Raw genomic sequence first — 72,089 nt, forward strand, 5'->3', positions numbered from 1 at the left:
TGAAAAGATCCAACCATTCTTTTTTTTTTTTTTTTGTGGGGCAATGGGGGTTAAGTGACTTGCCCAGGGTCACACAGCTAGTAAGTGTCAAGTGTCTGAGGCTGGCTTTGAACTCAGGTCCTCCTGACTCCAGGGCCAGTGCTCTATCCACTGAGCCACCTAGCTGCCCCAAGCTGTGCCAATTCTTAATAATAACATCTTCCTTTTGAGATTACCTACATTAATCTGTATCCATCTTGTTTGTATACAGTTGTTTGTATATTGTCTATTCCATTAGATTGAAAGTTCTGCGACTGCAGAGACTATTTTTGCATTTCTTTGTAGCCCCAACACTTAGAATAGAGCCTGGCATGTAATAGGAGCTTAATTAATGCTTTTTGACTTATTGACTTGTGGGTGCTATGGCAAATAAGTTTCTACCATTTAGCTGGCCCTGACTACAACTAGTGAGCACAATCTACACCTGGAATGAATGCAAAACTGATTAGAGGAAGTCACATCATACACTAAATTTCAGGATAAGTAGGGAAAGTTTGAGCTAACTATCACCATTCCCTGCCTGTCATGTCAGAGATGCAGAGGGATTTAAATGAGGAATTGCCTAGTGCTGCCCTAGAAACAAAATATCCATTTGCATGTGGATTCAAGGAACATTTACTACCTTATTCAATTCTTTATTATATATCTTGCTTTACTATTCTACTCAAATGCTTTTTCCTTTTACATTCATGTATTAGTTGCTATAAGCTGGCATAGAGACATATTGGCAAAAGCTCAAACCAAGGTTTTGAATAGATGATATAATATACAATACTCTAAGCCTAGGTGTAGCTAAAAAGGGAGGGGTGTTACCTATGCCCGTGTGCATTACATGGAGAGAAAGAGACAGATGGATGGAGAAAAACACAGAAAGAGACAGAAACAGAGAAAGACACAGAGAGAGAGAGATGGGGAGAGATTCAGGAATAACAATGTTACATACTAGATAAAATCTAGCCTCAGAGAGAGGAAGTCCTGCTGCATACAGATACTAGCTGGCATCACCCAACGCAAGTCATTTAATTTCTCAATAGCAGTTTAAGGCTGAAAGTTGCCATATAGTTAGTTGAACTGGATTGATAGAGGAAGTATCTTCACTAAGAGGTTCCCAGACCAATAAAGTCACAGCTTGCTTGCTCATGCTCGAGCTCTCTCTCTCCCCCAACATATGTGTATACATGTATGTATATATATATGTATATACATATGTATACACACAATACAGATTTACATACATAAACATATGTACATATGCATATGTGTGTTGGTTAAAGAGAGAGATAGATAAAGTTTAGCCACAATTAAAAGTCAATGGATTGGGGCAGCTAGGTGGTGCAGTAGACAGAGCATCAGCCCTGGAGTCAGGAGGACCCAACTCCAAATCTGGCCTCAGACACTTGACACTAGCTGTGTGACCCTGGGCAAGTCACTTAATCCCAATTGCCTCACACACCCCCACCCCACCCCAAAAAAGTCAATGGATCACTTAGAAAAATAGCCATTAAACCCAGGTCTAAAGACAAATTAAAGAACTGAGATAATTACCATTATATATCTAGATAAGCCAGGCAGAAGTGTTTTTATCTGAACTGTCCAGTTATCTCACCTCAGTTCTACAATTCACTTATCAGGTATAGACCTAAAGACACATCTGTATAACATAATAGAACAGTTGCCAATGGCACGATCAAATGTGTCATCAGCTGAATGAAAGCTAAACTTTCATTCACTCACGCATGGACTCTATCATGACCTTGTCTTTTCTTTCTCCTTGTTTGCTGCCTTGCTCAAGAAAGAGGAGCCCTTCTCATTCCTGCTTCCTTTCAGCTCACTTTATATGTGGTATTCCTCCATTAGAGTATGAGCTATTTGACTGCGCATAGCCTTTGACCCAGTAATACCACTACTATGTCTATATCTCAAAGAGATCATAAAAAAGGGGAAAGGACCCTCATGTACCAAAATATTTATAGCAGCTCTCTTTATGTTGACAAAGAACTGGAAATTCAGGGGATGGCCATCAATTGGGGAATGACTGAACAAGTTGTGGTATATGAAGGTAATGGAATACTATTGTACTATAAGAAATGATGAGCAAGCAGATTTCAGAAAAACCTGGAAAGCCTTAAGTGGACTGTCACTGAGTGAAGTGAGCAGAACCAGAAGAACATTGTACACACTATCAGCAACATTATGTGATGATCAACTGTGATAGACTTAGCTCTTCTCATCAATACAATGATCCAAGTCAATTCCAAAGAACTCATGGTGAAAAATATTCTCCACATCCAGAAAAAAGAACTGTGGAATCTGAATGCAGATTGAATCATACTATTTCTACATTTTGGGGGTTTTTTCCTTTTCCTTTTTCCTTTTTTGACATTTTTCCTTTTTGTTCTGATTCTTCTTTTACAACATAATTAGTGCAGAAATATGTCTAATGTGATTGTACATATATAACCCAAATCAGATTGCTTTTTGTCTTGGGGAGGGGAGAGGGAAGGGAGGTAAGAAGAAAAGTTTGGACCTCAAAATCTTATAAAAACAAATGTTGAAAACTATTTTTACATGTAACTGGAAAAAATAAAATACTATTAAGATTTTGAAAAAGAATATAAGTTATTTGAAGGTAGGATCGGTCTGGTTTGTTTGCTTACCCACAGTGCCTGGTGCATATTAAGGGATTAAATGTATTTTATCTCTAACTATGTACCTATCTATCATCTATCTATCTATGCTTTTCAAGCTGATGTCCTGATTAAAATGAAATACTACCTAAAGAAAGAGTAGTTGTGCAATGCACACCTCGAATTTGGATAACCACCTAAGGTAGATGCCCAATCCATGCAAGGTGTTCAGCAGTGAATAATTGGAACTGCAGTGCCCCCTCGGTATAGATATGATATACATGACATAACTACATCATATAGACAGTACATTATGAAAGTACATAGGGGCTACATCCTAGGCTTATTTGACCTGCCTTTCCCTCTGGCTAAGGCCTTGACACCCTATTTGCTGATGAGGTAATGGTTGACTGAGTCAGCACAACTAAGATAAATAGTACCTCTGCTAAAGATTATCCACCTGAACACTTAATCTCTAAGGAAAAGCAGGAATGAGAAGATTTATGTGGGTCTCAAAGGAGAAAAAGAAGGAGAGGAGAGGAGAGAGGAGAGAGGAGAGGGAGTTATAGAGTCTTCTGTACATACACACATGCATGGATACTGACATATACACTTCATAGAGTATAAATGGAAGTTATCATGCACATAAATATTAGCATAGCACACTGGTGTTATTCCTTTTTCTCCTTAAGACAGGTCAAATTTTTCCTGAAAAATTTCTCTGTCCCATCCTACCCCAACCTAAATAGTGCATTTGTGTGTATACATGTATATGTCTAAGTTGAGGATGGTGAAAATTGATATCAGACACTTATCCCAGCAAAGAACTCAACCTATGTTCATCTCTACTCTCAGCATAACACTACTCCATGTGCAAAAAAGAGATAGGTAATTATATTTGATAGTCCAGTTACCTGCCAGTATCTGATCTCACAGATAGTCAAATATTCCAGGAAATCCCATTCCACCCCTCCCAATATTCTTAAATTCCTTATATAGAAAACTGCTTGTTAAATAAAATTTATGGAAAGTAACTCTGATAGTTCCAGGCTTTTCCTTTTTTTTTTCTTTTGCAGGGCAATGGGGTTAAGTGACTTGCCCAGGGTCACACAGCTAGTATGTGTTAAGTGTCTGAGGCTGGATTTGAACTCAGGTCCTCCTGAATCCAGGGCCGGTGCTTTATCCACTGCACCATCCTATTGAAAATTTATGTAAGTAGGCTATTTCCCCAAACAAGAAGAGGTGGTCAATGCTGAGGAACAGGAGTTTTAATGGTTTAAGCAAGCCTATATAAGGTATGAAAGGGGCCAAAGACATTACATTGGTAAAGTGCACAGAGGTACTGAGTAGCTGGTGAATGAAGAGCTCAAAAGCGGAGGTGAGAGGTCTGCACAATGCCTTGAAGATAGTGGGAGAGACAAATTTTGCCTACCTCACAATTTTGCCTAAAGCTGACCCTACATACAGCCTGGCCATCTTTCAGCTGTACAAACAGACTAAATAAATAAATAAATAAATAAGAAACCCTGTCTGTAACTATACTTTTCTACCACAGGCTTTATCACTATACAAACTGGTGTAACTGGATTCAACAAAATGTGATTGGATTGAAAAAGAAATGGATTTTGTTTTTGTTGGAAGAGGTACTGGAGCTATGTGATCCTAAGTATATCATCTCTCCCCTCATAGATTCAGTCTCTTCATTTCAAAAAACTGGAGGGGGGGGTAGGTGGGGAATTGAATTAAATCATTTCAAAGTCCCTTCTGGTTCTAATATACCCGTGATTAAGACTTTAGGGGGGGGGGGCAAGCTAGGTGGCACAGTGGATAGAGCACCGACCCTGGAGTCAGGAGTACCTGAGTTCAAATCTGGCCTAAGACACATCACATTCACTAGCTGTGTGACCCTAGGCAAGTCACTTAACCCTCATTGTCCCACCAAAAAAAAAAAAAAGACTTTATGACACTAAATATCACAGTTTGATTATTTTTTTAATCTTTTAGCTTCCCAATTCTTATTCTATTGTCCTGACATTATAATATTTCCCTTAATCACAGAGAATATCAACAAACTGAAAACAAAATGGCTCTAATCCTGACATGTTGTATCTTCAAATTTGATTACAATCCTTGTGCTGCTTTGCAAAGTCCAAAGTGCTATGGAAATGTTAGTTGATATTACCTACAGATGACCTGATATCTCTTTGGTTCCACCAAGTGTCCTGTGAATCTATGCCTAATTTCTTTGGCTATTGTTACTGAGCTAGCAATGTCCTAAAAACTGAATGTTAAAGGCTCCACTTGAATCATCACCCATCTACGCCCTACTACTAGCTCCCACCTCTGATGAAACCCAATTAAGTATAATGCAAAGAGGTTTGGACTAGGAGGCAGGAGAGACTCTGATTCAAAACTATCTCTGACACTAACTTGCTATGTGACCATAGTCACATAGTGATTTAACCTCTCCAAGCCTTAATTCCTCTTCTCTAAAATGATATGGGGGCAGCTAGGTGTTGCAGTGGATAGAGCACTGGCCATGGAGTCAGGAGTACCTGAGTTCAAATCTGACCTCAGACACTTGACACTTAATAGCTGTGTGACCCTGGGCAAGTCATTTAACCCCAATTGCCTCACAAAAAATAAAATAAAATAAAATAAAATGATATGACACTTTTAATACTTAGATGGGAAAGGAAACATGGAATGAGGTTTGGACATTGGTTGAAATCCTGCCTCTACTACTTACTACTCTGTGACCTTGGGCAAATTACTGTACCTCTCAGGACTCAGTTTAGTCAACTATAAAAGTAGGAAGTTGAACATGATTAGCTATAAGGTCTTTTCTAGCTAATGATCCCAAGACCCTTTTTGGTCATTTCTCTTACCTCAATAAATTGCCAAGGGGGTTAAATGATATAAATGTATAAAATATTTTGCAAATACACACACGTGTGTGTGTGTGTGTGTGTGTGTGTGTGTGTGTGTGTGCAAGTGTGTGTGGATGTTAACTATTACCTTCACCATGAAACCTTCCTTGATCCCTTCATTTTAAAGTGATTGTTCCCTAATCAAATTTTCCCAGAGCACTTACCTGGATCTCTTTATCTTGTATTATATTTATCTGTGTCCATGTTTCCCAACTACCAGTAGCTTATAACCAGATTATAAGGATTTAGTAAACAGAGACTATTCTACTGTTCATCTTTGTATCCTCCTAACAGGACCTTGAACATAGTAGATCCTTTTTTCCCCAATATTTTATTTTATTTCATTAAATGTTTCTCAAATACATGTAAAAAAATTAACATTTTATTTTGGTTTTGAGTTGCAAATTCTCTCCATTTCTTCCTTTCCTCCCACTCCTTGACAAGACAAGCAATTTTATAGAGATCATACATGTGAAGTCATGCAAAATATATTTCCATATTAGCCATACTGTAAAACAGAAACACAAACAAAAAAACAAGAATAAAGGTTTTGTTATTTTTTTTTAATTATGATCTGCATTCAGACTCCATCCATTCTTTCTCTGGAGGAAGATGATATTTTTCATCATAAGTCCTTTGGAACTGTCTTAGATCATTGTATTGATCCAAATAGTTGTCATTCACAATTGATCCTTGTATAATATTGCTGTTACTTGTATGCAGTGTTCTCCTATTTCTGTTCACTTCACTTTGTATCAGTTCATATAAATCTCACCAAGTTTTTCTGAAACCATCCTGCTCATCATTTCTTATAGCATAATAGTACTCCATCACAATCATATACCACAACTTATTGAGTCATTCTCCAATTGATGGGCATCCCATCAATGTCCATTTCTTTGCCAACACAGTAGATACTTATTAAATAACTTCAGAATTTTAAGGTAAGTGTACCAGAAGAGATAAAGTGAATATGACATGAGAGGAAGTACAAAATAGTGAAAAGAGTGAACGTGGAGACAAAAGACTTAGGTTTAAATGTGGGTTCTGATAACTAACATCTGAGTAAACTTGAGTAACTATTTCTCTGCACTTCATCTTTATTTTTAAAATCAAAGGCATAGGGGGAAGCTAGGTGGTACAGTGGATAGAGCACCAGGCCTGGAGTCAAGAGGACCTGAGTTCAAGTACAGCCTCAGACACTTGACACTTACAAGCTGTGTGACCTTGGGCAAGTCACTTAACCCCCATTGCCCAACCAAAAAACAAAACAAAAAAATCAAAGGCATAAGTAACATCAGCTTCAGAATCAATCAATGAGTATCTAAGAGTCTATTGCCTGCTATTGTACTGGAAATACAAAGACAAAAATTGGCCAATCTCTAACTTCAAGAAGCTTTGAAGAGATAGTATGGACAAATATAAATATATACATGGAAAATGTATATGCACAAGGGATATATATTTATGTAAATGAATATATAAATATAAATAAAAGGAAATTTTATGTCAATGAGGTGAGTCACTAGCATGTGAAGGGATTAAGAAGGGCCTCATGCTAGAGGTGGCATTTGAGTTGAGCAATGAAGGAAATTAGGGTTTCTAAAGAGGGAGAGAATGAAGTACATTCTAGCCATGGAGGGTAACTAGTAAAATGTGCAGGGAAAGCATATAGAATGACAAGTTTGAGCAAGATTAAGAAGACCATTGGGGGGAAGCTAGGTGGCACAGTGGATAAAAGCACTGGCCCTGGATTCAGGAGAACCTGAGTTCAAATCTGACCTCAAACACTTGACACTAACTGTGTGACCCTGGGCAAGTCACTTAATTCTCATTGCCCCACCAAATAATGAATGAATGAATGAATAAATGAATAGATAGATAGATAAATAACTAAATAAATAGTTAAATAGATAAATATATAGATAAATAAACAAACAAATAAACAAATAAGTAAGTAAGTAAATAAGTAAGTAAGTAAGTAAATAAGTAAGTAACTAAGTAAGTAAATAAGTAAGTAAGTAAATAAGTAAGTAAGTAAATAAGTAAGTAAGTAAATAAGTAAATGAATGGATGAATAAACAAACAAACAAACAAATGAATAAATATAAATAAATAAATAGATACATAAATAGGTAAACAGATAAATAAATAAATAAATTGACCATTGACTGGACTCTGTAGCATGGGAAGGGGAGTATTGTGCAGTATGTTCAGAAAGGGAAGTTAGACCCAGGTTGTGTAAGGTCCTAAATGCTGCAGTTTGTAAATTATGCTAAAGGCAATAGAAAACCACTGGAATTTTTTGAGTGGGAAAAGAAGCACAGTCTGTCCTGTACCTCAGTTTGACAGTCATACAGAAGAGGATTTAGAGAGAAGAAAGAAACTCAGAGGTCTGTTACAATTCCTGAGCCTAGGGAGACTACCTCCTCTCATCTCCCCAATCTTCTTCCCTCTTAAATCATAACAGTTTGGATGGTCAGATAGCACCATTGTCAAAAAAGAAAACTCTTAAACATGTACCTTGAAAAAAATAACATTTTGGTCTTTCCTATATTGACTGTGCTTGTTTTTGCCTAAATGGTGTTGACAATTTATAGTTGTCTTTGGAAAATCATTTTGATAATGATCCAACTATCATGAGATATTCTAGAGCCTTTTTATTTTATGTCTGCTAAAAAGAAAAGAAAGTTGTTATCCAGGAATATTTCCAGACTGCCATAAAAGTGAAGATATGACTGCCAAGAAATATCGGCAATAAAACCTCCTCTAACAGCTTCTTACCTTTATGTATTTGTAAAGTACCCTTTTTTTAAAAGGAGGGAAGGCAATCAATCATTATTTCTAGAGCTAATTGCAAATGTTTAGTACTGATGTTAAATATTATAAAAATATGAAATTAAGTGTGTGGCTTTCTACAGACAGTCTGGTCTGCCGGAAAGCATCTGGGATACAACCAGAGATTCGGAGAACCTAGATTTCTAGTCCTTTCGAGGCCCAGTTCTTTCTTGGTCACTAATCTTCTGTTTGGGATTCATTCAATTTTTTTTAGATCTTAACTTCTTTCTTTTTATAAAGTTTAATTTTGTTATTTTTTTAATAGCACTAATTATCTCCCTCCTCCCCAAAAAAATCCTCAACTCAATCAATAACCAACAAGCATTAGGCATCTAATGTGTGCTGCACATTGTGGTAGACATAGGGGATACAAAAGCAAAGGATGAAACAATCCCCAGTCTAAAGGTGATCATGTTCTACACATTTGTACTCTTCTCCTCATTGAACCCTCTCTTGTAACAAAGAAAAACAGTTTAACCAAACTAAGCAAGAAAACAACTGGATCTGGCATCATAAGCAACATTGAGGTCAATCCAATTCAATAAGCATTTATTAAGTACCTATTATATGTCAGAAACTACTAGATTGTGAAATTCAAAGCTAACCTCATGAAGTTTACATTTTACTGGAGAGGAAAAAGATAGATACAGAAAAGTAAAGGAAAAAAGCATACTAAAAATAAATACAGTCATTTCATTGGTGAAAGAAATACTTAGATGGGATGGGAGGGGGATAAAGAAAGGCCTCAGGTCAGAGGTATCACTTAAGCTGAGTCTTAAAAGGAGACAGGAAAGGGAAAAGGACCCACATGTACAAAAATATTTATAGCTGCTCTTTTTGTGGTGGCAAGGAATTGGAAATTGAGGGGTTGCTCATCAATTGGGGAATGGCTGAACAAGCTGTGGTATATGAATGCAATGGAATTCTATTGTGTTGTAAAAAACAATGAGCAGGAGTTCAGAGAAACCTGGAAGGACTTGCATGAACTGATGATGAGTGAGATGAGCAGAACCAGAGGAAAACTGTACACAGTATCATCAACATTGTGTGTTGATCTACTGTGATAGACTATATTGTTCTCACCAATGCAACAAAGGTTGAGAACTATTTTTACATGTAACTGGAAAAACATAAAATACTTTTATCAGAAAAAAAAAAAGGAGACAGGGATTCCAAGGATTGGGGTCTGACTCTTTATCATCCCATTTGTGATTTTCTTGGCAGAGACACTGGAGTGGTTTTCCATTTCCTTCTCCAGCTCGTTTTACAGATAAGGAAACTAAGGCAAACAGGTTTTTAAGTGACTTGTCCAGGGTCACACAGCTAGTGAGTGTCTAAGACCAGATTTGAACTCACAAAGATGAGTCTTCTTGAGTCCAGGCTCAGTACTCTATCCACTCTATCCATGGAGTAAAAACATATATAAGATTAGGCCAGTTTAACCCCTTTTTTCTTTCCTTTTCTGCATCTATCTTTTTCTCCCCAGTAGAATGTAAATTTCCTGAGGTTAGCTTTGAAGCCTCAGAATCTAGTACAGTTTCTGACATATAATAGGTACTTAATAAATACTTCTTGAATTGGATTGACCTGAATGTTGCTTATGCTGCCAGATTTAGTTGTTCTGTTGGTTTTGCTAAACTGTTTCTTTGTTTCAAGAGAGGGTTCAATGAGGAGAAGAGTACAAATGTGTAGAATATGGTCACCTTTAGATTGGGGATTGTTTCATTCTTTGCTATTGTATCCCCACAATGTGTGATACACATTAGACAACTAATAAATGTTTGTTGGTTATTAATTGAGGTGAGGGGTTTTCTGGGAGGAGGGGGATAATTAGTGTTATAAAAAACAAAAATCATAAATAAAACTTTATACGAAGAAAGAAGGGAAGACCTAAAATAAAAATTGCTACACATTTCAACCTGGATTTTTTGTAGATATAAAAAAAAAAACCTACAAAGTTTCACTCATTATTTTAGCATGCCCAGCCTCAATCCTCTGCTCTGCCAAACTCCCCTATTACTGTTGAGAACACCACCATCAACAGAGTCACAGAAGCTCACAACCTAGTTATCAGATTCACCTCCTCACTCGTCTCTATAACCAATCTGCTGTCAAGTTCTGTCTATTTTACCTTTAAAATACCTTCCATCAATGCCTCCTTTTCTCTTCTAATGCTGAGACTACCAGAGTGCAGGCCCTGGTCACTGTGTACCTAGACTACTGCAATAGGATTTTTCTTTATTGTATTCTCATGGGGCAAATAAGTGTTGGGGGAAGGGGGGTCTTAGGTATTCCTCTTTAAAGAACTATGCCCCTTCCCACACAATCTGATTAGAATAAAACAGTCTTTTATTTGGCCACTTAGAGAAGTGACTAAGTGGGAAATCAAAGACTTCACCTCAAGGGGAAATGGTTCAGAGACATGATTCTCTGAGATACGTTTCTCCTCAAACCAGAGGGAGGCCAAAGCTTCTATAGAAGAAGATGGTGTAGGGACAAATGGGGTGACCACTTGACTATGCAAAGTTCCCTTTGGGGTGGGGAAAGCTTGAGTGAGAGTTGGCAGTCATGTCTTCGGGAGGTATCTCTGTCCCTTTGCAAAGATCAGGTAGCAGCCACAACTGATGAGCTTATCTCCCTTACTTCTTAGGTGTGCCCTTCTGTTTAGCTTCTCAAAGGAGAGTTACCCCAGACCAATACCATTATGAAAGTACAGGTCTTAACACTTCACCAGCAGCCCCCTTCAATAAACTCCAGCAGTTCTTTATTTCCTACAGAATCAAATATTAAATCCTCTGTTTAGTTTTTAAAGCCCTTCATAACCCACCCCCTTCCTACCTTCCCAGGGATTTTATACTTTACTCCTTTTCCTTTCTAAGTTCTGTATAGGCAGGTAACACTACCCAGGTTGTCTTCCTTACACAAGATTCTTAATCTCCTTAAAGTACCTTTTGACTGCCTTCCCCTAGGTTTGTAATTTTTTGTTATTATTTCTGAGTCCTGGTTTCCTTGAAATCTCAGCTAAAATCTCATCTTCTATAAGAAACTTTGGGAGGAGCTAGGAAGTGCAGTGGATTGAGTGCCAGGCCTGGAGTCAGGAAGACTCAACTTCCTGAACTCAAATCAGGCTTCAAACAGGCATTAGCAGTGTGACCCTAGACAAATCTCTTAACCCTGCCTCAGGTTCCTTTATCTGTAAAAGGAGCTAAAGAAAGAAATGGCACAGACCAGAACACTGGCCAGGGGAGTGCAGAACGTGTCTCTCCTTAAATCGTACCACATGGGACCCCCTGAAGCTTGGGACAGTGCACCCTGGAAGCAGTGCCCCATGTTAAGGAGGCAAGGGGTGGCTAGGTGGTGAAGTAGATAAAACACTGGCCCTGGATTCAGGAGGACCCGAGTTCAAATCTGGCCTCAGGCACTTAACACTTACTAGCTGTGTGACCCTGGGTAAGCCACTTAACCCCAATTGCCCAGCAAAAAAAAAAAAAAAAGAGTGGGGGGGAGTTAAAAGTCAAGAAATAGACTAGGAAAAGTGAGCAGAAAGAAGGAAATGGCAAACGACTCCAGCATCTTTACCCAAAATAAATAAATAAATAAATAAAAAGCAGTCACCAAGAATCAGACACAACTGTAAAAAGCAACTAAACAACAATAGAAAACTTTACCTCTGCTGACTATATATACAGGGGATATTTATCCAGTTTATATCTTGTTTGCATATTATTTCTCTGTTGGTCAAGAAGCATTTATATCATATACCTGGCACTGGGATTCATAATAGAGATACAAAGAAAGGGATAAGACAGCCCCTGCTCTAAAGAAGTTGATGGTTTAATGATCCCCTCCGCTGTAAAACAGAAGTTTGGAAGAAGGGATAGTTTGGGGGCAAAGATAAAGAAGTCAGTTTGGGCCATGTTGTCTAAGAGATGCCTAGTTTGAAGTATCCAATAAGCAAATAGAGACCCACCTCCAGAGGTTGGGGTTAAAGAAGCAGATCTGAGAATCATCAGCATAGAGATAAGAATAGAAGAGGACCTAGTAGAGTCCAATGGGTTTACAAAGATTTGATTAAAGGCAAGAAGGAAACTAAAGGAGCACAAGGATTTCTCTCTTACTAGACTGTGAACTCCTTGAGGGCAGGGACTGTGTTTGGTTTCTTTTGTTTCCTTGTACTTAGCACGGTGCTCAAGACACAATGGGTGCTTAATGAGGGCTTGTTGAATGGCACTCCATAAAAGCTTGTCCTGGAGAGTCAGGGACTAGGCTGGGAGCCAAGGTCCTGGGCTCTCCTCTCCCCTGCAGTGCTCTGCTGTTCAGCAGCCCTGGTGGCAGAACCATGGTGGGCAAGAGGCTCAGAGAGAAGGCAGCCAGCAGATACCTGAGCAGGCTCTTGAGGATGGAGCAAAAGGAGGAGGAGGAGGAGGAGGAAGAAGCCTGTATCCTGCAGCACCCACAATTAGAGGAAGAGGAGGAGGGAGAGGAGACTAAGGGAGAAGAAGAGCAGCTGCAGCATCCAGGGCCCCAGGATAATGCAAGGGGGGATAAGGGACCCCACTCCAAGAAAGTTCACTTTCCCTTTTTCCGGGAGAGATACCAGTCCATGGAGGAGCAGACAGATGGAGAGAAGCCCAAAAAGGACTATCAGAAGGAGCTCAAGAAGTATGGCAAGAATGCTAGGAAAGTGATCACTAAAGGAATTATCACAGCTTACTCATCACCCTTTACTGAATCAGACACCCTCCCTCCCTTCATTCTCTAATAGAAGTCACAGAGTTTGTTCTTCTGGGAGAGAACCTGGACACTGCTGCTCTGGGAACTCGATGAAGCCCAAGCTTCAAGGACTTTGACCCAGATACTACTGGTGACTAGAGAGAAAAAAGTGCTGTCTTTTCTTGGGGAGGTTGAGAGGTGATGTTCATGAGTCAGGCCCTACTCTGCTTTATGGTGCTTTCCATCTTGGGGATATTCTGTCATCAACAGAATCCTGGTCAAAGGCAACTCTGCAGCAAGAAAGATGGGGCCAAAAGGATGACTTGAGGTTTATAAAAATTAGCTTTCTAAATGTTGAACCTCATATCTGCCCAGGAATAACCAGGCTATTGACAGCAATGGGTTTAAAAACACAGGAATGCTACCAAAAAAAATAATAAATCTGGGTCTCAAACACTACATGAAGGCATGAAATTTCAGGGTTTACTGATCAATTCCACCTTATTGACAACCTTACTGAGAGGAAGTAGGTAACTCTACACTGTAAATAAAAGTTTGGATTTAATGAAAAAATGCTTATTGACTGGTGCTTAATAAATGCTTGTTGACTGACTAATAAACATCATGAGAAGTAGAACTAAAGAGCTCATGTAATTCATTCCTTGTCCCTAACAACCACTTACTTCCTTTCCAGTTTGGGGTTTTCCCTTTCCAAGCAACTCACTTTCCTTCCTTTTACAGGGCATGGCTTGCTTTTGAAAACCTAGTATGGCCAACAGCTGATGCAGTGGATTGGGGGAGGGGAAGTGGGAGGGGGACACTATGGAAAAAAATGCAAACTTTTGCCTGCCTTTACTTGGAATCCTGTTATTCCACCCCACTCCCCTCACCCCTTCCCTGTTATTTTATTTCCAGGGGTTTCTGAATTCTGAAGCAGATACCAGGCCTCCACAGTCTCATCCTTGTGTTTCTCCTTTGCCCAACTGGTCTAAAATGGCTCCAAGCCCTTAGATCAGCTTCTGTAGTGGGACACCAAGAAATCCAAAACATTCCAAAGCCCCTAGGTCAAGGAAAAAAAAAAAACAGCTGTCTCCCAGATCAGGAATAAGGTGGGGCTGAGCATAACCCTGGGATTCAGATAAGCAATATCAATGTCTGCAAGGTGATAAGCAGTACATGGATGGATGCTGCATATCCTACTATAAGGGTGGAATTTAATATGGGGAGTGTTAATTGGGCAGCTTGCCATAATATTGGGGTACGAAAGGAGAATAATAGCCTCTTAAAAAAAACAGGGTACAGGGCAGCTAGGTGGCACAGTGGATAGAGCACCAGCCCTGGAGTCAGGAGTACCTAAGTTCAAATCCGGCCTCAGACACTTAACACTTACTACCTGTGTGACCCTGGGCAAGTCACTTAACCCCAATTTCCTCACTAAAAAAAAAAAACAAACAAAAAAACCAAAACAGGGTTTATTAATGGGAACAAATTTAAAACACATGTAAAGTTAATAGAACTTGTGGAAATATTTTGTTAACTAGGGCTAATTTTGAGGGCTAATTTGATTGGGGTACTTATTCTGGGACTGTTGACTTGCTGGCTATCTGACTTCGTTAATTTAATATGGGCCGTTTATAAAGTTCCACCACACTGCTCCACTCCCAAATTGATAAGCAAAATACCAAGAAGCCTCTTAACTAAACAATCAAAGCAGAGTTTATTTATGAGATACTATTTCAAATTAGGAATACAGGGAAATAAAGTACAACCTGACTGCTTTCCTGTGGTCTCTTTCCACTGAGCCTCTTTCCCACCTGCTACGCTTTGAACTTCTTGAATACAATAAGGGCCTTAGCCACCTCCAGCCTCAGGGCATGTTATACTTTCCCTGATTTGTATTAAGGCCTGTAACCTTGTCAGCCCCTCTCTCCTTTTCAGAACCTAACTCTCCTCGTCTGTGCTCCCCTCTAGTCTTTCTAGTCCATCCTCACTCCTTTTTTTTTTCTATCTAGTCCGTCCTCCTCTAGTCAGCCCCTCCTTGCCCCTCCTCTCACTGTCTAACTCCCAGGTCTATATAAATAAATAAATAAATATATACACACACACACACACACACACACACACACACACACACCCCTACCTTTTTTTCTCTCCACTCAAATCTCAGGGCTTCCTTTGCCCCCACAGACCAAGCTAATCTGACAGCCAGGGCTGTGGCTGGTTTGGGGGGAGGGGTGCACTCCTACTTCATGTGCCTCAGCACAGGCTATCTTTCAGATAGCTCCACTCAGGTCGGAGGGAGCTGGGGCTTTTTTTTTTTCTCCCCAGCTGTCTGACCTGGCGTCTTGTATAGGCCATGGGGCTTTTTCGGCTCAGCTGAAGTGGAGGAGGAAGGGGAGAGACCCTGAGGGCCTAAGGCTTTCTAATCTCAGCCTAAAGGTAGGGTCCCCAAATCAAAATAAATTTCCACAAACTATGGACAAAAAAAAAAAAAGGAATGGGGGAAGGAAAAAAATACAATCCCCAATTCACCACCACTCAGAAATAGCAGTTTTCAAAGAGAACCCACTGCATAGTATGCCAGCATCTTGCTCCCTCTCTCCCCCCTCCAAAAGTGAAACCTCTCCTCCATTTTCTCTCCCAGAAGCCCCCTCTTCCACAGGAAACAGGGCCAAGCACACACACACAGTCCCAAGCTAATTGGCTGGCAGCCCTGATTTGACAGAACTAACAAGTGACTCCACAAACGGCAGCCCCGCAGCTGCCAGACACCAAAGATCACCTGAACCATCTTCACTGGGCTTTAGTCATTATAATTTGGCCAGGCCCATGCAGGTGTGTGGGTGTCCTGCATGAGGCCAGCATGCATGGGCGCATGCCAGGGCCTCCAATCCCAGCTAAAGATGGGGTCACAGAAAACCCTAATCACAACCAATTCCTTACATTTCCCCATTTGCTTTATTAAGAAACACGAGGTATTTTCTTAATGAAGCAGTAAAAAATAGCAGCGGCTAGAGCACTGGCCCTGGATTCAGGAGGACCCTAGTTCACATCTGGCCTCAGACACTTAACACTTACTAGCTGTGTGACCCTGGGAAAGTCACTTAACCCCAATCCCCTCACCCAAAATAAAAAAGTTACAGAACATCATAAGCTATGCTAACAAACAATATGCTAATAACAATATAGGAAAGGGAGAAAGGGAAAATTTTGTCCAGAGGGGCAGTCCCTCATAGACTTATGCTTTGACAATGTCTATAGAGGGAAGGACTCTGCAGAAAATACATATTATAGATGGTGTATATAGTAACAGAAGGAAAAAACAAAAATGTCCATTTGGAGTCCTTGAAATCTTTTCTTCATTGAGTGTTACTTAAGATGCCATCAGGGAAGGGAAGCTAGGTGGTGCAGTGGATAGAGCACTGGCCCTGGAGTCAGGAGGACCAGAGTTCAAATCTGGCCTCAAACACTTAACACTTACTAGCTGTGTGACCCTGGGCAAATCACTTAACCCCAATTGCCTCACCAAAAAAACAAACAAAAAAGATGCCATCAGGGAGTCTAGATTCTGGTTATCTCTAGATACTTCTACTTCTTTAGGTGTTTCACTGCTGGATTTCCACTAATCTTTAGTATAGCATTGTCAGTGATCAAATTAAACAGTGAGAGTTCTTCAAAATATAACCCATATGCAATACAGAGTTGAGGCAATTATGATATCAATAACACTTTTTACCACCCTGTGTCTGGATCAAGGCCAAATTTAGTAATGTGTCCATTATCCTACTGATACCCCATTATTCAAAGTTCACCTCACACTTATTTTGCCCTTCCCTTCCCTTAGTCTTCCCAAGCCACAGCATTCATAGCCTTATATGTAAAAGCTGTTGTTGTTTTAAAGTAATTAATGGTGGTGAAGGCTCTCTTAATCTGTAGATTAAACCTTCAAATCCTACAAGGTTGAGCTGTAAGACAACTAGAAGTGTGAGTTATATAAAATCTTAAATATCTCCTTGTGCTATACAGATTGAGAATTATTTAACTCCTGTGATATTCCACCTCACTCCCAGTCAGCATTAAAGCTTAAGTACCTCTGCTTGCAAGGGTTGTTATAAAATGGAAAAAAGCCCGCACACTATTTGGAGTTCCATGGATATTTTTAAAAGGGGAAACAGAGTGTCTTTATCTCTCTCTTTCTCTCCGTCTTTCCCTCCCTGATGCTGACTGCAGCAGTATCAGGAGGGTGGGTGAGAGAGAATAGATCCAGAGAAATTTATATGATTGGCAAAAGCAAATAAAAAGAACGTTATACCCTGTTTGCACTGACAGAGTTTGGAAACTTTTGAGGGAAAAAAAAAAAAGAGGGTCATGTCACTTTAAGTACTTATCTGCAATTAAAAGGTCTGTGAATCTGGGAAGAACCAAAAAGTAATTGAGTTTGATTGCAAGATTGTAAATATTCAACTAGATGTTCCAAATAAAGTACTGGTCAATTTTAAAGTCACTAAAATTGTTGTATGTGTGTTAAATTAGAAACAACTGTAGAGTTCTGGAGGCAGAGCTAAGATGGGGGAGTGAAACCAGGAAGCTGCCTGAGCTATCTCAATTTTCCCTCAGAATTAATGTTAAATTAAGCCTCTCAACTGATTCTGGAGATATAAAACCTGCAACAACAACAACAACAACAAAAATGGAGTGAAACAATCTTCTGAATTAAGATAACCTAGAAGATCTTCAGGAAAGAGCTGTTTCATCTGGGTAAAAGGAGAGAACAGCTCAGCATGGAGGTTGTCTGGGCAAACCAGCAAAAGGCTCTTTGTCACAGCACACATTAGCAGCTGAGGACCTGAGGTCCTAGCTCAGCAAGCTAGGGGCAAAGCATGCCAGTTTTGAGGCCTCCAGCTGCAATGCTGCTGACTCTTCAAGAGCAGAAAGCTTGTGACTTGGACCCAGCCCCCAGCAAAAGAAGTTCCGCCAGTGAGCACTGTATCCCAGGAGCAAAACTCAACCTTAAAAGGCACAACGGAGGCTAAAATAAAAATAAAAATATGAATAAAAACAAAAAAGAACTCTCACCATTGACAGTTACTATGGTGACAGGGAAGATCAAAACATAAATTCAGGGGAAGACAACAACGATAAAACTCTTACATGTGAAGCTTTAAAGGGGAAGGAGAATTTGTCTCGAGACCAAAAAGCCCTCTTGGAAGAGCTCAAAAAGGATTTCATAAACCAAATAAGAGAGGTAGCAGAAAAATTGAGAAAAGAAATGAGAGTTATATAAGAGAAAGTCAATAGCTTGGAAAAATAAGAACAAAAATTGAAGAAAATAATTCATTAAAAAAATGCAATAGTTCAAATGGAAAAGGAGGTACAAAATCTGACTGGGGAAAATAATTCCTTAAGAAACAGAATTGGGCAGATGGAAGCTAATGACTCAATAAGACAACAGGAAGAAGTAAAGCATAATCAAAAGAATATAAAAGTGGGAAGAAAATAAAATACCTCTTCAGAAAAACAACAGAACTGGAAAATAGATCCAGGAGGAACAATATAAGAATGATCAGACTACCTGAAGACCATGATCAAAAAAAGAGGCTAGACAACATACTTCATGACATTATCAAGGAGAACTGCCCCAATATTTTACAATCAGAGAAAAAATTAGTCATTGAAAGAGTCCACCAATCATCTCATGAAAGACACCCCAAAATGAAAACTCCAAGTAATATTATAGCTAAATTACAAATTTATCAAGTAAAGGAGAAAATACTGCAAGCAGCCAAAAAGAAACAATTTAAATATAAAGGAACAACTATCAGAATTACACAGGACCTGGCAGCTTCAATATTAAAAAACTGGAGGGCTTGAAATATGATATTTGGGAAGGCAAAGGAACTGGAACTACAACCAAAAATGTACTACCCAGCAAAATTAATCATAATTTTTTAGGGGAAAAATGGATATTTAATGAAATAGGAGACTTTAAAACTTCCCTGATGAAATGTGCAGTACTGAACAAAAAATTCAATCTATAAATACAAGACTTGAGACACATAAAAAAGTAAAGGGGCGGGGAGGGGGGGGAGGGCATGTTATTCAATAAGGTTAAAATGTTTGCATCCCTAGATGGGAAGAAGATATTTGTAACTCTTAAGAACTGTATCTTTATTAAGGCATATAGGAGGAATACACACAGACAGAAGATGTGGATATAAGTGGATTCTGATGTGATGTTTAAAAAGAAAAACTGAAGGGGAAATAAAGAGGATTATACTGGGAGAAGAGGAAAGGGAAGGCAGAATGGGGTAAATCACATCAAGAGAAAAGGCACAAAAGATTATTACAACAGGGGGAAAGAAAGGAGGGTGAGCATTGTTCTGACCTTACTCTCATCTTACTTGGCACAAGGCAGGAATAACATTCACACTTAATTGAGTATAGAATTCTATCTTACTCTGTAGAAGTAAAAGGGGAAAGGGGAAAGACAAGGGGGGTGCTAGTAGAAGGAGGGGAGTAAAACTAGGAATTTAAAGGGGAACAGACAAAAGGAAGTGGGTCTGATAGAAGGGAGGGTAGACTGAGGTGGCCAGAAACAAAATATTAATGAGAAGGGACAGGGGGAAAGGAAAGAGAAAAGTACAAACAAGGGAAAAAAATAGGATGTATGGGAATAAACAGTTAGTAATCATAACTGTGAATGTGAATGGGATAAACTCCCCTATAAAACAAAATCAGATAGCAGAGTGGATTAAAAAACAGAATCCTACAATATGTTGATGAGAAAAACATTTAAATCAGAGAGATACACGGAGTAAAGGTAAAAGGCTGGAGTAAAATATACTATGCTTCAGCTGAAGTTAAAAAAAAAAAAGCAGGGTAGCAATCCTTATCTCAGACAAAGAAAAAGTAAAAATTGACCTAATAAAGAGAGAAAAGGAAGAAAACTACATATTGCTAAAAGGTACCATAGACAATGAAGTAATATCAATACTAAACATGTATGTACCAAGTGGTCCAGCATCCAGAATCTTAGAAGAGAATTTAAGAGAGGTACAGGTATAAATAGATAGCAAAAGTATATTAGTGGGGAACCTCAACCTCCCCCTCTCAGAACTAGATAAATTTAACCACAAAATTAATAAGAAAGAACTTGAGGAGGTGAATAGAATTTTAGAAAAGTTGGATATGACAGACCTCTGGGATAAATTTAATAGGGATAGAAAGGAATATATCTGTTTCTCAGTGATACATGGCACATACACAAAAATTGACCATATATTAAGGCATAAAAACCTCACAGTCAGATTCAGAAAGGCAGAAATAGTAAATGCATATTTTTTGGATCATGATGCAATAAGAATTATATGTAATGAAGGGCCATGGAATGATAGACCAAAAATGAATTGAAAACTAAATAATTTCATCCTAAAGAATGAGAGAGTCAAACAAACCATAGAAACAATAAATAACTTCATATAAGAGAATGATAATAATGAGACAACATACCAAAACTTGTGGGATGCAGCCAAAGCAGTTCTTAGGGGAAATTGTATATCTCTAAATGCCTGCATGAATAAAATAGAAAAAGAGATCAATGAATTGGGCATGCAACTAAAAAAATTAGAAAAAGAACAAATTTAAAATCCCCAATTAAACACCAAATTGGAAATTCCAAAAATTAAGTGAGATTAATAAAATTGAAAGTGAGAAAACTATAAAATTAATAAATAAAACTAAGAGCTAGTTCTATGGGGGGGAAATAAAATAGATAAACCTTTGGTTAATTTGAGTAAAAAAAGAAAGAAACCCAAATTACAAACATCAAAAATGAAAAGGGTGAACTCACCATCAATGAAGAGGAAATTAAAGTAATAATTAGGAGCTATTTTGCCCAACTATATGGCAATAAATTTAACAATCTAAATGAAATGGATGAATATTTACTAAAATATAAACTGCCTAGATTAACAGAAAAGGGAATAAAATCTTTAAACAAGCCCATTTTAGAAAAAGAAATTGAACAAACCATCAATGAACTCCCTAAGAAAAAATCTCCAGGGCTAGATGCATTTACAAACGAATTCTACCAAACAATTAAAGAATAGTTAATTTCAATATTATACAAACTATTTGGAAAAATAGATGAAGAAGGAATCCTACCAAATTCCTTCTATGAAAAAAATATGGTGTTAATACCTAAACCAGGCAGAGCCAAAACAGAGAAAGACAATTATAGACCAATCGCCCTAATGAATATTGATGCAAAAACTTTGAATAGAATATTAGCAAAGAGATTACAGCAATATATCACTAGATAATACGCTGTGATTTATGCCAGGAATGTAGGACTGGTTCAATATTAGAAAAACTATCAACACAATTGACTACATCAATAACAAAACTAACCAAAATCATATGGTTATCTCAATGCTGAGAAAACCTTTGACAAAATACAGCATCCATTCCTGTTAAAAACACCAGAGAACATAGGAATAAATGGAGCTTTTCTTAAGATGATGAACAGTATCTATCTTAAACCATAAACAAGCATTATATGCAATGGAGATAAGTTAGAGGAATTCCCAGTATGATCAAGGGTAAAACAAGGATGATTGTTATCACCACCACTATTCAACACTGTACTAGAAAGGTTAGCCTTGGCAATAAAAGAAGAAAAAGAAATTGAAGGAATTAGAATAGGAAAGGAAGAAACAAAACTATCACCCTAAGCAGATTAAATGATGGTATACTTAGAGAATCCTAAAGAAATAACTAAAAAACTACTTGAAAAAATGAACAAATTTAGCAAAGTTGCAGGATATAAAATAAACCCACATAAATCATCAGCATTTCTATATATGACCAACAAAGTCCAGCAGCATGAGACAGGAGAAATTCCACTTAAATACTGTTGACTTTTTTCTAACTGTCCTGCATCACTCTCATTTTCCTTTCCATTCTTTCCTCCTTTTCTCTACATGTTCTTTCTATTTCTCCTACTTTCTCTTCAAAGTCCCTTTTGAGAGCTTCCATGGTAGTTCATATTTTTCTTGGAAGCTTTGGATGTTGGAGCTTTGACCCTGTTATTATTTTCTTCTCCTGAGGTTCTATTGTGGTCTACCTTACCCCCAAAGAAGTTTTCTATGGTTTTCTGCTTTCTCTGCCTACTCATGCTGGCTTACTATTTCTTGGCTTTTAACTCCTTCTTAAAGTGTGGCTCTGCTTCCAGGACACACTGTTCAAGCTACAGTGTGGCCTGGGGGATGGTTGGGCTTCTTCTCAGCCTGGCTGGCCTCACTTTCATTCTATTTTTAAACTCTCCACTGGGGGTGGAGGTAGGGGCTGTTTCTCGGCTCCGCTCCTGTTCTCAGCTTCAGAGGGTCCCAGGTGTTTGGGGTTGAGTCGGGGCAGGTTTTAATCTCACCTGGCCTGTTCTCAGGTCTGGAGATAACCTCAGGCCTATTTACTAAGAAACCAACCAGCAAAGCTTTCCATGGTGTGGTTCTCAGCTTCCGATGAAACTGCTCCCCTGCTCCCCTGCTCTCCTCCCCCACTTGGGTCTCCCGTCACTCAGGATTTCTTTCTGGTTGCCTGCTGGTGTGGGACAGTTAAATCCTTTCCCCCAGGCCACTGGTACCCCTGCACTTTCCCCCGGGGCCAGCTGTTCAGCTTGATCTTGTGCTGGGTTCCAGAAGACACTGGTGCTGCAACTGATTCATAGGCACTGGGGCAAATTCCTCTGGCGGGTATCTGGTGTGTGGGCCTGACTGTGGGGTTAGGCTTTATTCATGGCCCAGCATGGCTCCCTGAAATCTATCTACATCTGGAGAAAACTCTCAGCCAGTATTTTTGTGTGTTTTTCTGACCCAAGGGTTATTTTATTGCTATTTTGGGGGCGATTGTATCAGGAGCCCTGTGCATTTAATGTCTTTCCCTCCCATCTTGGCTCCACCCCCCAAATTCCACTTAAATAACTGTAGACAATATAAAATACTTGGGAATCTACCTCCCAAGACAAATCCAGGAACTAAATGAACACAATTACAAAACACTTTTCACACAAATAAAATCAGATCTAAACAAATGGAAAAATATGAATTGCTCATGGGTAGGTTGTGCTAATATAATAAAAATGTTAATTCAACCCAAATTAATTTACTTATTCAGTGCCATGCCAATCAAGCTTCTCATTGAGAAATTCCTAGCCTATGGGCTCTTAGTTCACTGCATAAACTGGAAGAAATAACCTGTAGAAAGGAAGCTAGGTGGCACACTGGTTAGAACACCGGCCCTGGAGTCAGGAATACCTGAGTTCAAATCCAGCTTCAGACACTTGACACTTACTAGCTGTGTGACCCCGGGGAAGTTGATTAACCTGAATTGCCTCACCAAAAACAAACAAACAAACAAAAACAAATAAACAAACAAAAAGAAATAACCTGTAGCTATATCACAATTGTTAATCTCTTATAAGTTGTTACTTTTAAAACCTTTTGAAGTAGAATAGTTTAAAAATCAGGAATTATTTGTAATGTATAACAGTTGCAAAGAAAAAAAAACATTTTTTAAAGTCTCTAACCATGGAACCACACTGAATTAAAACCAGCTCTTAACTTTTCAAAAATTACTTAACTCAGGGCAGCTAGGTGGCTCAGTGGATAGAGCACCGGCCCTGGAGTCAGGAGAACCAGAGTTCAAATATGGCCTCAGACACTTGACACTTACTAGCTGTGTGCCCCTGGGCAAGTCACTTAACCCCAATTGCCTCACCAAAAACAACACGCAAAAAAAAAAAAAAAAAGGCTTTTGCCTTTCTCCTGTTCAATGAGATAAGTATCTCAAAGAACCATGTCTCTATAACTATCTCTCCTCTAGACTCCTCTCCAGGTCTTCTTTCTCTAGTGCTTAAATAAAAGATTATTTTATTCTAATTGAATTTGTGTATCAGAGGGTATAATTCTTTAAAGAGGAATACCTAAGGAAACTCACCCCCACCCATTCCAACCAACACCTCCATTCCCCCTACCCCAACCACCCCCCCCCAATGCCAATGACAAAACCAAACTGCTAATATTTGTCCTAGGCTTAACTATTCAAATCCCTAGATATCCTGGCCAGTTTATTCACTCAGGAAATGACATTATTACCCTTCATGACTTAATCAGAAAACTACTTGTAACTCATAAAAGGATGTGGACACGAATGCATCTTTTACACTTAATTTAATACTTGGGATTCAAATCTGACCTCAAACACTTACTAGCTGTGTCACCCTTGGCAAGTCACTTAACCCTATTTGCCTCAGGTTTCTTTATCAGTAAGATGAGCTAGAGAAGAAAATGGCAGATCACTCTTGTATCTCAGTATCTTTACCAAAAAACAAACAAACAAACAAACAAACAAGTAGAATCACCAAGAATCAGACACAACTGTACAAAGCAACTAAATAATAATAGGAAACTTTGCCTCTGTTGACTATTTATCCAGTATGTATCGTCTGTGTATCAAGCATATATTATATTATATATATGTATATGTATATGTGTATATATATTCTCTCTCTCTCTCTCTCTCTCTCTCTCTCTCTCTCTATATATATATATATATATATATATATATATATATATATATCTCCTTGCATATTATTTCTCTGTTGGTCAAGAAGCATTTATAGTATATACCAGGCACTGTGATAGACCCCAGAGATTTGATGGAAAGGGATAAGACAGCCCCTGCTCTCCATAAGTTTATAGTCTAATGGTGGAGATATTCCTTCCACTATAAGACAGAAGTATGGAAGAAGGGATAGTTTGGGGGCAAAGATAAAGAATTTAGTTTGGGTCATGTTGACTAAAAGATGTCTAGTCTGAAATGTCCAAAAGGCAACTAGAGACTCAATTCCAGAGGTTGGGGCTAAATAAGCAGATCTGAGAATCATCAGCATAGAGATAAGAATAGAAAAGGACCTGGTAGACTTAATAGAGTTTACAACATTTGATTAAGGGCAGGAAGGGAACTAGAGGAGTACAAGGATTACTCTAACTAGAATGTGAACTCCTTGAGGGCAGGGACTGTGTTTGGACTTTCTTTTGTTTCTTTTGTTTCCTTGTACTTAGCACAGTGCTCAAGACCCAATGGATGCTTAATGAGGACTTGTTGATTGATGCTCCATAAAAGCTTGTTGAGGAGGGTCAGGGACTAGGCTGGGAGCCAAGGTCCGGAGCTCTCCTCTCCCCTGCAGTGCTCTGCTGTTCGGCAGTCCTGGTGGCAGAACCATGGCGGGCAACAGGCTCAGAGACAAGTCGGCCAGCAGATACCTCAGCAGGCTCCAGAGGCAGGAGCAAAAGGAGGAGGAAGAGGAGGGGACCTGTACCCTGCAGCACCCACAATTAGAGGAGGAGGGAGAGGAGACTAAGGGGGGAAAGGAGCAACTGCAGCATCCGGAGCCCCAGGGTAATGCAAGGGGGGATAAGAGACCCCACTCCAAGAAAGTTCACTTTGCCTTTTTCCAGAAGGGATACCAGCCCCTAAAGGAGGAGACAGATGAAGAGAAGTCCAAAGAGAACTATTGGAAGGTGGTCAAGAAGTATGGCAAGAATGCTGGGAAAATGATCATTGAAGAATGTCGGTCATACTTTACCACTGATTTACAAGGACTTGACACAACTTACTCATCACCCTTTGCAGAATCAGCTACCTTCCCTCCCTTGAGTCAAAGAGTTTGTCCTATCTGCTCTAAGCTCAAGCAGCGAGGACTTTGACCCAGAAACTACTGGTGACAAGAGAGAAAAAAAATAGTCTTTTCTTGGGCTGGTTGAGGAATGATGGTCATGAGTCATCATGACCTTTTCATCTTGGGGATATTCTGCCATCAACAAAATCCAGGATGAAGGCAAACCTGTACCAAGAAAGATGGGGCCACAAGCATGAGTTGAAGTTTCTCATGGACGAGATTCCCAGTTAAAGAGAAATTAGCTTGCTAAATCCTAAGCCTCACACCTGCCCAGGAATAGCCAGCCTATTGGCAGCAATGGGACTAAAAATACAGGAATGTTACAAAATATTTTTCAAAATGTCACCTATAGCCAGGTGGGCTTGAACACCACATGGAGGCCTCAACTTTGAAGGTTTTCTGATCATTTCCAAATTAAATGCCAACCTTACTGAGAGGAAGTAGGTAATCCTACACTGTAAATAAATGTCTGGATTTGTATAATGAAAAACTAATAAATGCTTGTTGACTGGTGCTTAAAAGTGCTTGTTGAGTGGTGCTTAATAAATGCTTGTTGACTGACTAATAAACAGCATGAGAAGAAGTAGAACTAAAGAGCATGCTCATATAATTCATTCCCTGTCCCTAACAGCCACTTACTTCCTTTCCAGTTTGGGGTTTTCCCTTTCCAAGCAACTCACTTTCTTTCCTTTTACTGGGCATGGCTTGCTTTTGAAAACCTAGTATGGCCAACAGCTGATGCTGTGGATTGGGGGAGGGAGAGGGGGACACTATGGAACAGAATGCAAACTTTTGCCTTCCTTTACTTCTTTGAATCCTGTTATCCCACCCCACTCCCCTCACCCCTACCCTGTTGTTTTATTTCCAGGTGTTTCTGAATTCTGAAGGAGATACCAGTCTCATCCTTGTGTTTCTCCTTTGCCCAACTGGTCTAAAATGGCTCCAAGCCCTTAGATCAGCTTCTGTAGTGGGACACCAAGAAATCCAAAAGATTCCAAACCCCCTAGGCCAAGGGAAAAAAAAAAAACAGCTGTCTCCCAGCTCTGGAATAAGGTGTGGCTGAGCAGAACCCTGGGATTCAGATAAGCAATATCAATGTCTGCAAGGTGATATGTAGGACATGGATAGATGATGCATATCCCACTGATGTCCCATTATTCAAAGATCCTCTTATGGTTATCTTGCCCTTCCCTTCTATTACTTGCAGGAGAGGGGAGACAGGTCTCCTGATTGGCCCCTAACAATATCCAGAGTGGGCTTGACAGACAGAAGTAACCTTCACCATTTCAAGTAGTTGGTTTCTTTGTGTGTCTCATGTGCATTTGTGTGTCTGTCAAACATTGTAATTGTGTGTAAAATCTAAGGAAACTTTTGGTTGTAACTCATAAAGCTGATTCTAAACCCCTTACTTCCGGAGCTGTGGCCAGGCTGGGAAGGCGGGGAAAGCTCAGAGTTTGAATTTGGCGTTGGAATGTAAATTCTCTGTTAGGCATTCATAGCCTTAGATGAACATTGTAAAATCTTTTTTTTTTTCAAGTAATTAATAGTGGTGAAGGCTCTGTTAATCTGTAAATTAACTCTTCATATCCTATCAAGGTTGAGCCGCAAAGACAACTAGAAGTGTAACTTATTACATAAAATCTTAAACATCTCCTGGTGGTATTCAAAATGAGAAGTATTTAACTTCTGTGAAACATGCCACACCCAGTCAGCATTAAGGGTTAAGTGACTCTGCTTGCAAGGGATGCTGGAAAATGGGGGAAAAAAGCCCGCATATTTTAAACCCCAAATTGTTCTAATATATGGAACACAAGCACATGCAACTAAACTATGAACCCCTGATTGGTAATTAATTGGTTTTGTTTCAAGTTTTAAGAAAAATTCCTAATAATGTTTTAAAGTACTATGTTTTGGGGGGCAGCTAGATGGCGCAGTGGTTAAAGCACCAGCCCTGGATTCAGGAGTACCTGAGTTCAAATCCGGCCTCAGACACTTGACACTTACTAGCTGTGTGACCCTGGGCAAGTCACTTAACCCCAATTGCCTCACTAAAAAAAAAAAAAAAAAAAAAAAAAAAAAAAAAGTACTATGTTTTCCAGGTTTTTTCATACTGGATAATTTGGTTACTGTGAAAAAGGGACAGAATGGTTTAGGAAGCGGTCAGTCTGCTTACCACATGTTCTGAAGCACTAACTTATACTGTTAACTAAGCTATTTGGAGTTGCAGAGATATTTTTTAAAAAGGGAAACAGAGTTTCTCTCTGTCTCTGTCTCTGTCTATGTCTCTGTCTTTTTCTCCTTTCCTCCCTGCTGCTTACTGTAGCAGTATCAAGGGGGTGGGTGAGAGAGAGAAGAAGTCCAGAGAATTTTATATTATTGGTAAAAGCAAGTAGAAAGTTGTACCCCGTTTTCACTGACAATGCAAACACTTTGGAAATCTTTGAGGGGAAAAAAAAGGAGTGTACTGTCACTTTAAGTGTTTATTTGCAATTAAAAGGTCGAATCTGGGAAGATCCAAGAAGTAATTGAGTTTGATTGGAACATCTAGTTGGATATTTACATCTTGCAAACTAAAATACCGGTCAATTTTAAGTCACTTTTAAAATTGGTATGTGTGTGTAAAATTAGAAAACTAAATTATATGAGACTTCTACCCATTTTTGTTATAGACTATGTTAATTATGAAATTCCTATAAAAGGAGTCATCTTACTGAGAATTTACATTTGTTATAGAGAAGTAATTTCTATCTTTACAACAGGATAAGCTTAAACTTAAGATGAAGCAAAGGAATAAAACCAAGTGAAAGATGTTATTTGAAACCTCTTACATATGTGTGATTGCTGGTAAACATTTTTACTCATTACAACTTCATGAGTGTAGAAATTTGCTATTTAAGATAAAACATTTGGGGACTGTAATTTATATTGGTTTGAGTTTTGAATTCAGGTATAGTTGTCTGATGGATCATTAAGTCAGTAATCCACCACTCCAGAGAATGTCACAAATTACTAAGAGGGAATGTACTATATGTGGGGAAAAGTCTAGGGGATAATCTTGGTCTCACCTAAGGTAGGATCCTTCTGGCTCAGCTTCCCCATTGTGTTCTTGCTAAACAAGAAATGTTTCCCACCTGGCTATTCATGAAATCTGGCTATGAGGTGGAATGATTACTGCATGACTGGTTGTCACTTGTGACTCTTACCTGAAATCAAACAGAGCTAAGGATGTTTTATACTGGCTGTTACAATCATGTCCCTGCTTTTGCTTTTAGAGCAGACTTCTATAATCAGAGCAATAATCAGTAGAAGATATGAGCACAATGCAACTATGTAAGACTTTACTGTTTTCAGTCTAAATGTGTGGTCACTTGATATGCCAAACAACTAGGTATATCAATACTCAGAGTTATCATATGCCAGCTAATGCTTAAATGGTATTATCATAAGGACAAATTAACTGGGTATCTTCCTTTTTTGTTTTAGAAGAAACTGAAATTCCTCCCCATTACACACACATTTTGATGAGAACGGGGATTGTAGCTAGGAGGATTTATTTAGGTTAAAGATTGTTATGCATTCTATGTTTTCCATTTGTAAAGAAAGAGGACTGTTGACAAAGAATTCTCTTGTGAAGCCTGGAAAAGAGATTCTGGGCCTACTTGAGGTGCTGAGGGCACCAGGTTATCAACTTCTCCAAAGAACAAGGATATCACAAGGGCAGACCTTGCTGCTAAATCGGGGGCCAGGTCCATTCACCTGTCCACGCTAGCCCTGGCCCCCTTGGTATCTGCCCTTCCTGTACCAAGGGAGAGAAAAAACAGGCTCAAACTCAAAGTTTTGGGTTTTTTTGTTTGTTTGGTTTTTTTGCGGGGCAGTGGGGGTTAAGTGACTTGCCCACGGTCACACATCTAGTAAGTGTCAAGTGTCTGAGGCCGGATTTGAACTCAGGAACTCCTGAATCCAGGGCCGGTGCTTTATCCACTGCGCCACCTAGCCGCCCCCCTCAAAGTTTTGTTAATGACAATACGAGATGATGCTTCTCCTCAGGCATGTGATGTGGAAATTTGCAATGGGCCTCCACAATTCCACTCACCTGGGCAGGAGAGCTCTAACCATTTTAGTGAAGTCTCTCTTTACCTGCAAGTGCATCTCTAAGACCATCCAAGATATCTGTAATTCCTGTGACCTCTGAGCCCAAACTAATAGCATCAGGGGCCTCACATCCTCCCCTCTCCTTAGGCCAATCTAAAGATGAGCGGAACTATCAGGGGAAGATTGGCAGATAGATTTTACTTACCTACCACCTTGCAAACAGTTTAGGGTACTGTTAGACTTTGTAGATACCTTGATTGGATGGGTAAAAGCTTTTCCCAGCAGAACAGAAAAAGGGCAGGATATAACCAAAGCCCTTCTCAAGTAATAATTCCAAGGTCTGGCCTTTGCAAATCACTCGAGAGTGATAATGGTCCTGCCTGGCTCAAACCCAGAACATATGCCCTTATTCGGTTTTCTAAACAATTTGGGCCCATTCACCAAGACCTCAGATAATGTCAATCAAACCCTTCCTAAACCTGAACAGGAGGATTGGCAGGAACCTCAACACCCAGGGGACCTAGTGTTTCTAAAAACTTGGAAAATAAAGGAACAGAACCAACTAGTGCCTCCATGGGATGGTCTCTATGTAGTCATCCTATCAACACCACAGCTGTAAATCTTTTTTTTTTTTTTTGCGGGGCAATGGGGGTTAAGTGACTTGCCCAGGGTCACACAGCTAGTAAGTGTTAAGTGTCTGAGGCTGGATTTGAACTCAGGTACTCCTGAATCCAGGGCCGGTGCTTTAACCACTGTGCCATCTAGCTGCCCCAGCTGTAAATCTTAAGGGGCAGAATACATGGACTCATGTTTCTCCTATTAAACCCTTTGTCCCCTTAATCAAATAGTAAGGAAAAGGGAAATATAATCCTGTGAACCAGTGGAGGATCTCAAATTTCTCTCCCTCTGACAGACACCCTGGAGTGAGTATTCCTTCTCTCTTCTTTGTACCCTCCTTATTTTTACTTTTGACCCTTGTGCACCTTGTGTTTATTCTTAACATTGCCTGCTCCCTCAGAAACTGAAGCATCTCACCTATGACCACTCCCCTAACCATCTTCTGGGCTCTCCCATACCTTTTAAATTTCAAATTATCACTTGGAGTGATAATGGCCTGATTTGATTAGGAAAAGCAGTAACTAAGGCAGGCCCTTTTGACTGCTGGGTATGTAGAGGACACTCACAGAATAAAGAGAATTCTTGGCCCCTAGCTCAGGGTCTTGATGCCTCAAGGCCATATCCCATGCCAGTACTTTAAGGGAAACACTAGCACAGGCAGGCCTCAGACTTGGTATGCTTATCTCCTGCTACAATTCTTCTGAATGTGGGGCAAATGTTACTGGATTGTTAAGGTAAACCAAGTGACCTATCTGTTCCTCCAGGATATAGGTTTGTTTGTGGTCATTATATGACACAACTGGTAACTTGGGCAGAGACACCTGAGAAATTTTTTTATGTCTGTGGTCCTAACCAATTCTTGCCTCAGCCCTTACATCAATTATGGTAAGTGTGCCTTGGGTTTTATAGATCCTTATGTATCCTTATATCAACACACTCTGAGCCCTCTCCCAACTGAGGAAAGGCATAGGGTAAAAAGGGGGTCTTGGGACAATTTCCTTGCCATTCTTTTGGTGGGGTATGAAGAACATGAGGTGATCCTGACTAACCTGACCTTAGAAATTGAAAGGCAACCACACATTAGATTTTGTTTGTTTGTGGCGTTTGGGGGTGATTTTTTTTTTTTTTTTTTGCGAGGGGCAATGAGGGTTAGGTGACTTGACCAAGGTCACACAGCAAGTAAGTGTCAAGTGTCTGAGGCTGGATTTGAACTCAGGTCCTCCTGAATCCAGAGCTGGTGCTTTATCCACTGCGCCACCTAGCTGCCCCCCACATTACATTTTAAATGTCACATTATGTAAGTTTCAAAATATTTGCTCCTCCATATATATCATGGCAGACACTCACAGTCAATTGTTCTCTAGCTCTTCATCCAGGACTTCATGGTTGTTTCTACTACTTACTCCTTTAATACCTATAATTTTGATTATCTTTCTATGTGGACATTTTATTTGTAACATTGTAACTTCTCTAGTTGCTTCTAGGATCAAAGCTTTCACTGAAGACACAGTAATGCCCTTGGGACTCATCGACTGAGCCCACAAATCCTTTTGCTCCCTCTCTCCTTGACAGGGAAATCTTTACAGCCCATTTTCCAGCCTTAAGGAAGCTACAGAAGATGGACCTTCACCCCTTTCTCCCCAGAAATAAGAGATGGGGGAATGTTGCGGGAATGCAGTGGGACCCCAAGAAGCCTAAAGACCCCAACCCCCAAAGCCAAGGGCAAAAGAGCTCTGTCTCCCATCTCAGGAATAAGGTGTGAGGACAACCCTGGTATTCTGATGAGCAATACTGAGGTCTGGAAGATGATATGCAGGATATGGAGACATGTTTCTTATCCTACTGATACCCTATTATTCAAAGGTCCCCTCCTAGTTATCTGGACCTTCCCAGTTTTTGCATGTCCTCTTTGTAATTGCCTCCCCTTTCTTTGTTTTGTAAGATGCAAAAGACAAGGTCTTCTCTTCCTCCAGTGGGACAGTCACCATAGTGATCTCTCCCTCAGCCATATATTCTTCCCTCCTAATAAATCTCTTTTTATTTTACAAGATTCATGATGACCTTCCAATTCTTTGGCTGAGCTAGCCCTGCCCTCATCCAGATTGCAAGTCACCCCAACAACAGTAAGAACAAAACACTTCTCCCACAAAGGTAGAATGAATGCATTCTGCTACAATTTCATACCATGTCAGAAGGAAGAGTGGGCACAATCCTAAAATAAATGGTAGTAAGGTATATGGATATGAGTCATGTAGCAAAGGCAACCCAGACCTCCTGGTACTGCAGGGCCTAGAAGTTCTTTCTCTTTTTGTGCAATCTTCTCAAACCTTCACCTTATGTACAATTCTCCTAGGTGGATTGCTCACTTGGATTCCCAAGGTATTCTTTCTTGAATATATAGTCAGCTCTCTTCCCTACTGCCAGGGGTCATCACACCTTGAAATCAAGGTCCTTCCAGTGACTTTCTCCATCTATACTGGTCTAGAATATGTTTCTCTGATCTCTGTTGGATATTGTATCTCAGGTAGCTTCAATTCAAAGAGAAATGACTTTAGGAGGTAGAAGGGAGAAAAATCCCCTCCTCCCACTCCCATTCTTTCTGATATAGATGCAGGAGTCTCTTCTACAATTGCACCTCAATTTTTAAATCTCAAAACCAAACTGGAAAAATTTGTCCTAGGCTTAGCTATTCAAAGCCCTGGAAATCATGGCTAATTTGTTTACTCAGTCAATGACATTATTGCCCTTACTGACAATCAGAAAACTGCTTTTACCTCATAAAAGGATATGGGCATGAATATATCTTTTTACATTTAATTCAGTACTTTGGATTCCAATCTGGCCTCAAACACTTACTAGCAGTGTCACCATGGGCAGGTCACTTAACCCTGTTTGCCACAGGTTCCTTTATCCGTAAGATGAGCTAGAGAAGGAAATGGCAAATCACTGTAGTATCCTTGACAAGAAAACCCTGAATGGAACCATGAAGAGTCAGACTAGACTGAAAAGGAACAACAACAAAACCTTGTGTTATTTTGTGTTATATTTTGGGCTTTCAGTAATTACATCAACTGAGGTGGGAAGAGAAACTTCCTTAAATTTAGATTGTAGAATGTCACATTTTGTTCTTTTGCTTATGTGTACTGCATTCTGCATCAGGTCATGCATGTCTCCCTATCTTTATCTTAATTTATCAAATACATAATTTCTTGTATTGGCCACCAATTTCTTACATTGCCTTTAATAAGTTGTTATATATTTTTATGTCTTGGTTTCACCTGATAAATGACACCTATCCTATCTCCCTAAAACGGTTGTTGAAGTATCAAATGAGAGAGGTAGAATGAGTCACAGAACAGAGTACTTTATTTAAGTGAAATTTGGGTGTGAATCCCAGTTCTGCTAGGTCACCTTGAGAAATTGACTCAATTGACCTAGCTCTTTAAAGATAGCACAGTTATTCACAAAAATATCTCATTTATGCCTCAGTAGAGTAACAGAATGTTCTAAGAAGCTGAGTTTCCCTTGGTTATCCAACATGTAAGTATTAGAAGTAGGATTTAAGCCCAAGTCTTTGGGACTTCAGGCCCAGCATCCTATCCACCATGTCATGCTACCTCTCTGGACCTCAGTTTTCTCATCTCTAAAAGAAGGGTGTTGGATTACTGTGTAGAAAGAATCTCTAATGTTTCTACCAGCTTAAAATCTTATAAAGATAAAAAATGTAAAAACATTCTGAAAAAAATTAAGATTGCCATGAAAAGTGCAAATGAAAATTTCTCCATGACACAAATGCCCATCTTTTTTAAAAACAATATTCTACTGGTATGACATCACTGATTCATAAAACACCAGACTTCAAGCGATGAAAATTAAGAAGAAACCACTCAGAGAGCAAATGAGAGTAGAGAGGAGGGTGTGAACAGTTTGCAACACATAACAAATTAAGGAACCATAATGAAGAAATAAAGGAAAAGATGCTATTAAAAAAAAAGTGCTATCAAAAAAAAAGATGTTGGTTTGGTCATGGGGTGAGAGTGAGGGATTGAACCAAATCACTGAACTTTCTATGCACTTCAATGCTATCCTCACATAGGCAAGATATAGTTCTGAGGAGCCAGATAAGCTGAGCTAGGTGAGAAAATAATCATGCAACCATTACCTCTCTCCTAACTGGAGATGGATGGAGATGGAGATGTAGGCTGGAGCCTCTCATCTCTAGATGCCTGCTAGACATCTCAACACGTGTTTTAGTAGGTAGAAAGAAAAAATACCAATCTTCACTCATCATCTTCACCTCCCCAACCTCAACCCTCTGCTCTGCCAAACTCCCCGTTACTCTTTTTTTTGAGGGGGGGGGCAGGGCAATGAGGGTTAAATGACTTGCCCAGGGTCACACAAGCTAGTAAGTGTCAAGTGTCTGAGGCTGAATTTGAACTCAGGTCCTCCTGAATCCGGGGCTGGTGCTTTATCCACTGCTCCACCTAGCTGGTCCCCTTCTCCTATTACTCCTGAGGACATTGACATCATCCCAGTCACCAGGCTGACAGCCTAGGTATCATATTCATCTCACTCATCTCCATAGCCAATCAGGTGCCAAGTCCTGTCAATTTTACCTTTAAAATATTTCCCATCTATTGGACCTTCTCTCCTCTGACAGTGAGACTACCATAGTGCAGGCCCTCATCACTGTGTCCCTAGACTTTTTTTTTTTTTTTTGGTGAGGCAATTGGGGTTAAATGACTTGCCCAGAGTCACACAGCTAGTAAATGTTAAGTGTCAGAGGCTGGATTTGAACTCAGGTCCTCCTGACTCCAGGGCCAGTGTTCTATCCACTGTGCCACCTAGCTGCCCTGTCCCTAGACTATTTCAATAACCTTTTGATCAATTTTATGAAAGTGCAGGTCTTACCATGTCACCACCAAACCCCTTCAATAAACTCCAGCAGTTCTCTATTTCCTCCAGGATAAAATATTAAGTCCTCTGTGTAGTTTCTAAAACCTTCATAACCCCCCCTTTCCTACCTTACCAGTGTTTTTATACCTTACTCCTTTTCCTAAGTTCTGTACATGCTAGTGACACTGGCCAGCTTGTTCTTTCTTACACAAGATTCTCTATCTTTTAATGTGCCTTTTGACTGGCTGTCCTGTAGGTCTGTAATTTTCTCCGTTATGATTTCTGACTCTTGGCTTCCTTGAAAGCGCAACTAAAATCCCATTTTTCATAGGAAACTTTTGGGGCAGCTAGTTGGTGAAATGCATAGCATGCCAGGCCTGAAAGAGCCAGATCTGGCTTCAAACAGTCACTAGGGGTGTGACTCTAGACAAAGTCTCTTAACCCTGTTTGCCTTAGTTTGTCATCTATAAAATGAGGTGGAGAAGGAAATGGCAAACCACTCCAGTACCTTTAGGAAAAAAACAAACAAACAAGTAGAATCACCAAGAATCAGACACAACTGAAAAAAGCAACTGAGCAACAATAAGAAACTTTGCCTCTATAGACTATTTAGTTTGCATATTATTTCTCTGTTAGTCAAGAAGCATTTTATATTATATCCCAGGCACTGGGATACACCCTGGAGATACAAAGAAAGGGATAAGACAGTCCCTCAAAAAGTTTAAAGTCCAATGGTAGAGATAATCCCTCCACAGTAAAACAGAAGTTTGGAAGAAGGGATAGTTTGGGGACAAAGATAAAGAATTCACTGTGAGACATGTTGTCTAAGAGATGTCTAGTCTGAAATGTGCTATAGGCAATTAGAGACCTAACTCCTGAGGTTGGGACTAAATAAGCAAATCTGAGAATCATCAGCATAGAGATAAGAATAGAAGAGGACCCAGTAGAGTTCAATGGGTTTACAAAGATTTGCTTAAGGATAGGAGTGGAACTAGAGGAGTACAAGGATTACTCTCTTAGTAGACTGTGAACTCCTTGAGGGCAGGGACTGTGTTTGGTTTCTTTTGTTTCTTTTGTTTCCTTGTACTTAGCACAGTGCTCAAGACACAATAGATACTTAATGAGGACTTGTTGATTGGTGCCCCTTAAAAGCCTGTTGAGGAGGGTCAGGGACTAAGCTGGGAGCCAAGATCCTGTGCTCTCCTCTCCCTTGAAGTGCTCTGCTGTTCAGCAGCCCTGGTGGCAGAACCATGGCGGGCAACAGGCTCAGAGAGAAGGCAGCCAGCAGATACCTGAGCAGGCTCTTCAGGCAGGAGCAAAAGGAGGAGGAGGAGGAGGAAGAAGAAGCCTGTATCCTGCAGCATCCACAGTTGGAGGAGGAGGAGGAGGGGGAGGAGACTAAAGGGGAAGAACAGCTGCAGCACCAGGGGCCCCAATGTAAGGGGAAGGGGGATAAGGGACCCCACTCCAAGAAAGTTCACTTTCCCTTTTTCCGGGAGAGATACCAGTCCATGGAGGAGCAGACAGATGGAGAGAAGTCCAAAAAGGACTATCAGAAGGAGCTCAAGAAGTATGGCAAGAATGCTAGGAAAGTGATCACTAAAGGAATTATCACAGCTTACTCATCACCCTTTACTGAATCAGACACCCTCCCTCCCTTCATTCTCTAATAGAAGTCACAGAGTTTGTTCTTCTGGGAGAGAACCTGGACACTGCTGCTCTGGGAACTCGATGAAGCCCAAGCTTCAAGGACTTTTGACCCAGATACTACTGGTGACTAGAGAGAAAAAAATGCTGTCTTTTCTTGGGGAGGTTGAGGGGTGATGTTCATGAGTCAGGCCCTTCCCTGCTTTATGGTGCTTTCTATCTTGGGGACATTCTGCCATCAACAGAATCCTGGGTACAGGGAAGCCTCCACCAAGAAAGATGGGGCCACAAGGATGAACTGAGGTGTAGACAAATTAGCTTGCTAAGTCCTGAGCTTCACACCTGCCCAGGAATAGCCAGTCTATTGGCAGCAATAGGATTAAAAATACAGGAATGCTACAAAACAATTTCTTAAATGTCACCTATACTCTGCTGGCTCTCTTGAACACCACATGGAGGCCTCAAATTTCAGGGTTTTCTGATCATTTCCAATTTAATGGCAACCTTAACTAGAGGCAGAAGTAAATAATCCTACAATGTAAATAAAAGTTTGAATTTGTTTCACTTTTTTCTTTTATTCAAGTTTTCTTGTTCAAAATTACTAATATTGTAATGTTTTACATAATCACACATGCATAGCCCATATCTGATTGCTTGCCACCTCAGAGAGGGGAGAGGGGAGAGATGTAAGGAGAGATAAAAATTGGAACCCAAAACTATGAATAAAAATGTTTATTATAAACATGAATGAATGAATAAATGCTTGTTGACTGCTGCTTAGTAAATGTTTGTTGACTGGTGCTTAATAAATGCTTGTTGACTGACTAACCAAACAGCATAAGAAGTGGAACAAAAGAGCATGTCCGTAATTCATTCACTGTCCCTAACAGTCTTTCTTTCCAGTTTGGGGTTTTCCCTTTCTAAGAAACTCACTTTCCTTCCTTTTACAGGGCATGGCTTGCTTTTGAAAGCCTAGTATAGCAAAAGACTGATGCTGTGGATTGGGAGAGCAAAGAGGGTGACACTGTGGAACAGAATGCAAAGTTTTGCCTGCTTTACTTCTTGGAATCCTGTTATCCCACCCCACCCCTATGCCCACCCCTACGATGTTACTTTATTTCCAGAGCTTTCTGAATTCTGAAGCAGATAGCAGGCCTCCACAGTGTAATTCTTGAATTTCTCCTTTGCCCAACTGTTCTAAAATTGCTCCAAGCCCCTATATTAGCTTCCACTGATAAAATACCTTGACGTTTTTTCTCTCTCTCTCTCTTCCTCTTTTACACATATGCACTAAGTCATTTAAGTACAAGAAGAGCTCAGGTGTGTTGGCCAACTTTTTTTTTTAATTGCCATTAAGAGCTTAGAAACCAAAGTGTGCATTTAAAAACAAAGTCTGATCTTTCCCAGTGCAGAGGGAATTAAAGTTCAAGTGAGCCAGCAGCTCACAAGGACATATAGCTTCTTCTCTTAAGAAAGGGAACAGTTGGGGTAGCTAGGTGGTGCAGGGGATAGAGCATCAGCCCTGGATTCAGGAGGACCTGAGTTCACATCTGGCCTCAGACACTTAACACTTACTAGCTGTGTAACCCTAGGCAAGTACACTTAACCCCAATTGCCTCACTTAAAAAAAAATTAAAAATTAAAAAAAGAAAGGGAGCAGTTGGGGAAAGAACTATCACCATTTTCTCATGTTCTCCATCTTAGTGCCAGACCTGACATAGCCACTAGTCCTCAACTTGTGGACATTCCTGTCTACTTTTTTTTTTTTGCATGGGGCAATGAGGGTTAAGTGACTTGCCCAGGGTCACACAGCTAGTAAGTGTCAAGTGTCTGAGGCCTGATTTGAACTCAGGTCCTCCTGAATCCAGGGCCAGTGCTTTATCCACTGCAACAGCTGAAGAGGATTTATTTTGTGCTAAAGGCAAAGGAGAGATCTAAATCTTCTTAACCAAAGGTGTGATGTTGGCAGCCCTGTGCTATATGGAGGATGGATTGGAAAGGGGAGTGTTAGGACACAGGGATACCCACTAGGAAGCTCTTGCACCAATCCAGGTAAAAAGTCATGAGATTCTGAATGGAAATGGTTGTTATGGGAAGGGAGAGAAGAAACATATATGCAGTTCTTCTAGAGATTGAATTTTTAAGACTTAGCAACTAACTGGCTGTTGGGGAATTCAGGAGGGGGAAGAATGAGGAGGATCTGAGTTTATGAATCTGACTGAATGGATATTCTTGACAGAAGAAAGAATGATGGATTTCAGAGGAAAGACAATGATCTTTGTTTTGAAAATGGTAAATTTGAGACATATGTATGAGATATATAAAGAAGTCTTATAAACAGTACTTGATACAGATTTGGGAATTATCTAGAGATAGACAATAATTGAATAAGTGGGTGCTGATCAGATCACCAAGCAAGTGAAAGGAACACAGAATTTAGCATAAAAGGACTTGGACTTTGGGGCAACTAGGTGGCATAGTGGATAAAGCTCTGGCCCTGGATTCAGGAGGACCTGAGTTCAAATCCAGCCTCAGACACTTGACACTTACCAGCTGTGCAACTCTGGGCAAGTCACTTAACCCTCAGTGCACCAGAAAAAAAGGAAAAAGGAAAAAAAAAAGGACCTGGACTCTGCTACTTACTACTTGTATGACTTTAGATACTTATTTTTTTTCTGGGCCTACATTTTCTTATTTCTAAAATGAAAAGTTGAAGTTGATAACCTTTGAGATCTCTTCCAACTCAAAATGTATGATTGACTATATGACTCACCAAGAGTATAATTTTTTCCCTGTCAATTTCTATTTCTCTACAAAGAAGAAAGACTTATGTTTCTTTTTCCATTGTTGTTCAGGATTAAAATCAGGTACTACAACAACTCTGAATTCAGTTGCCTTTCACTGTTATTTTTGTTTGTAAAATATCCCCTTGTATTATGCTCCCTTAGTATTAACTCATATTTGTAAGTTGGGTCCCCAGAGCTTGGTTATTCCCTCTGGTTTAAGAAATAATACTAGTTTGAGCACTGTAGCTCACAGTCCCCCACTGGTGTGTTTCCCATCAACAGACATGACAATAAAAGGCACTAGTTCTTAGCAAAGGCATTTCCTAGGATGATATAGTAAGAACAAAACACTTCTCCCACAAAGCTAGAGTGAATACAGTCTGCTACAAATTCATACCTTGTTAGAAGTAAGAGTGGGCATAAATGAAAAAATAAATGGTAATAAGGTACATACATATGAGTCATGTAGCAAAGGCAATTCAGGCCTCTTGGCACTGCAGGCTCAAGAAGTTTGTTTTTGTTTTTTTCTCTCATTGTGCATTCTTCTCAAAATTTCCCTCTATGTATAATTCTTCTAGGTGGGTTGATAACTTGGATTCCCAAGTATTCTCTCTTGAATACATTGTCAGCTCTCTTCTCTACTGCCAGGGGTCATACACCTTGAAATCAAGGTCCTTCCAAAGACTGTTCTCATCTATATTGCTCTAGAACATGTTTCTTGCTCTCTGTTGGATATATTATTTCAAGTAGCTACAATTCAAAGAAAGATAGCTTGAGGAGGTGAGAGGAAGAAAAATCCTCTCTTCCTGTCTCCATTCTCTCTGATATAGACGAAGTCTTCTATATCCATTGCATCCCAATTTTTAAATCTCAAAACAAAAATGCTAAAATTTGTCTTAAGCTTTGCTATTCAAAGTCCTAGAGATCATGGCTAATTTATTCACTCAGCCAATGACATTATTCCCCTTCCTGACTTAATCAGAAAACTGTACCTCATAAAAAGATGTTGGCAGTTAATTAAGTACTCTGGATTAAAATCTGGCCTCAAACACTTACTAGCTGTCTCACCTTGGGAAAGTCACTTAACCCTGTTTGCCTGAAGTTCTTTTTTTTTCTTAAATAATAAAAGTATTTTATTATTTTCCAGTTACATGTAAAGATAGTTTTCAACATTTGTTTTCATAAGATTTTTAGTTTCATATTTTTCTCCCTTCCTCCTTTCCCTCCCTCTCCTCAATACAGAAAGCAATCAGATATAGGTTATATTTGTACAATTGTATAAAACATTTTTCTGCATTAGTCATGTTGTGAAAGAAAAATAAAAACCTTCCCCTCTCAGAACTGGATAAATCTAAACAAAGATAAATAAATAAACAAAGCATGACTTATGCCCCTCCTCTATTCCCCCCCTCCTTCTCAGGTGCTGGCTGGCTGGCTAGCTAGCTAGCTGTGCAGCACCGGAATGAAGTGGTGGATGAGAGAATGTTTAGAAAATCTTAAGAAACTGTCTAGAGTATTTTAAATTATTGGTAAAAGCAAATAGAAAGAAAACTGTGCCATTTTGTACTGACTGTTCAAAGAACTTGGAATCTTGGGGGGAAAAAAGGGATAGTGTATTTAAGGTACACTGCCACTTTAAGTGCTCACCTGCCATTTCAAGGTTTGTGAATTCTGGAAGAAACCAAAGAGTACTGTTAAAGTTTTAAAGTTATTTTTAAATTGATGTATATGTCTTAAAATTATGTTAAATTTGTAATTGTGTTAAAATTGGAAAAGCAATTGATGGTTTTAACAAAAACAGGTACATTAGTTGTTTCCTTTAAGACAGAGGAAAGCATTGGAAGCTGGTAAATCATTACACAGAAAAAGGCCTTCTAGATCTTTTTTAAAATTTGTAAACTTGCCAGAAAAGAGCTTGTTACAAGGAATGGTTTTGCTGAGGATTTATAAGGTTGCTAATTGTATAGAAGTAATTTCTAATGATTGAGCTTTACACCAGGATAAAGTTCAAACCTGAGAAGAAACGAAAAACCAAGCAACCTGTGTGTGTTTCCTGGTAAATCTTTTTTGCTCGTTGCAATTTCATGAGAGTAGAGGTTTGCTATTTAAGATAAAACATTTTGGACTGTAATTTATATTGTTTTGAGTTTTAAATTCAGGTATAATTGTTTGGATGGTTAAGCCAGTAATGCAAGTACTGGAGAGAATGCCACAAAGCAATGCCACAAGAGGGAACATGCTGCTTACAGGTGGAGGTATCTGGGAAAAGCCAAGAGTACAATTTTGGACTCAATCTGAGGTAGGCTCCTTTTGGCTCATTGTGTTCCTACTGAATAGGAAAAGTTTCCCCACCTGGCTTTCCCTGAATTTGGCTGTTACTGTATGACTGGTGGTCACTTGTAACTTTTACCTGAAATCAAAAACTGCTGGTAAAACTGGAAAACAGTATGGCAGAAACTAGGTATAGACCAACATCACACACCATATACTAAAATAAGGTCAAAATGCATACATGATTTACACATAAAAGATGATACCATAAGCAAATTAAGAGAGTATGGAATTATGATTTACACATAAAAGATGATACCATAAGCAAATTAAGAGAGTATGGAATCGTTTATCTGTCAGATTTATGGGCAGAGAAAGAATTTAAGACCAAAGAAGATATAGAGAGCAATACAAAAAGTAAAATAGATCATTTGAATTATATAAAATTAAAAACATTTTATACAGGGAGCACCTGGGTGGCACAGTGGATAAAGCACTGGCCCTGGATTCAGGAATACCTGAGTTCAAATCTGGCCTCAGACATTTGACACTTACTAGCTGTGTGATCCTGGGCAAGTCACTTAACCCCCATTGCCATGCAAAAAAATCCAAAAAAACAAAAACCAAAACCTTTTATACAAACAAAACTAATGTAACCAAGATTACAAGGAAAGTAGAAGACTAGGAAAGAATTTTTTAAATAAATGTTTCTGATAAAGGCCTCATTTCTCAAATATATAGGGAAATTAGTAAAATTTATAAAAATACAAGTCATTCCTCAATTGATAAATGGTCAAAGGATATGAAAAAGCAGTTTTCAAAAAAATCAAAGCTAGGTAAAAAATATGAAAAAAAGCTCTAGATCACTATTGATCAGAGAAATGCACATTAAAACAACTCTCAGGTATCACCTCATACCTGTCAGAGTAGCAAATATAACAAAAACAAAAAATATTGGGTGTTGGAGGGGATGTGGGAGAGCTGGGATGCTTATCCACTGTTGGTGGAGTTGTGAAAAGATTCAACCATCTAGAGAGCGATTTGGAACTATGCTGAAAGGGTTATAGAACTGTGCATACTCTTTGATCCACTAATACCACTGCTAGGTTTATATCCCAAAGACATCCCCCTAAGGAGGAAAAGACCTATTTGTATAAAAATATTTATATCAGCTCTTTTTGTGTAGGCTAAGAATTGGAAATCAAAAGAATGCCCATCAATTAGGAAATAGCTAAAGAAACTGTGGTGATGGTGATAGAATATTATTGTGGTATAAGAAATGACAAGCAGGATGACTTCAGGAAGGCCTGGAAAGACATGAATGAACTGATATATTATGAAGTGAGGAGAGCCAAGAGAAGGCTGTGCAGAGAAACAGCAATATTGTTTGATGAAGAACAATCGCAAAGGACTATTGATGAAACACACTATGCACCTCCAAAGAAAGAACTGACATTGATGAAACAGACTAAAGCATGCTATTTTTTACTTTCTTTCATTTTTTTATTTAATCAAGTTTTCTTGTACAAAATGACAAATACGGTAATGTTTTACATAATCATACCTGTATAAACCATATCTGATTGTTTGCCACCTCAGGGAGGAAGAAAAAGGAGGGAGGGGGGGAGGGGGAGGGGGAGGGGGAGGGGGAGGAGGAGGGGGAGGAGGGGGGGAGGGGGGGGGAGGAGGGGGAGGAGGGGGAGGAGGGAGAGGAGGGAGAGGAGGGAGAGGAGGGAGAGGAGGGAGAGGAGGGAGAGGAGGGAGAGGAGGGAGAGGAGGGAGAGGAGGGAGAGGAGGGAGAGGAGGGAGAGGAGGGAGAGGAGGGAGAGGAGGGAGAGGAGACGAGACTAAAGGGGAAGAACAGCTGCAGCACCAGGGGCCCCAGTGTAAGGGGAAGGGGGATAAGGGACCCCACTCCAAGAAAGTTCATTCTGCCTTTTTCTGGGAGAGATACCAGTCCGTGGAGGAGAAGACAAAGGGAGAGAAACCCAAAAAGGACTATCAGAAGGCACTCAAGAAGTTTGGCAAGAATACTAGGAAAGCACTTGGTGAAGCATGCAGGTGGTACTTTACCACTGATTTTCATGGGCTTACTGCAGTTTACTTATCACCTACTGAACAATCCATCCTTCCCTTCACTCCCTAACAGGAGTCTCCTGGTTGGGTGTCCTGGGAAAGAACATGGACACTGTTGCTCTGGGAACACAATGAAAAGCCCAAGCTTCAAGGACTTCAACCCAGAATGTACTCCTGACTAGACAGAAGAAAAAATACTGTCTTTTCTTGGGCAGGTTGAGGAGTGGTGTTCATGAGTCAGGCCCTTCCCTGCTTCATGGCCTTTCCTTGCTGTTCATCTTGGGGATATTCTGCCATCAACAGAATCCTGGGCAAAGGAAAGCCTGCACCAAGAAAGATGGAGGCCACAAGGATGAGTTAAGGTTTACAAAAATTAGCTTGCTGAATCTTGAGCATCTCACCTGCCCAGGAATAGCCAGCCTATTGGCAGCAATGGAACTCAAAGTACAGGAATGCTACAAAAGAATTGTCTTTTTAAAATGTCACCTATATCCAGGTGGATCTCTTAAACACCACATGGAGTCCCCAAATTTAGGGTTTTATGATCATTTCCAACTCAATAGCAACATTAATGAGAGGAAGAAGTATGTAATCCATAGAAATGTTTGAATTTGTTTAATTAAAAGAAAAGTAATAAAGGCTTGTTGACTAGTGCTTAATAAATGCTTATTGAGTAGTGCTTAATAAATGCATGTTGATTGACTAATCAAACAACATGAGTAGTGGATCTAAAGAACATGCTCATAGAATTCATTCCCTGCCCCTCACAGCCTGTTCCTGTTCAGTTTGTGGTTTTCCCTTTCCAAGCAACTCACTTTCCTTCTGGCATGGACTTAAGATAAGACAGAAGTTTCTCCTGTGAGAAGCAAAATCAAAGGGGACCAGATGACAGGACAGCCATATGGGTGAATTAAGGGACTATTAAAGTTGGGCATGGCCAACTAGATATCAAGATGGACACACCTAGGAAGTAAGGGAAAATAAAATCCCACAGCAGGAAAGTCAGTTAGGTGTGGCTACTACCTGACTACTACCAGCCAGGAGAGAAAAATAACTCAAGTTCAAGACCATCATTCCCTAAACATAATTCCCCTTGAGTCTCAAGAATAACAAGCATCCAAACTTTCCCCACCCCACCCCCAAAGGAAATTTCCATTTTCAGGTCCTCACCCCATCTATCCTCTATAAGAACAAATCTTTTACCTTCTTTCTGTTCTGGGAGGAAAATGTTGCTAAGCCATCTCCTCCCCAGGAGGGAAGTCTTTCACTTACTGAGGAACTACTACCACCTTTTTCCCTGTGACACTTCCTTTTGAAAGCCTAGTATGGCAAACAGCTAATTCTGTTGATTGGGGGAGGGGGGAGGGTGACACTGTGGAAAAGAATGCAAACTTTTGCCTGCCTTTACTTCTTGGAAATCAGTTATCCCATTCCACACCCCTCATCAATATCTTGTTAATTTATTCCAGTGGTTTCTGAATTCTGATGCAGATACCAGGCCTCTACAGTCTAATTCTTGTGTTTCACCTTTTCCGAACTGCTCTAAAATGGCTCCATGCCCTTATATCAGCTTCCACTGATCAAAAAGCCTCCTACCTTTCTCTGTCTCTCCTCTTCCTCTTCACACATAAACACTAAATCAAGTACAAGAATAGCTCAGGTATGTTGGCAAACTTTTTTTTTATTCCACACAAAAGTGTACATTTAAAAACAAAGTTTAATCTTTCCCAGTGCAGATGGAATTAAATTGAGCCAGCAGCTCCCATGGACATATAGCTTCTTCTCTTGAGAAAAGGAGCAGATGGGGAAAGAATCTGTCACCACTTGCCCATGTTCTCTACCTTAGAGACAGATCTCTCAAAGCCACTGGTCCTCAACTACTGGATATTCCTGTCTACTTTCTGTTACTTAAGGACACCCCTCCAACCTTCAGTGCCTGTTTTGGCCTCTGATTCCTTTCTCTCTTGACTTCCCTACTTGTTCGAGAATCACCTTTATAAAAGGAGGGGTTAGGGGAGAGTGATGAGCCTGTGAGTCAAGGTCATTCCAATTGTTCAGCAGGAGTAGGTATCTTGATCACTGTCCCTGTGGACATGGTCAAAGGGCCTGCTATACTGGCAAAATCAAGACAAAAATGAGGAAGGCCCTGGCATGTAGCTCAATGAATGAACCTCATTTGTAGGTCTAATACAGGGACAAAAGTTATTATTTGGGAGGGCATGTGATCAGTCATTTGACAAGCAGTTATTAAATACCTATTCTATGTCAAAATCTGTACTAGATTCAGGGGATTCAAAGCTAACTTCATGGAGTTTGCATTCCACTTGGGAGGAAAAACATAGATACAAAAAAGTAAAGGAAAAAAGCATACCAAAAATAAATACAAATTAATTTCTTTAGTAAGGGAAATACTTAGAAACAGGGGGAAGAAAGACCTCAGGTCAGAGCTGTTAATTAAGATGAATCTTTAAAGAGGCATAGAGATTCCAAAAAGGATGGGGTCTGCCTCTTTATCATTTCATTTGGGATTTTCTTGGCAAAGATACTGGAGTGCTTTGCTATTATTGCCTTCTCTAGTTCATTTTACATATGAGGAAACTGAGGCAAACAGGGTTAAGTGACTTGTCCAGGGTCACACAGCTAACAAATATCTGAGAAAAGATTTGAATTCAGAAAGGGTGAATGTTCTTGAGTCCAGGCTAGGTATTCTATCCACTGTGCCACCTAACTCCCCATGGAATAAAAGCATACATACTTTAGGACATTTTGGTTTGGACATGAAGAGTCACATGAAATCAGTTTGAAAATAATTGTTAATCATACCCTTTGAGCCAGTAATACCACTACTAGGTCTGTATCCCAAGGAGATCATAGAAGAGAGTAAAGCAACTACATGTACAAAAGTATTCATAGCAGCTCTCTTTGTGGTGGCAAAGAACTGGAAATCGAGGGACTGCCCATCAATTGGGGAATGGCTAAGCAAGTTGTGGTATATGAATGTATTTGAATACTATTGTGATATAAGAAATGATGAGCAGGAGGATTTCAGAGAAACTTGGGAAGACTTAAGTGGACTGATGCTGAGTGAAAGGAGCAGAACCAGGAGAACATTGTACACAGTAACAGCAACACTGTGTGATGATCAACTGTGATAAACTTGACTCTTCTCAGCAAAGCAATGATCCAAGAAAATTCCAAAGAACCCATGATAATAAATGTTCTCCACATGCAGAAAAAAGAACTGTGAATTCTGAATGCAGATTAAACCATATAGTTTCTACTTTGGGGATGTTTCTTTTTTTTTCTTTTCCTTTCTTTCTTTCTTTCTTTCTTTCTTTCTTTCTTTCTTTCTTTCTTTCTTTCTTTCTTTCTTTCTTTCTTTCTTTCTTTCTTTCCTTCTTTCTTTTTTTCCTCCTTTTTTTTTGAGGTTTTTCCTGAGTGCTCTGATTCTTCTTTCACAATATCACTAATGTAGAAATATGTTTAATGTGATTGTACATAGATAACCTATATCAGACTGCTTTCTGTCTTGGGGAGAGGGGAGAGAAGGGAGGGTGCGAGAATAATTTGGAACTAAAAATTTTATGAAAACAACTGTTGAAAACTATCCTTACTGTAAAAAGAATAATAATAAGAAGAACAGTTAAACAGAGATTGTAAATGTCTATAAATGTCAAAGGAAGAGGATGTCTTTTTGTTGGAGGCAATGGAGAGATCTGAATCTTCTTGACTAAAGGTGTGATGTTAGCAACCCTGTGCTATATGGAGGATGGATTGGAAAGGTGAGGGTTAGGAGACAGGGAGACCAACTAGGAAGCTCTTGCACCAATCCAGGTAAAAAGTCATGAGGTTCTGAATGGAAATGGTGGCTATGGGAAGGGAGAGAAGCAAACATATATGCAGTTCTTCTGAAGATTGAATTTTTAAGACAGCCACTAATTGCCTATTGGGGAATTCAGGAGGGGGAAGAATGAGGAGGATCTGAGTTTATGAATCTGACTGAATGTATGTTAGTATTCTTCACAGGAGGAAGAACTATGGATTTCAGAAGAAAGACAATGACCTTTGCTTTGAAAATGGTAAATTTGAGACAGGAATGAGATATATAAAGAAGTCTTAAAGCAAGTTGGTGATGGGGCAGCTAGGAGGCACAGTGGATAAAGCACTGGCCCTGGATTCAGGAGGACCTGAGTTCAAAGCCAGCCTCAGACACTTGACACTTACTAGCTGTGTAACCCTGGGCAAGTCACTTAACCTTCATTACCCCGCAAAAAATGAAAGAAAAAAAGAAAAAGAATGTCAGTGATATAGATTTGGGAATTATCCAGAGACTGATGATATTTGAATATGTGGGAACTGAATAGATCATCAAGCAAACGAAAGGAATACTGAATTTAGCAAAAAAGGACCTGGACCCTGATACTTACTCCCCGTATGACTATACACACTTATTTTTTTCTTGGCCTCAGTTTACTCAGTTGTAAAATGAAAAGTTAGACTTAATAACCTTTGAGATCTCTTCAAAATCAAAATATATGATTGAGTACATGACATTCCAAGAATGTTATGTTTTCCCTCTCACTTTCTATTTCTCTACAAAGAAGAAAGACTTGTGTTTCTGTTCCCTTTGTTGTTCAGGATCAAAACCAGGTGCTACAATTAATATGAATTCTGCTGCCTTTCGGTGTCATTTTTGTTTGTAAAATACCCCCTTGCAGTATATTCCCTTAGCATTAACTCATATTTGTAAATTGGGTAACAAGAGGGTGCCTATTCCCTCTGGTTTAGAAGTGATACTAGTTTTAACACTATAGCTCACAGTCCTCCACTGGTGTGCTTCCCATCAACAGTCATGACAATAGAAGATATTAGTTCTTAGCAAGGGCATTTACTAGGATGATATAGAAAGAAATAGTAAAAAACCCACTTCTTCCACAAAGCTAGAGTGAATGCAGTCAGCTACAAATCCATACCATGTCAGAAGGAAGAGTGGGCACAAACCTAAAATAAATAGTAGTAAGGTACATACATATGAGTCATGTAGCAAAGGCAACTCAGAACTCCTGGCACTGCATGGCCAAGAAGTTCTTTCTCTCTTTGTGCATTCTTCTCACAACTTACTGTTATGTACAATTATTCTAGGTGGGATGCCCCCTTGGGTTCCCAAGGTATTCTCTCTTGAATACATAGTCAGCTCTCTTCTCTACTGCCAGGGGTCGTATACCCTGAAATAAAGGTCCCTCCAATGACTGTTTCTATCTAAATTGGTCTAGAACAGGTTTCTCTGTTCTCTACTGGATTAGCATCTCAGGTAGCTGCAGTTCAAAGAGAGATGGCTTGAGGAGGTGAGAGGGAGAAAAGTCCCCTCCTTCCATCCCCATTCTCTCTGATACAGAAGAAGTCTTCTATATCAATTGCATCCCAATTTTTAAATATCAAAACCAAACTCCTCAAATTTGTCCTAGGCTTAGCTATTCAAAGCCCTAGAGATCAAGCTAATTTATTCACTCAGCCAATGACATTATTACCCTTCCTGACTCAATCAGAAAATCATTTTTACCACATAAAAAGATTTGGGCATGAATGTATCTCTAACATTTAATTCAGTACTTTGGATTCAAATCTGACCTCAAATACTTACTAGCTGTGTCACACTGGGCAAATCACTTAGTGCTGTTTGCCTCAGGTTCTGTATTAGTATAATGAACTAGAGAAGGAAATGGCAAACCATTACAGTATCTTTACCCAAAAAAGAAAAGAAAAGAAAAAAAAAACAAAAGAAAATAAGTAATAAGTAGTGTCGCCAAGAATCCAACACAAATGAAAAAAAAAAAATCAAATGAACCACAATAGAAAACTTTGCCTCTGTTGACTATTTTCCAGTATATACCTTGTATATACTGGAGTTGTTTGCATATAATTTCTGTTAGTCAAAAAGTGTTCATATTATATACTAGACACTGTGATTCATGCTGGAGATACAAAGAAAGGGATAAAACAGTCCCTGCTCTCAAGAACTTTATAATCTGATGGTGGAGATAATCCCTCCACAGTAAGACAGAAATTTGGAAGAAGGGATAGTTTGGGGATAAAGACTTTTAGACATGTTGTCTAAGAGATATCTAGTCAGAAATGTCCAATAGGCAATTAGAGACCCAACTCCAGAGGTTGGGAAAGAGCTTGGAACTAAATAAGCAAATTAGCATTGAGATAAGAATAGAAGAAGATCTAGTAGAGTTAAATGGGTTTACAAGATTTGATTAAGGGCAGGAAGGGAATTAGAGCATTACAAGGATTACTCTCTTACTAGACTGTGAACTCCTTGAGGGCAGGGACTGTGTTTGGACTTTCTTTTGTTTCTTTTGTTTCCTTGTACTTAGCACAGTACTCAAGACACAAAGGATGCTTAATGAGGGTTGTTGATTGGTACTCCATAAAAGCTTGTTGAGGAGGGTCAGGGACTAGGCTGAGAGCTAAGGTCCTGTGCTCTCTTCTCTCCCCTGTAGTGCTCTGCTGCTCAGCAGCCCTGGTGAAAGAACCATGGCCGACAACAGGCTCAGAGGGAAGGCAGCCAGCAGATACCTAAGCAGGCTCTTCAGGCAGGAGCAAAAGAAGAAGAAGAAGAAGGAGGAGGAGGAGGAGGAAGAGGAAGAAGCCTGTATCCTGCAGCACCCACAATTGGAGGAGGAGGAGGGAGAGGAGACTAGAGGGGAAGAACAGCTGCAGCACCAGGGGCCCCAATGTAAGGGGAAGGGGGATAAGGGACCCCACTCCAAGAAAGTTCATTCTGCCTTTTCCCGGGAGAGATACCAGTCCATGGAGGAGCAGACAAAGGGAGAGAAGCCCAAAAAGGACTATCAGAAGGCACTCAAGAAGTTTGGCAAGAATACTAGGAAAGCACTTGGTGAAGCATGCAGGTGGTACTTTACGGATGATTTTCATGGGCTTACTGCAGTTTACTTATCACGTGATGAACAATCCTTCCTTCCCTTCTCTCCCTAACAGAAGCCACCTAGTTGGGTCTCCTGGGAGAGAACATGAACACTGCAGCTCTGGGAACTCCATTAAGTCCATGCACCAAGGACTTTGACTCAGAAAGTGCTGGTGACTAGAGAGAGGAAAAAATACTGTCTTTTCTTGGGCAGGTTGAGGAGTGGTGTTCATGAGTTAGGCCCTTCCCTGCTTTTCATCTTGGGGATATTCTGTCATTAACAGAATTCTGGGCAAAGGAAAGCCTGCACCAAGAAAGATGGGGCCACAAGGATGAGTTAAGGTTTACAAAAATTAGCTTGCTGAATCCTGAGCTTCTCACCTGCCCAGGAATAGCCAGCCTATTGGCAGCAATGGAAGTCAAAGTACAGGAATGCTACAAAACAATTGTTTTTTAAAAATGTCACCTATACCCAGGTGGGTCTCTTGAACAAAACATGGAGGCCCCAAATTTAGGGTTTTATGATCATTTCCAACTAAGTAGCAACATTAATGAGAGGAAGAAGTTTGTGATCTGTAGAAATGTTTGGATTTGTTTAATTTAAAAAAATAATAAAGGCTTGTTGACTGGTGCTCAATAAATGCTTGCTGAGTGGTGCTTAATAAATGCATGTTGATTGACTAACCAAACAGTTTAAGAAGTGGATCTAAAGAGCATGCTCACAGAATTCATTCCCTGCCCCTAACAGCCTTCTTCCTTTCTAGTTTGCGGTTTTCCCTTTCCAAGCAACTCACTTTCCTTTTGGCATGGGTTTAGAATAAGTCAGAAGTTTCTCTTCTTAGAAGTAAAACCAAGGGTGACCAGATGACATGACAGAAATAAGGGTGAAGTAAGGGACTATTAGAGTTGGGCATGGCCAACTAGATATCAGAATGGACCCACCTAAAAAGTAAGGAACAATAAAATTCCATAGCAGGAAAGTCAGTTAAGTGTGGCTACTACTTGATTACTACCAGCCAGGAGACAGAGATAACTCAAGAGTTCAGGAACATCATCCCACCCTACCCCCAAAAGGAAATTTCCATTTTCAGATCCTTATACTATCTATCCTCTATAACACCTTTTGCCTTCTTTCTGTTCTGGGAGGAAAATGTTGCTAAGCCATCTCCTCCCCAGGGGGGAAGTCTTTCACTTATCAAGGACCACCACCACCTTTTCCCCCTGTGACACTTCCTTTTACAGGGCATGGCATGCTTTAAAAGCCTAATATGGCAAACAGCTGATGCTGTGGATTGGGGGAGTGAGGAGGGTCACACTATGGAACAGAATGCAAACTTTTGCCTGCCTTTACTTCTTGGAATCCTGTTATCCCACCCCACCCCCACCCCCATCTCCCCTCACCACTACCCTGTTATTTTATTTCCCAGGGCTTTCTGAATTCTGAAGCAGATACCATGATTCCACAGTCTAATCCTTGTGTCTCTCCTCTTCCCAACTGCTCTAAACTGGCTCCATGCCCTGATCAAACAGCCTCCTGCCTTTCTCTGTCTCTCCTCTTCCTCTTCACACATAAACACTAAGTCAAGTACAAGAATAGCTCAGGTATGTTGGCACACTTTTTTTTAATTCCACACAAAGTGTACATTTAAAAACAAAGTCTGATCTTTCCCAGTGCAGAGGAAATTAAAGTTAAAGTGAGCTAGCAGCTCTCATGGACATATAGCTTCTTCTCTTGAGAAAGGGAGCAAATGGGGAAAGAATCTATCACCATTTTCTCATGTTCTCTACCTTAGAGCCAGACCTGTCAGAGCCACTGGTCCTCAACTACTGGACATTCCTGTCATCTTTCCATTACTTAAGTACACCCCTCCAACCTCCACTGCCTTTTTTGGCCTCTGACTCCTTTCTCTCTTGACTTCCCTACTTGTTCAAGAGTCGTATTTCTAAAGTCAGGGTCAGGGAAGGGTGGTTAGCTTGTGAGTCATGGTCCGTTCTATTATTCAGCAAGAAGAGTTACCTCCTCCCAACCTTCTCGATCATTCTCCCTGTGAACATGGTCAAAGGGACTGCGATTCTTGAAATATCAAGACAAAAATGAGAAAGGTCTTGGCATGAAGTTCAATGAATGAATCTCCTGTATAAGTATCAAAGAGGGACAAAAGTTATTTGGGAGGGAATGGGATCAATCATTTGACAAGCATTTATTAAGTACTTATTCTGTCAGAAACTGTACTACATTCTGCTGATTAAAAGCTAACCTCATGGAGTCTGTAGTCTACTTGGCAGGAAAAACAGATACAGAAAAGTAAAGGGAAAAAGCATACCAAAAAGAACTACAAATTAATTTCATTAATAAGGGAAATACTTAGAAATAGCGGGAAGAAAGCCCTCAGATCAGAGCTGTCACTTAAAAATTATGTAGGAGGCAAAAAGGGGTTAATAGAAAAACCTAAGACCCAAGCTTTAATTCAGATATTTCCTCAAAAAGGGAGTCAGACTCCAGTTAATGGATAACTTACAATTCAGGATGCTAGGTTCTCTTACCCACAGAAATCAGTGCCCATAATGGCAACAGTAGGAGAGAGGCCATGGTGACCTTAGGCTAAATGACAGCCTATAGAAATTCTAATGAAAAACGAAGGTGTTTTGAAACTAAGCATGGGAATCAGAAAGAGACATGCACAGAAAAGGCCAAATTTGTCCCCAGATTCACCTTATGATGTGTAAACCCCCAAAATACACCTCCACTGAAAAAGGTACCCACCTTGGGGGTTGGCTTAGGACCTCATGAACTCCAAATTTGGATAAGCCTTCCCTTGTACCTCCCAAAGGTGAAGAATATTATAATGAGTAGGACAGGCCCTCAACTGTCCTTGGGGAGCAAGGTGGAGATTATTATAATGAGACTGATAATCAATTTATCCATACTATAAATATAACTGTCTTTTCTTTCACTATTCAAGAGATACCTTTCCACTATTCTGGTTCTCTCCCTGTGGTCACTCACTGTATTGCAATAAAACTTGGGAAACTGAGTCACTGAATCTTGTAATTCTTTTGGGATGACTTAGGATCAATTTGAACCAAAATTTCTGTCCACATCAAGATGAGTCTTTAAAGAGGCATAGAGATTCCAAGAAAGATTGGGGTTTGACTATTATCCCATTTGGGGTTTTCTTGGCAAAGATAATGTAGTGCTTTGCTATTATTGCCTTCTTTAGCTCATTTTACATATTAGAAAACTGAGGGAAAAAGTGTTATGTGACTTGCTGAGGGTTACACAGCTAACAAGTTTCTGAGGCCAGATTTGAACTGACAAAGGTGAGTCTTCCTGAATCCAGGCTAAATACTCTATCCACTGTGCCTCCTAACTGTCCATGAAGTAAAAACATACATAGTTTAGTCCAGTTTGGCTTGGACATGAAGGAAGAATAATAACATGAAATCAGTTTGAAAATAACTGTTAATAATACCCTTTGAGCCAGTAATACCACTAATAGGTTTGTATCCCAAAGAGATCATAGAAGAGGGAAAAGCAACCACATATACAAAAATATTCATAGCATCTCTGTTTGTGGTAGCAAAGAATTGGAAATCGAGGGAATGCCTATCAATTGGGGAATGCCTAAGCAAGTTGTGGTATATGAATGTATTTGAATACTATTGTGACATAAGAAATGATGAGCAGGAGGATTTCAGAGAATCTTGGGAAGACTTAAATGGACTGATGCTGAGTGAAAGGAGCAGAACCAGGAGAACATTGTACACAGTAACAGCAACATTGTGTAATGATCAACTGTGATAGACTTGGCTCTTTTCAGCAGGGCAATGATCCAAAACAATTTCAAAGAACTCATGATAGAAAATGTTCTCCACACCAGAAAAAAGGACATTGGGTTCTGAATGCAGACTAAACCATATAGTTTCTACTTTGGGGCTGGGGTTTTTTTTTCTCTGTTTATGAGGTTTTCCCCATGTGCTCCAATTCTTCTTTCACAACATGACTAATGCAGAAATATGTTTAATGTGATTGTACATATATAACCTATATCAGATTGCTTTCTGTCTTGTGGAGAGGGGAGAGAAGGGAGGGTGGGAGAAAAATTTGGAACTAAAAATCTTGTGAAAACAACTGTTCAAATCTATCCTTACATGTCACTGGAAAATAATAAAGTACTTTAATTAAAAAATATCACTTAGGGGGTAGCTAGGTGTCACAGTGGATAGAGCACTGGCCCTGGATTCAGGAGGATCTGAGTTCAAATCCAGCCTCAGACACATGACACCCACTAGCTGTGTGACCCTGGGCAAGTCACTTAATGCCAATTGCCTCACCAAGCAAAAAAAGTCAGTTAAACAAAGATTCTAAATGTCTATAAATGTCAAAGGAAGAAGATGTCTTTTTTGTTAGAGCCAATGGAGAGATTGGAATCTGCTTGACCAAAGGTGTGATGTTGGCAGTCCTGTGCTGTATGGAGGATGGATAAGAGAGGTGAGTGTTAGGAGACAAGGAGACCAACTAGGAAGCTGTTGCACCAATCCAGGTAAAAAGTCATGAGGTTCTGAATGGAAATGGTGGCTATGGGAAGGGAGAGAAGCAAACATATATGCAGTTCTTCTGAAGATTGAATTTCTAAGACTTAGCAACTAATTGGCTGTTGGGGAATTCAGGAGGGGGAAGAATGAGGAGGATCTGAGTTTATGAATCTGACTGAACGGATGCCAGTATTCTTCACATGAGGAAGAACTATGGATTTCAGAAGATAGACAATGACCTTTGCTTTGAAAATGGTGAATTTGAGACAGGAATGAGATATATCAAGAAGTCTTATAGCAAGTTGGTGATGGGGCAGCTAGGAGGCACAGTGGATAAAGCACTGGCCCTGGATTCAGGAGGACCTGAGTTCAAAGCCAGCCTCAGAAACTTGATACTTACTAGCTGTGTGATCATGGGCAAGTCACTTAACCCTCACTGTCTCACAAAAGAAAAAAAAAGAAGAAGAAAGAAAAAAAGAAAAAAATGTGGGGATACAGATTTGGGAATTATCTAGAGACTGATGATTATTGAATATGTGGGAACTGATCAGATCATCAAGCAAACGAACCTGGACTCTGATACTTATTCCTTGTATGATTATACACACTTATTTTTTTCTGGGCCTCAGTTTTCTCAGTTGTAAAATCAAAAGTTGGACTTAATAACCTTTGAGATCTCTTCCAAATCAAAATATATGATTGAGTACATGAGGTTCCAAGAGTGTTATTTTTTCCCTCTCACTTTCTATTTCTCTACAAAGAAGAAAGACTTGTGTTTCTGTTCCCTTTGTTGTTCAGGATTAAAACCAGGTGCTACAATTAATCTGAATTCTGCTGCCTTTCATTGTCATTTTTGTTTTTAAAATACCCTCTTCCAGTATATTCCCTTAACATTAACTCATATTTGTAAATTGGGTACCAAGAGGGTGCCTATTCCCTCTGGTTTTAGAAGTAATACTAGTTTTAACACTATAGTTCATAGTCCTTCACTGGTGTGCTTCCCATCAACAGTCATGACAATAGAAGACATTAGTTCTTAGCAAGGGTATTTACTAGGATGACATAGAAAGAAAGAGAAAAAAAACCACACTTCTTCCACAAAGCTAGAGTGAATGCAGTCAACTACAAATCCATACCATGTCAGAAGGAAGAGTAGGCACAAACCTAAAATAATTGTTAGTAAAGTACATACCTATAAGTCATGTAGCAAAGGCAACTCAGACCTCCTGGCACTGCACTGCCAAGAAGTTTTTTCCATTATGGGAGTATTATAGGCCCTGATTACTCCAGAAGTTGTCTGAGAAGGTCAAGGAACTTTTTCCTTGAAACCCCAGGAATTTTTCATTGAGATCAAGGAACCTTCTCCTTGAGCTCACACAAAGGACAGACACACCCAAAGAGATAAGCAGCACAGTATTGAATTGAACAAGCTTGAGGAGCACCACTCTGCATTCCAGTACTCCTCACCACCTAGATGAAGTAATCCTGTTAGGCCTGGCTGCACCAGGAGGGGACACAGAAAATGCCCACCAGCAGACTGCTTGCTACCCACCAGGATGGAGTTAACACCCATAACCAGATTGCCCACAACTTATCATCAAACTACTCCAATCCACCACCAGACTACTTCCAACCCATCACCCAATAAGGGACATTTTTCCCATGCCATCTTAGCCCTATAAAAGTGCCCTCCCCAAGCTAGTCTGGGGGGAAACTTCTTCCTGGCCAGTTTCTCTTGTACCCCAATAAATCTGTTCTTTTATTCCTAAATAGGACTTGGCTGAGAGTGTAATTCTTTACAGAGGAATCCTAAGGACCAATGTGCTTTCCCCCATATCATTTCTCTCTTTGTATATTCTTCTCAAAACTTACCCTTACATACAATTCTTGTAGGTGGAATTCTTCCTTGGACTCCCAAGATATTCTCTCTTGAATAGTCAGCTCTCTTCTCTACTGTCAGGGGTCATACACCTGGAAGTCAGGGTCCCTCCAATGACTGTTTCTATCTAAATTGGTCTAGAATATGTTTCTCTGATCTCTATTGGATAAGGTATCTCAGGTACCTGCAATTCAAAGAAAGATGGCTTGAGGAGATGAGAGGGAGAAAAACCTCCTCCTACCATCCCCATTCTCTCTGATACAGAAGTCTTCTATATCAATTTCATGTCCAATTTTTAATCACAACACAAAAATGCTAAAATTTGTCCTAGGCTTAGCTAGTGAAAGCCCTAGAGATCCTGGCTAATTTATTCACTCCTCATTGACATTATTGCCCTTCTGACTTAATCAGAAGATTATTTGTACCTCATAAAAAATATGGGCATGAGGGCAGCTAGGTGGTACAGTGGTTAAAGCACTGTCCCTGGATTCAGGAGGACCTGAGTTCAAATCCAGCCTTAGACACTTGACACTTACTAGCTGTGTGACCCTGGGCAAGTCACTTAACCCTCATTGCCCCACAAAAAAAAAAAAAAAGATGTGGGCATGAATGTATCTTTCACATTTAATTCAGTACTTTTTTTTTTCAAATCTGACCTCAAATACTCACTAGCTGTGTCACACTGGGCAAATCACTTAGCCCAGTTTGCCTCAGGTTCTTTATTTGTAAAATGAACTAGAGAAGGAAATGGCGGGGCAACTAGGTGGCGCAGTGGATAAAGCACCGGCCCTGGATTCAGGAGTACCTGAGTTTAAATCCAGCCTCAGACACTTGACACTTACTAGCTGTGTGACCCTGGGCAAGTCACTTAACCCCAATTGCCCTAAAAAAAAAAAAAAAAAAAGAAGAAGAAGGAAATGGCAAACCACTCCAAAAAGAAACAAAGAAAAAAAAACACTAAACAATCAATCAAACAAAAAAGTAGAATCACCAAGAATCAGACGCAACTGAAAAAAATAAAAAGAACCACAATAAGAAACTTTGCTTCTGTTGACTATTTTCCAGTATATATCTTGCATATATACATTTGTTTGCATATCATTTCTGTTAGTCAAGAAGTGTTTATATTATATACTAGGCACTGTGATTTATGCTGGAGATGCAAAGAAAGGGATAAAGCAGTCCCTACTCTCAAGAAGCTTATAGTCTAATGATGAAAATAATACCTCCATAGTAAGACAGAAGTTTAGAAGAAGGTAGAGTTTGGGGGCAAAGATAACGAATTCAGTTTGGGCCATGTTGTCTAAGAGATGTCTAGTCTGAAAGGTCCAATAGGCTATTCCAGAGTTTGGGGAAGAGCTTGGAACTAAATAAGCACATCTGAGAATCATCAGCATGGAGATAAGAATAGAAGAGGACCTAGTAAAGTTAAATGGATTTACAAAGATTTGATTAAGGGCAGGAAGGGAACTAGAGGAGTACAAGGGATTTCTCTCTTACTAGACTGTGAACCCCTTGAGGGCAGGGACTGTGTTTGGACTTTCTTTTGTTTCCTTGTACTTAGCACAGTGCTCAAAACACAATGGATACTTAATGAGGGTTGTTGATTGGTGTTTCATAAAAGCTTGTTGAGGAGGGTCAGGAACTAGGCTGGGAGCTCTCATCTCCTCTGCAGTGCTCCAAGGTTCAGTAACCCTGGTGGCAGAACCATGGTAGACAACAGGCTCAGAGAGAAGGCAGCCAGCAGATACCTGAGCAGGCTCTTCAGGCAGGAGCAAAAGGAGAAGGAGGAGGAAGAAGAAGCCTGTATCCTGCAGCACCCACAATTAGAAGAAGAGGATGAGGTGGAGGAGGGTGGGGAGACAAATGAGGAAGAAGAGCAGCTGCAGTGCCCAGGTCACCAGTGTAAGGTGAGGCGGAATAAGGAACCCCACTCCAAGAAAGTTCATGTTGCCTTTTCCGGGAAGAGATCCCAGTCCCTGGAGGAGCAGACAGATGGAGAGAAACCCAAAAATGACTTTTGGAAGGCACTCAAGAAGTTTGGTGAGAATTGTATGAAAGCACTTGGTGAAGCATGCAACTGGGACTTTGACACTAATTTGCATGAACTTACTGCTCCTTATCACCTCCTGAATAATCAGCCACCTTCCTAACAGAAATCACTGAGTTGGGTGTTCTGGGATCGAACATGGACACTGCTGCTCTGGGAACAGGATGGAGTCCAATCTTCAAGGACTTTGACCCAGAAACTACTGGTCATTACAGAGAAAAAATTACTGTCTTTTCTTGGGGAGGTTAAGGGGTGGTGTTCATGAGTCAGATCCTTCCCTGTTTTATGGTACTTTTCATCTTGGAGATATTCTGCAGAATCCTGGGCAAAGGGAAGCCTGCACCAAGAAAGATGGGGCCACAAGGATGAGCTGAGTTTTGCAAAAATTAACTTGGTAAATGCTGAGCCTCACACTTGCCCAGGAATAGAAAGCCTATTGACTGCAATGGGATTGAAAATACAGGAATGCTAAAAAATAAAAAATGTCACCAATACCAAGGTGGGTCTCTTGAACACCACATGGAAGCCTCACATTTCAGGGTTTTCTGATCATTTCCAACTCAATGGCAAGTTTAATGAGAGGAAGACATAGGTGATCTACGTAAATATTTGGATTTGTTTAATGAAAAAAAATAAATGCTTGTTGACTGGTGCTTAAGAACTGTTTGTTTAGTAGTACTTAGTAAGTGCATGTTGATTGACTAATCAAACATCATGAGAAGTGCATCTAAAGTTCATGCTCATAGATTTAATTCCCTGACCCTAACAGCCTCTTCCTGTCCAATCTGTGATTTTCTCTTTCTAAGCAACTCACTTTTCTTTTGGCATGGGTTTAGGATAAGTCAGAAGTTTCTCCTGTGAGAAGCAAGACCAAAGGTGACCAGATGACATGACAGACATATAGGTGAATTAAGGGACTATTAATGTTGAGCATGACCAACTAAATATCAGGATGGAACCACCTAAAAAGTAAGGGAAAAGGGGCAGCTAGGTCGCTCAGTGGATAAAGCAGCAGCCCTGGATTTAGGAGGACCTGAGTTCACATCCAGCCTCAGACACTTGACACTTACTAACTGTGTGACCCTGGGCAAGTCACTTAACCCCCATTGCCCCACAAAAAAAAAAAAGGGACATTCCATAGCAGGAAAGTCAGGCTACTACCTGACTACTACCAGCAAGGAGACAGAAATAACTGTCAAGTTCAACACCATCATGTCTTCAATATAATTCCCCTTGGCTCTCAGGAATAAGAAACATCCAAACTTTCCCCACTCTACCCACAAAAGCATATTTCCATTTTTAGCTCCTCACCCCATCAATCCTCTATAACATCTTTTATCTTCTTTCTGTTCTGGGAGGAAAATGTTGCTAAGCCCTCTCCTGCCCAGGGGTGAAGTCTTTCACTTACCAAGGACCTACCACCACCTTTTCCCCCTGTGACACTTCCTTTTATAGGGCATGCCTTGTTTTGAAAGCCTAATATGGCAAACAGCTGATTCTGTGGATTGGGGGAGGGAAGAGGGTGACACTATGGAACTGTAAGGGCTAAAATTCTAGCTAGTCTGTTGAAAATATCTAATAAGTGGTCACCAATAAATTATAAGATTTAGCAAGTCAGACTTTTAAGCATTTATTAAGGAGAATAAGAATTTGGTGAAGAGCTAACAATTGAGAATCAAGGGAATGTCCATCAATTGAGGAATGATGGAAAAAGCTGTGCTATATGATTGTGGTGGAATGGTCATGTGCTATAGGAAATGACAAACAGGATGATCCCAGCAAAACCTGGAAAGACTAATGAACATCAATGTATAGTGAAGTGAGCAGAGCTAGGAGGACATTGTTCATAGTGACAGCAGTATTGTTCAATGAGCAAATGTGTTGACTTAACTACTCTCAGTAATGCAACGATCCAAGACAACCCCAAGGAACTAATGAGGAAACTTACTAGGCACCCTCATAGAAAGAACTGATAAAAAGAACACTTGTGGATTGTACATATATGACCTGGTTGCAATCTTGTGGAGGGGAGAGGAAAGGGAGGGAGGGAGGGAGAAAAATTTGGAACTCTAAATCTTATGAAAATGAATGTTGAAAACTACCCTTACATGTAACTGGAAAAAATAAAATAAATGTTTTTTGCTAAAAAAAGAATTTGCTGAAAAGAGAGAAAGGCCTAGATTCATCTATCCATCCCCTATTCCTCCCACAAGCAAACATAACTTTCTGACACCAAAGAAAAGCCACATGTCTTGCCCTCAGCTGCCTTCTCCTCATGGCAGAGCATTCCTATAGTAAGTCTCCAGCTGGTGGCATCATTCCAATCATTACAGTTTCCCCTTTGTTTCTTCAAGAAACACTGGGTGTTTCCTTGATGAAACAGTCAAAAATAACAGAATATAATACCCTATGCTAACAATATGTTAATAACAATATAGAAAAAGGAGAAAGAGGAAAGTTTGTCCAGAGGGGTGGTTGCTCATGAACTGGCACTTTGACACTGGCTTGTGGAGGGAGGGCCTCTAAAGAGAATACATGTTACAAATGGTATATATAATAACAGAAGGGGGAAAAAAACCCCTACAACACAAAACTGTGCATTTAAAGTCTTTGAAAATCTTTTCTCAGATGATTCTTTAGATGTCCTCTGGGTGTAGTCATGAAATGGAAGTCTTTTCAGGGGTTGATGTGTGGATGCTGGTATTAAGCCAGGAAACTTTCCTACAAAATTGAGCTTAACAGAACTTTAAAATAGCTTGTCAATAATCAAATCAAACAATGAAAGTTCTTAAAAATATATCTAAGGGAATTCAGAATCTTAGTTGTTACACTTGAAACATATAATCAAACAAAAATTGAAATATTCTCTAAAACATAATATTACTATAGTCCCCCCTTGTGAAGGGTAAATTGAGAAGACAATTGCAGCGATATTAATTTTAAAATAATAATTTTTATCTTTGTTTCATCACTTCTTGCATCATCTGCCTAATTATCCTTATGCCATTATGAGAAATTAAAACTAATATAATTGGTAACAGGTGTCAAGGCCAAATTTAACACTGTATTTATCATGACACCTGAGATAATTATGAGGGTTACCATAAAAGAACAAAGAAATGGTGGGATATGAGCATTCCCACACTTGAGCAATATATACTGCCCATGCAGTATGCCAGGCTTAAAATACAAGGTTGGTATATACGTCCATGCCACCAAACTTATTGGAGGAAACTGAGTCAGACTTAATCACATGCATGGGATTGAGACATCCATGGCATAGAGCATATAGGAGGGGGCATAGAAGCCAGGTGTAGAATGAGATGGGTGGGATGAAAACTTCCAGCCACCTGTACAATATTGTGGGGAAAAATTAAACCAAGGGAAACCAATCTCAATGTTTGTCAAAAGCAGTTCCCTCATCCGTACCTTGACTTCATGCATGTCTCCCCTCATGTGACAGTTCAATGTCTGCTCTTTGCAGGTATTCCTCTTGTGTTTGGATGGCATCATGGCCAACTGGCATCTGATAACTCAGAATGAAGGCAATTAATGTCTTTAATGATAAGTTCCTATAATCCAAGTCTCATATGGATTTAAAAATTGAGGATAATAAATGATTGCAAAAAAGTGATTGTACCTTGATTCAGAATATAATATACAATTATGCAATAATTTCAAATAATACCTTTTTTTTACTAAATATACAATTACTTTTGTGAAAAATTGGGACATATTTAGATAAAAGTTAAAGCACAACACAATCTTAAAGAAAACTTTTTTTTGAAAAAGAAAACTTTTACAAATGTTCCCCTCTTTTTTTGAATATGCTTATAAAAAATAATACTTCTACACATAAAAAAGGGGCATCTAGATGGCACAGTGGATAGAGTACTGGCCCTGGATTCAGGAGGACCTGAGTTCAAATCCGGCCTCAGACACTTAAACACTTACTAGCTGTGTGACCCTGGGCAAGTCACTTAACCCCAATTGCCCTGCCAAAAAAAAATACATCTAGGGGCAGCTAGGTGGTGCAGTGGATAGAGTACCAGCCCTGGATTCAGGAGGAACTGAGTTCAAATCCAGCCTCAGACACTTAACACTTACTAGCTGTGTGACTGGGCAAGTCACTTAATCCCAATTGCCTCACCAAAAACAAAAACAAAAACAAAAACAAAAAACTTCTAGATCAATTTACACTTGCCATGGCAACCAATTTGCCAGGGAAATGCTTTATAGGGTTTGATCAAATAATCAGTTGTGAAAAAATAACAAAAACAAACAGTCAGATTATGGGAACACAATACTCCCAGAATTATCATTGTGTTATGAAATCAAAATCCTCTTGCATTGTTTCAAAATTAGATAGATAAATGAATAGAAGAAAATACACATGAAAGAATAAAAGACAATGGAATTCAAACTAGGGAAATCTAAATAAATGTGAACTTAGTATTAATAAGAGTATTACAAAATATAAACTTGATCACATGACTATAAAAAGCTTTTACAAATATTCTCCCTTTTTTAACTAAGTATAAAACACAATCTTAAAAGCATGAAAATCTCTATGAAAATAAACGCATATTGTTAATTTCAAAATGTAGATGTAATAGCATAGAAATCCTATGTAACCTCTAAACTGACATTATTTCTCTGAGTGAATTTAGAACACCTTTGATTCTGATATCTAAAATCCCCAATACTCATATTAATACCTTGCTGCTTACTTCTACATTTCTGTAAAATATGTCTTCTTAAAATTTGATGATTTTCATTTTTATTCAGCTTAAGTTTGTCTTCTTTAACCTCTCTATATTGTCTGTCAGTTCTTTCATAATACAAATGCTTTATAAGGTTACTAATTAAAGACAAAAGCAGATTACCAAAATTATGAACAAAACAAGCATATCTGGGATTTAAAGGGTTTTCAAGGTTGGTTTTCAGGGAACTACAGCAGGTCAAGTAGGAATCACAGCCAGACTGGGGAAGGGCTGAGCCTGACTGCTCTGATAACTGAGTAGAAGCTGCAAATGTAGGTAGAGAAAGCTGCTCATGCTCAAGCTTAGGATCTGAGGAGGGAGGAGGAATAGGAGCTGGCACCAGAGGAGGGGGAAGAGGGGGGGGCCTGAGAGGAAGGGAAGGGCAATTTGAATCAGGCTTGGTTTTGAATTCAAGCCTGGGTTCCCCTTCCCCCACTGCTTCTAGGGGATTAAAGGCTTCTAGAGGCTGGGTCCTTGCCTCCAGGAATACAAAATTAGAGCAACAATTAGTGTTAGAATTTGGAAAACCTACAGAAGTCAGAGGTTTCTCTGAAAAGGCATGGTTGGGAGGGGGGGAATATTTATATTCCCTTGTGTGAGCACCTTACTGGCTCTTCTAACAAAAATAAAAATAAATATAGAAAATCCACAAAAACAAAGCATTAACGTGATCTTATCCCCCATTTGTCTGGTTAAACAGACTAAAATCAGGAACAGGGTACTTAGGGAGTTGAAAAAGCCCATTGGAAAATTTAAATAGAAAACAGCCAGTACTTAGCAGTACTTCCGGGGGAGGGGAAATTTCTTACCCAACCAGAAGATCAGAAGATTATAGATTCAGCTTTCCTCTTCCTGGTCTTCCATCTGTAAGGGGCTAAAATGCTAGCTAGTCTGTCTAAAATATATAATGAGTGGTCCCCAATAAATTATAAGCTTTAGCAAGAGCTAGGCTATTAAGCATTTATTAAGGAGAATAAGAAGTTGGTGAAGAGAGACAGAAAGGCCTAGATTAATCTATCAATCTCAGGGAGCTATAGTTCTCCTGCTCCACTTTCCACGAGAGACCTGGCAAAAGGGAGTGAGAGCGCCAGCCTTGCCCCCTCTTCCTCCCACAAGCAAACATCACTTCCTGAAGTAAAAAAAAAGCCACATGTCTTGCCCTCAGGCACCTTCTCCTCATGGCAGAGCTTTCCTATAGTAAGTCTCCAGCAGGTGTCATCATTCCAATCGTTACAGAACAAAATACAAACTTTTGCCTGCCTTTACTTCTTGGAAACCAGTTATCCCACCCCAACCCCCTCACCACTATCCTGTTAATTTATTCCAGTGGTTTCTGAATTCTGAAGCAGATACCAGGCTTCTACATTCTAATCCTTGTGTCTCTCCTTTTCCCAACTGCTCTAAAATGGCTCCATGCCCTTATATCAGTTTCCACTGATCAAACAGCCTCCTTCCTTTCTCTGTCTCTCCTCTTCCTCTTCACACATAAACACTAAGTCAAGTACAAGAATAGCTCAGGTGTGTTGGGAAACTTTTTTTTTTATTCCACACAAAAGTGTACATTTAAAAACAAAGTCTGATCTTTCCCAGTGCAGAGGGAATTAAAGTTAAAGTGAGCTAGCAGCTCCCAGGGACATATAACTTCTTCTCTTGAGAAAAGGAGCAGATGGGGAAAGAATCTGTCACCATTTTCTCATGTTCTTCACCTTGAAGCCAGACCTATCAGAGCCACTGGTCCTCAACTACTGGACATTCCTTTCTACTTTCCATTACATAAGGACACCCCTCCAACCTTCAGTGCCTTTTTTGGTCTCTGACTCCTTTCTCTCTTGACTTCCCTACTTGTTCCAGAATCACCTTTATAAAAGGAGGGGTTAGGGGAGAGTGATGAGCCTGTGAGTCAAGGTCATTCCAATTGTTCAACAGGAACAGGTATCTTGATCACTGTCCCTGTGGACATGGTCAAAGGGCCTGCTATGCTGGCAAAATCAAGACAAAAATGAGGAAGGCCCTGGCATGTAGCTCAATGAATGAACCTCATTTGTAGGTCTCATACAGGGACAAAAGTTATTTGGGAGGGCATGTGATCAGTCATTTCACAAGCATTTATTAAGTACCTATGCTGTATCAGAATTTGCACTAGATTCGGGGGATTCAAAGCTAACCTCATGGAGTTTGCATTCCACTTGGGAGGAAAAACATAGATACAGAAAAGTAAAGGAAAAAAGCATACCAAAAATAAATACAAATTAATTTCATTAGTAAGGGAAATACTTAGAAATAGGGGGAAGAAAGACCTCAGGTCAGAGCTGTTAATTAAGATGAATCTTTAAAGAGGCATAGAGATTCCAAAAAGGATGGGGTCTGCCTCTTTATCATTTCATTTGGGATTTTCTTGGGAAAGATACTGGAGTGCTTTGCTATTATTGCCTTCTCTAGTTCATTTTACATATGAGGAAACTGAGGCAAACAGGGTTAAGTGACTTGTCCAGGGTCACACAGCTAACAAATATCTGAGAAAAGATTTGAATTCAGAAAGGGTGAATGTTCTTGAGTCCAGGCTAGGTATTCTATCCACTGTGCCTCCTAACTGTCCATGGAATAAAAGCATGCATAGTTTAGGCCAGTTTGGCCTAGACATGAAGGAAGAAAGAATAACATAAAATCAGTTTGACAATATCTATCAATTGTACCCTTTGAGCCAGTAATACCACTACTAGGTCTGTATCCCAAAGAGATCATAGAAGAGGGAAAAGCAACCACATGCAGAAAAATATTCACAGCAGCTCTCTTTGTGGTAGCAAAGAACTGGAAATCAAGGGAATGCCCATCAGTTGGGGAATGGCTAAGGAAGTTGTAGTATATGAATGTATTTGACTACTTTTGTGCTATAAGAAAGGATGAGCAGGAGGATTTCAGAGAAACTTGAGAAGATTTGAGTGGACTGATTCTAAGTGAGAAGAGCAGAACCAGGAGAACATTGTACACAGTAACAGCAATATTGTGTGATGATCAATGGTAATAGACTTGGCTCTTCTCAGCAGGGCAATGATCCAAGAAAATTCCAAAGAACTCATGATAAAAATTGTTCTACGCATGCAGAAAAAAGTACTCTGTATTCTGAATGCAGATTAAACCATATAGTTTCTACATTTGGGATGGTTCCCACCCCTCCCCCCTTTTTTTAGGATTTTCCCATGTACTCTGATTCTTCTTTCACAATATTACTAATGCAGAAATATGTTTAATATGGTTGGACATATATAACCTATATCAGACTGCTTTCTGTCTTGGGGAGAGGGGAGAGAAGGGAGGGTGCGAGAATAATTTGGAACTAAAAATTTTATGAAAACAACTATTGAAAACGAACCTTATGGTAAAAATAATAAAGATAATAATAATAACAGTTAAACAGAGATTGTAAATGTTTATAAATGTCAAAGGAAAAGGATGTCTTTTTGGTTAGAGCCAATGGAGAGATCGGAATCTTCTTTACCAAAGGTGTGATGTTGGCAGCCCTGTGCTATATGGAGGATGGATTGGAAAGGTGAGGGTTAGGAGACAGGGAGACCAACTAGGAAGCTCTTGCACCAATCCAGGTAAAAAGTCATGAGGTTCTGAATGGAAATGGTGGCTATGGGAAGGGAGAGAAGCAAACATATATGCAGTTCTTCTGAAGATTGAATTTTTAAGACTTAGCAACTAACTGGCTGTTGGGGAATTCAGGAGGGGGAAGAATGAGCAGGATCTGAGTTTATGAAACTGACTGAATGGATCTTAGTATTCTTCACAGGAGGAAGAACTATGGATTTCAGAAGATAGACAATGACCTTTGCTTTGAAAATGGTGAATTTGAGACAGGAATGAGATATATCAAGAAGTCTTATAGAAAGTCGGTGATGGGGCAGCTAGGAGGCACAGTGGATAAAGCACTGGCCCTGGATTCAGGAGGACCTGAGTTCAAAGCCAGCCTCAGACACTTGACACTTACTAGCTGTGTGACCCTGGGCAAGTCACTTAACCTTCATTACCCCGCAAAAAATAAAAGAAAAAAGAAAAAGAATGTCAGTGATACAGATTTGGGAATTATCCAGAGACTGATGATATTTGAATATGTGGGAACCGAACAGATCATCAAGCAAATGAAAGGAATACTGAATTTAGCATAAAAGGACCTGGACTCTGATACTTACTCCCTGTATGACTATACACACTTATTTTTTTCTTGGCCTCAGTTTACTCAGTTGTAAAATCAAAAGTTGGACTTAATAACCTTTGAGATTTCTTCCAAATCAAAATATATGATTGAGTACATGAGGTTCCAAGAATGTAATTTTTTCCCTCTCACTTTCTATTTCTCTTCAAAGAAGAAAGACTTGTGTTTGTGTTCCCTTTGTTGTTCAGGATTAAAACCAGGTGCTACAATTAATCTGAATTCTGCTGCCTTTCATTGTCATTTTTGTTTATAAAATACCCCATTGTAGTATATTCCCTTAGCATTAACTCATATTTGTAAGTTGGGTACCAAGAGGGTGCCTATTCCCTCTGGTTTTAGAAGTAATACTAGTTTTAACACTATAACTCACAATCCCCCACTGGTGTACTTCCCATCAACAGTCATGACAATAGAAGCCATTAGTTCTTTTTTTCTTTTAATTTTTTTTTAAGTGAGGCAGTTGGGGTTAAGTGACTTGTCCAGGGTCACACAGCTAGTAAGTGTTAAGTGACTGAGGCCAGATGTGAACTCAGGTACTCCTGACTCCAGGGCCAGTGCTCTATCCACTGTGCCACCTAACCGCCTCCAAAGCCATAAGTTCTTAGCAAGGGCATTCACTAGGATGATATAGAAAGAAAGAGAAACACACACACACACACACACACACACACACACACACACACACACACACTTCTTCCACAAAGCTAGAGTGAATGCAGTCAGCTACAAATCCATACCATGTCAGAAGGAAGAGTGGACACAAACCTAAAATAAATGGTAGTAAGGTACATCCATATGAGTCATGTAGCAAAGGCAACTCAGACCTCCTGGCACTGCATGGCCAAGAAGTTCTTTCTCTCTTTGTGCATTCTTCTCACAACTTACCCTTTTGTATAGTTCTTCTAGGTGAGATGCCCCCTTGGCATCCCAAGGTATTCTCTCTTGAATACATAGTCACCTCTCTTCTTTACTGCCAGGGGTCGTATACCTTGAAATCAAGGTGCCTCCAATGAATGTTTGTTTCTATCTTAATTCGTCTAGTACATCTGTCTCTGATCTCTATTGGATATGCTATCTCAGGTAGCTGCAATTCAAAGAAAGATGGCTTGAGGACCTGAGAGGGAGAAAAATCCTTTCCTCCCATCCCCATTCTCTCTGATATAGAAGAAGTCTTCTATGTCAATTGCATCCCAATATTTAAATATCAAAACCAAACTCTTCAAATTTGTCCTAGGCTTAGCTATTTAAAGCCCTAAAGATCAAAACTAATTTATTCACTCAGCCAATGACATTATTACCCTTCCTGACTCAATCAGAGAATAATTTGTACCTCATAAAAAGATTTGAGCACGAATGTATCTTTAACATTTAATTTAGTACTTTGGATTCAAATCTGGCCTCAAATACTTACTAGCTGTGTCACACTGGGTAAATCACTTATCCCAGTTTGCCTCAGGTTCTATATTTGTATAATAAACTAAAGAAGGAAATGGCAAACTATTCCAGGACCTTTACCAACCAACCAACAAACAAACAAACAAAAATAAATAAAAACAAAAAACCAGGCAGCTTAGGTGGCGCAGTGGATAGAGCACCGGCCCTGGAGTCAGGAGTACCTGAGTTCAAATCCGGCCTCAGACACTTAACACTTACTAGCTGTGTGACCCTGGGCAAGTCACTTAACCCCAATTGCCTATCTAAAAAACAAAAAAAACAACAAAAAAACAAAAAACCAAGCAGAGTTCCAAGAATCAGACACAACTGAAAAAAATCAAATGAACCACAATAGAAAACTTTGCCTCTGTTGACTATTTTCCAGTATATACCTTGTATATACTGGAGTTGTTTGCATATAATTTCTGTTAGTCAAAAAGTGTTCATATTATATACTAGACACTGTGATTCATGCTGGAGATACAAAGAAAGGGATAAAACAGTCCCTGCTCTCAAGAACTTTATAATCTGATGGTGGAGATAATCCCTCCACAGTAAGACAGAAATTTGGAAGAAGGGATAGTTTGGGGATAAAGACTTTTAGACATGTTGTCTAAGAGATATCTAGTCAGAAATGTCCAATAGGCAATTAGAGACCCAACTCCAGAGGTTGGGAAAGAGCTTGGAACTAAATAAGCAAATTAGCATTGAGATAAGAATAGAAGAAGATCTAGTAGAGTTAAATGGGTTTACAAGATTTGATTAAGGGCAGGAAGGGAATTAGAGCATTACAAGGATTACTCTCTTACTAGACTGTGAACTCCTTGAGGGCAGGGACTGTGTTTGGACTTTCTTTTGTTTCTTTTGTTTCCTTGTACTTAGCACAGTACTCAAGACACAAAGGATGCTTAATGAGGGTTGTTGATTGGTACTCCATAAAAGCTTGTTGAGGAGGGTCAGGGACTAGGCTGAGAGCTAAGGTCCTGTGCTCTCTTCTCTCCCCTGTAGTGCTCTGCTGCTCAGCAGCCCTGGTGAAAGAACCATGGCCGACAACAGGCTCAGAGGGAAGGCAGCCAGCAGATACCTAAGCAGGCTCTTCAGGCAGGAGCAAAAGAAGAAGAAGAAGAAGGAGGAGGAGGAGGAGGAAGAGGAAGAAGCCTGTATCCTGCAGCACCCACAATTGGAGGAGGAGGAGGGAGAGGAGACTAGAGGGGAAGAACAGCTGCAGCACCAGGGGCCCCAATGTAAGGGGAAGGGGGATAAGGGACCCCACTCCAAGAAAGTTCATTCTGCCTTTTCCCGGGAGAGATACCAGTCCATGGAGGAGCAGACAAAGGGAGAGAAGCCCAAAAAGGACTATCAGAAGGCACTCAAGAAGTTTGGCAAGAATACTAGGAAAGCACTTGGTGAAGCATGCAGGTGGTACTTTACGGATGATTTTCATGGGCTTACTGCAGTTTACTTATCACGTGATGAACAATCCTTCCTTCCCTTCTCTCCCTAACAGAAGCCACCTAGTTGGGTCTCCTGGGAGAGAACATGAACACTGCAGCTCTGGGAACTCCATTAAGTCCATGCACCAAGGACTTTGACTCAGAAAGTGCTGGTGACTAGAGAGAGGAAAAAATACTGTCTTTTCTTGGGCAGGTTGAGGAGTGGTGTTCATGAGTCAGGCCCTTCCCTGCTTCATGGTCCTTCCCTGCTGTTCATCTTGGGGATATTCCGCCATCAACAGAATCCTGGGTAGAGGGAAGCCTGCACCAAGAAAGATGGGGCCACAAGGATGAGTTAAGGTTTACAAAAATTAGCTTGCTGAATCCTGAGCCTCACACCTGCCCAGGAAGAGCCAGCCTATTGGCAGCAATGGGACTCAAAGTACAGGAATGCTACAAAACAATTGTTTTTTTTTTAAATGTCACCTATACCCAGGTGGGTCTCTTGAACACCACATGGGGCCTCAAATTTCAGCGTTTTCTGATCATTTCCAACTCAATGGCAACCTTAATGAGAG

General features: G+C 39.8%; 4 protein-coding genes across 4 annotated transcripts; all 4 read left to right on the forward strand.

The window, feature by feature from the left end:
* Positions 1-12,773: 12,773 nt before the first annotated feature.
* LOC122747150 (uncharacterized protein C1orf115-like) lies at positions 12,774-13,196 on the forward strand. The gene has a single exon (XM_043993347.1). The coding sequence runs from the start codon at positions 12,774-12,776 to the stop codon at positions 13,194-13,196; it is 423 nt and encodes a 140-aa protein (XP_043849282.1).
* A 12,229-nt stretch (positions 13,197-25,425) lies between these two features.
* On the forward strand, positions 25,426-25,911 carry LOC122747151 (uncharacterized protein C1orf115-like). Its single transcript, XM_043993349.1, has one exon. It carries the CDS (start codon positions 25,426-25,428, stop codon positions 25,909-25,911), a length of 486 nt encoding a protein of 161 aa, XP_043849284.1.
* A 10,828-nt stretch (positions 25,912-36,739) lies between these two features.
* Positions 36,740-37,159, forward strand: LOC122747152 (uncharacterized protein C1orf115-like). Its single transcript, XM_043993350.1, has one exon. It carries the CDS (start codon positions 36,740-36,742, stop codon positions 37,157-37,159), a length of 420 nt encoding a protein of 139 aa, XP_043849285.1.
* Positions 37,160-59,324: 22,165 nt separating this feature from the next.
* On the forward strand, positions 59,325-59,768 carry LOC122747153 (uncharacterized protein C1orf115 homolog). The gene has a single exon (XM_043993351.1). The coding sequence runs from the start codon at positions 59,325-59,327 to the stop codon at positions 59,766-59,768; it is 444 nt and encodes a 147-aa protein (XP_043849286.1).
* Positions 59,769-72,089: the final 12,321 nt, after the last annotated feature.

The sequence above is a fragment of the Dromiciops gliroides genome, chromosome 3, assembly GCF_019393635.1.
Source record: "Dromiciops gliroides isolate mDroGli1 chromosome 3, mDroGli1.pri, whole genome shotgun sequence".
In the NCBI taxonomy this organism is placed as follows: domain Eukaryota; kingdom Metazoa; phylum Chordata; class Mammalia; order Microbiotheria; family Microbiotheriidae; genus Dromiciops; species Dromiciops gliroides.

Excerpts from the sequence above, each read along its gene's own strand:
- LOC122747150 (XM_043993347.1), top strand. The coding sequence starts at position 12,774 with ATGGTGGGCAAGAGGCTCAGAGAGAAGGCAGCCAGCAGATACCTGAGC.
- LOC122747151 (XM_043993349.1), top strand. The coding sequence starts at position 25,426 with ATGGCGGGCAACAGGCTCAGAGACAAGTCGGCCAGCAGATACCTCAGC.
- LOC122747152 (XM_043993350.1), top strand. The coding sequence starts at position 36,740 with ATGGCGGGCAACAGGCTCAGAGAGAAGGCAGCCAGCAGATACCTGAGC.
- LOC122747153 (XM_043993351.1), top strand. The coding sequence starts at position 59,325 with ATGGTAGACAACAGGCTCAGAGAGAAGGCAGCCAGCAGATACCTGAGC.